Below are 72,089 nucleotides of genomic sequence, written 5' to 3'. Positions count from 1 at the left end.
AAGGAGTTGAACCTGCCCAAGAACCGCCTTATATGTGACATGCCCACCAGATGGAACTCAACATTGGCCATGCTGCAGCGGCTGCACACGCAGCAGAGGGCCATCAATGAGTACCTGTGCGACTACGGCACCAGGACAGGGTCAGGGGAGCTCGGTTTTTTCTCACCACGCCAGTGGGGCATGATCAGGGATGCATGCACTGTCCTTTTTTTTCTCCTCTTTCCCCATGTCCCTCACTCCCACACCCCCAACCTTATCCTAGTCCCGGTGGCTATTGGGGGGCTTTTGGACGGATGCGGCATGTCTCGGCATCTGTATCACAGGATTTTCTTTCCCCCTGGGTGAATGCTTTCTTTTAACTAGCATGGTCCTTCCGCCAGCTGTATTCAAATGATGAGGGGGAGGGGGTGGGTTGAGCTCTGTCGTGACTCCCCGGCAAGGATAGGAGAGGCTTTTGTTTGTTTTTACATACAGGCCTCTCCGCATGCCTCCCTTCGTCATAATGGGCGGACTGGTCCCGCCCGGGTACGAGGGATTCGCACTCCCTTGCCGGTGGCATCCTAGGACACTTCCGGACGCATACCTCACGTGCGTCCGCACTTCCTGCGGACGCACGTGACGTATTGACGTCATGCAGTTGCGACGGAAGTGACATCATTTCGGGGCCGCTTTGCGGCCTTCCGGGACATCGGGGAGGCCACATGTGGCTGACCTGATTAGGCGGCCATGCGGTATTGGGCAAATACCGGTTATTGGGTGGATGGTCTACACCTGCAGGTAATTCACAGGCTTTATAAACATACCCCTCCCCATAGGAAGTGCACATTTACTTTATGTAAAAGGACTGTTTGAACTTCCACTTGTCAGATGGTAAGCATGGCTATTTCCCCCTTTGGTTTGATCTGGATCTGTTGATTTACTGCATTCAAGTAATTTCTTGAAATCTGTAGAGCTGTATTTTGACTGACTTATCAAATTTCAGATTTGGTGATACGAATTAGTGACTGCGCCTGTTTTGGTCGCAGTCCTTTCCTCTCCCACTCGGATCACTTTTGATCAAGCCTAATAATTCAGGTAATTTGTCTTTATTCTTACCATCGATACCGTCTATTAAATTAGGCTAATATAAATAGTTTTTTTTTTTTTTTCTCACTCACATATCACTCACTCACTCACATCTCATTCACATCTTGTCTTTCACTCATTCATCTTAGTTTATGTACATGGTGGTTTTGTTTCTCATGCCACCCCCTTATTGCTTCCCCTCCCCTTTTTTAGTTGGTTATTGTTTTTTATGCTTTATATTACATTATTTTTTAATTGGTTATCGTTTTTTATGCATGTGTTGTCTGTTATTTATTTCATTCAGTTCACCATTTTGAGTTATTTATTTCCTTCCATTTTTCCGCACATCTTCACCTATTTATTTATCTCTCATGCACCACATAGTCTATTCATCATATATTCACCCTATCACCTTTTAGTATTTCACTTACCACATTATTCTGATATCTTTCAGGCAGTCATTATTAGGTTCACTTGTATACACATGATCCCCTTTTTTTTTTTTTTTTTTTATAGGCATTTGGGTTACCCAGGGTTGCATTCTCTATTTTTTATATAGATTATGGGTATGATGATGACAATTTCATGCCACATACACACCCTGTGCTCATATATTAAAAATGACATGTTCTTAATCCTTTTCATGTTGGGATTTCACTGCAGGTATGACTTGCCACATTATCCGGTTGCCCATATCTGCACCCACTCCCTATGCTTATGGGGGGTGTGGTATTCGTGTGACCTCTCGTGAGCCACGCCATTGGTTCTCTGACGCTACCTCCTTTCCCCTTGGTATCCTGGCGGTAGACATGGACCGGGTAACATTCCAGATATGTGAAGGAAATTGAGGCACCACCTTATGGGGGAACTCCATCAAAAATATCACAACTCATTTTATCTCTTTGGAAGTACATCTTTGGGTAAACTATATTAACAAATATGAGGTATTTCCAACACAAATAATACTTGATGTATTTATTTAGTGTAATTTTGTTTTATCAACAGACCACCATTTCTCTGAAGAAGACCCCCCAGGGGGTTGAAACGCGTTAGAATTATATATATTTTTACTGTTATTATAATATACAGTGTAATTTATAGTTGTGTCTGTTAATGTACGCCCATGGATATCTGTGTACTCTGTATATAAGAGTCCGCTTTTAAACTGCTCAGGTGGAGCTCATGTTTTTTACCAAATATTAAAATACTTTTCATATTATTTTGACATGCGTTAGTACTGTTTTTTGCTGCCTAAAAACCCAGTTTGTGGGGGAACTTGTTCTATTCTGCATCAGTGACACTGTACCTCTTGTCCACCTCTTGGAGCATACGCTGCGTGGAATAATGGACAGGGGCACTTGAGGCAGAACAGAGGCAGGAAGAGGAGGACTTCCTTGCCTCTCAAGGCCCCCTTTATCCAGACAGTGTTCCTGCTGTGCCACCCATCACACAGGAAGAGGATGAGGAGGAGGAGGAGGAGGATGATTGTGTCAGCATGGAGGTGGAGGCTGGCACTCAGCATCAGCAGCAGCAGCAGCAGTCTTGTAGGGATGATTTACAGTCCCAAGAAACACTTGGACTTGTATGTGGCTGGGAGGAGGTAGCTGCGGATCATGTTGTCCTTAGTGACCCAGAGGACTCCGGACCGAATGCCTCAGCTAACCTACGCTGCATGGCCTCCCTGATCCTGCAAAGCCTGCGGAAGGATCCTCGTATTCTTCGGATCAAGGAGAGGGACCATTACTGGCTGGCCACTCTCCTTGATCCACGGTACAAGGGTAAGGTTGCCGACCTAATCTTGCCATCGCAGAGGGAGCAGAGGATGAGACATCTCCGGGAGGCCTTGCAGAAAGGTCTGTGCAACGCGTTCCCAGAGACTGGGAGGTTACAAACTCCTGGTCCTGGACAACGTGTTGCTGAGGCATCAGTCAGAAGGAGCGGTGGAGAAGGTGGCCGTCTCACTGATGCTTTCAGACAATTTTTTAGTCCGCAGCCCCAAGGTATGATCGGTTCCAGCAACCATCGCCAGCGTCTGATTTACATGGTGCAGGAATACCTAGGGGCAAGGTCAGACTTGGACACCTTTCCCACCGAAAATTCTCTGGCTTACTGGGTCTTGAGGATGGATCACTGGGCAGAGCTTGCACAGTATGTAATTGAGCTACTGGCCTGTCCTGCATCCAGCGTTCTTTCGGAACGCACCTTCAGTGCTGCTGGTGGCTTTGTTACCGATCACAGGGTGCGCCTGTCCACCGAATCAGTTGATCGACTGACCTTCATCAAGATGAATCAGTCTTGGATCACCCACAGCTACCAAGCACCTGAAGCTGATGTAACCGAATAATTTTTTTTTAAATATCACATCCCTTCAAGACCCTACGGTGTGCATCTGTCACCTCGCCTCAAGGTGACCTGACACTGCCTATGCTGATGCTGAGTGACTGTCCTGTTATGTTGATTGTCTATCCTCTTCCTCCTCTGCTGATATGTTGGAAGAACATTTCTGGTTCTGGGTGATGCCATCAGCCCAATTTTTCTGCCCCTGTTTAACAGGGGCGTTTAATTACAATTTTTGATGCAATGCTTTGCAGCAGGGCTAATTCCTGCAATAAAACTAGAGTATATGGGAGAGGTTGCAGTGTGGTGGCACCAGCACCAGTGCCTAAGGCCCAATTTTTCTGCCCCTGTTTAACAGGGGCATTTAATTACAGTTTTTGATGCAATGCTTTGCAGCAGGGCTAATTCCTGCAATAAAACTAGAGTATATGGGAGAGGTTGCAGTGTGGTGGCACCAGCACCAGTACCTAAAGCCCAATTTTTCTGCCCCTGTTTAACAGGGGCGTTTAATTACAATTTTTGATGCAATGCTTTGCAGCAGGGCTAATTCCTGCAATAAAACTAGAGTATATGGGAGAGGTTGCAGTGTGGTGGCACCAGCACCAGTGCCTAAGGCCCAATTTTTCTGCCCCTGTTTAACAGGGGCGTTTAAGTACAATTTTTGATGCAATGCTTTGCAGCAGGGCTAATTCCTGCAATAAAACTAGAGTATATGGGAGAGGTTGCAGTGAGGTGGCACCAGCACCAGTGCCTAAAGCCCAATTTTTCTGCCCCTGTTTAACAGGGGCCTTTAATTACAATTTTTGATGCAATGCTTTGCAGCAGGGCTAATTCCTGCAATTAAACTAGAGTACATGGGAGAGGTTGCAGTGTCCTGGCACCAGCACCAGTGCCTAAGGCCCAATTTTTCTGCCCCTGTTTAACATGGACATGTAATTACAATTCTTGATATAATATTTCACAGGAGGGCCCGTTCCTGTGCCCACCCAGAGTAACTGTGAGGACTTATAGTGTTGTGGCACCAGCACCACAACCACCAAAGGTCAATTTTTCTACCACTGTTCAACAATGGCATGTAATTACAATTCTTGATATAATCGTTCATAGCAGGGCGCTCCAGCGCCCACCAAGAGTCACTTTGAGGGCTTACAATGTTGTGGCAAAACCAACACCTTGTTCCATCATTTCTGCAGAGCATATAGGGCAGGCCCCTACTTTCAAACATCCAACTTACAAACATCTCCTACTTGCAAACGGAAGGAGACAACAGCAAGTGAGATGAAAAAAGATGTACGACAAAACAAATTATACAGGGGTGATAACCCTTCCCTATGTTTTCCAAAAAGCTTAAAAATTGTTTTTTTGACTGGAGCTACACTTTAAAAATGTACCAGTTGAAAATTACAAACAGATTCAACTTAACACAACAAACCTACACAGTCCCTGTCTTGTTTGCACCGCCTGTATACTGCTGTTCTGAGTATATAGGGCCTGGGGGCCACACGCATTTCCTTTTTTTAATATGGGTACGGGGTTCCCCTTAATATGCGTACAAGACCCAAAGGGACTGGTAATGGGCAGGGAGGGCTACCCATGCCATTTTTCTCAATGATTTTCAACCATATTGCAGGAACCAAATATAACATTAAAACCGCAAGCAGTTTTCAATTATGTTATTTCCGTTTAATGTCATTTTGTACAGGGACTGTTCTAAACACGGGAAACACGTGGCACTTCACAGGCATACTACAGACACCCCCCAGGCACCATATTTAAAGGAATATTTCACTTTTTTTTTCACTTTAATCGTCATTAAAATCAGTGCTCCCGCCAAAACGGCCATTTTTAAAAACATTTTAGGCATTGACCCATATCCCCTGGGGCAGGAGCCAGGTCCCCAAACCCTTTTTAGGACAGTTTCTTGCATATTAGCCGTTAAAATTAGCACTTTTCATTTCGAACGTTCGAGTCCCATAGACTTCAATGGGGTTCTAAAGTTCGTACGAATTTGGGGTCCGTTCGAAAGTTCTGGTGCAAACCGAACCGGGGGGTGTTCGGATCATCCCTACTTGATAATAGAGGCTGGTAAAATGCCTTGTGTCTTGTGTCCTCAGCTAGCTCAAGTAAAGGGGCCCAGTGTAACTTGTGGGTAATGACATCCAAACAGTGCAATAGTGGTTGTAAAAAGGCAAAGTAAAGGCGTGGGCTTCCGCCCGCTCACCAATATGGGTGTTACCAAGCTCTTTGGGATGAAGGAAAGACACTGAAGCAGGCTCCTGAAGATGCTGTGGTCAGGAAACGGTGCTTGGCCACACACCCCTCAGCATTAAAGCTCAACTGGATCTCTGATGTAGGTGATGTCAGTGACCTCCTGACTGTCGCCAGAGAGACCGGAGACTTCTGAAGATGGATGCGTACACGCTCCCCCACAGGAGGCTCTCCCTCACTGCCTAGGCCGCAGTACTGGCTCACATTCCTCAAACCGTCCGGGTAATTTGCTTAATGGACACTTTACCAGCATACAAAAAGGTTTCAGAAGGTCTGGGGTCTATGGGCCACCTATGTCCATATTGGGCTTTAGAGATCTTTTCTAACTTCTGTGTGGTCCGATCTCATTTATGAACCTCAATATTTACCCTCTGAGTTTCCCTCACCTTTTGGGTTATTTTTGATCTCCCTTTTTGTACTCCCCTTTCTTTTCTTTCTTCTTACTGCTCTAATTCAATTCTCTTTCTCTTTTTTTTGTTTGGGCTTTGTTCTGCATTCTAGAAACTGTGAGAACCTTGGAGTTATACATGGAAGTTACTTTGTGTCATTTAGAAGTTGATGACCTGCTAATAACTCTTCTAGAGTACGACTAGGTCAATGTAATGTCTTGATTTTGTCTAGTTTTTCATTGTTCTGATTCTTTCTTTATTATGTTTTTTTGCTATGCCTTTACCAGAGTTCTGACTATTTCATTTTTTTTTTTTTTTATCTTTATTTATGTTTTTTCCATCAATATACAAAAATAATAAGAAACACATTATTCCCGTTTACAAACATTTCTTAATACTTTCTTACTTTATACATTCTCCCTCTGAACCTTAAATACCCTTCTATCTTCCCCTTCCCCCTCTCCTACCCTTCCTTGCAGGTATCTCGAGGGGTTCCTGATTGAGTCATCTTTTTCTACCAGGTGTTGCTTATCCTTAATACTATTGTGTTATTTCCTCCACGTATCTCCATGATTTTTTTAATTTTTCCCAGGGTTCCCATTTCCCAACACCGCCCTCCTTTACTATTAATTCCTCTCCCCCTTCCTTAATGCATTCCATGTGTTGTATTTCATTTACTCGGAAGATCCAATCCTGTATTTTAGGGCTCTCCTTCTCTCGCCATTTTTTCAGGATTAAGCCTTTTGCGGTGTCAAGCAGTATGGGGATCACCGTGGATCTATATTGTTTTATTGGTTCGTCTGTCCCATGGAATAATACCATCCATGGGTCTTCTCTTACTTCTTTTTTTGTTACAACTTTTATTATGTCAATAATCCTCCTCCAATATTCTTTAATAATGGGACAGTCCCACCAAATGTGGCCCATATTCCCAATTTTCTTACATCCCCAACAGCAATCCGAGGGTTGTTCGACTCCAAACCTGCTCAGTTTATCAGGGGTGGCATACCACCTTGCTATGCATTTATAATTCGTCTCTATCCATTTATTATCCCCCACTGCACAGTGAACTAATTTAAATATTTTCTTTCTCATTTGAGTGCTACAATGTGACCCCAACTCATTTTCCCATTTTTTGATAAACGTCGGATCCTCCAGTTCGTCCCTCTCTGAGAGTATTTTATATATTTGGCCTATGTTATTTTTTGATTTTACTCTCTGACAAAGCCGTTCAAAGGGCCTTAGTTCTTCTTCACCTCGTACTGGTTGGGGAAGCTTTGCGACGAACTAACGTAACTGGAGGAACCGCCAAGCATCTATCCTCATAAATTCAGTATCCTCCCTTAGTGCTTGAAAAGTGACTAATTTACCCTTAACTAATATATCTTTTAAATGTGCATTATTTTTTATTATCCAATTCCCCCCTATTTCCTGTTTTCCAGGTAAAAAGTAATCATTTTCTTTTAGAAAAATCAAAGGTGATTTGTAACCCCATTTATTTTGTGTATGGATTCGGTCCCAGGTTTTAAGTGCATATCGTGTTATTTCATGTGTGTTAGGGCCTATTGTCCTATGTTGTGGAGCGTTCCATATTATTCTCCCTAATTGTGCTTGACACATTACATTCTCTAGACTAACCCATCTCTTGTCATTTACGTCTTTCGCCCACTCCACCACCCGTGAGAGAACCACTGCATTATGATATCTTTTCAAGTCCGGAACCGCCAACCCCCCTTGTTTTTTCCCCCTCCTTAACACCGCAAACGCAATTCTCGGCTTTTTATATTGCCATATATATTTAGAGATTAATTTTCTTAATGTTTCAAAGAAGGCCAAAGGGAGTGAAATGGGCAACATTTGAAACTTATATATGATCTTCGGGACCAAAATCATTTTAACCACATTTATCCGTCCAAACCACGAGAGAGGGCCGATTGAGATTTTTTTTATTTCTCTCTTTATATCATCTAATAATGGAATGTAATTATTCATATATATTTTCCTAATAGTATCTGAGAGGAGAATTCCCAAGTATTTAATCTCCTTACGCCAGGGGAAGTGAAATTCTGCTCGGAGTCTCGCCTCTTCCTGGTTGCTGATATTAATGTTTAACGCCTCGGACTTGCCAAGGTTTATCTTCAAATTTGAGATTTTACCAAATTTTTCCAGTGTCCTTAGCAAGTTCGGAAGCGTTATCCTAGGGTTAGTGATTTCTAACTTCTTAAAAGTTTCTAACATGAGTCCCCAGTCTACCCTGTCGAAAGCTTTTTTGGCATCCATTGACAGGAATAGATCTGGGGACCCATTGTTTTTTAGGGCCTGGAGAAGGAGCAATGCCCTCACCCCATTATCCCTACCTTCTCTCTCGGGTATGAATTCGACTTGGTCCGGATGTACCAGTTCTGTCATTTTTTCCTTTAGTCTAGATGCCAAAACTTTGGCGTATAGCTTTATGTCTGTATTCAATAAGGCTATCGGCAAAATGGTCTTTGCCCTCCTTCGGGATCAACGTTATTGCAGCTCACAGGGCTTCTCCTCCCATTTCGTATTTTGTACCTAATCCATTTATATATTTACAAAATTGAGGGACCAAGGTTTCCTTATATTTTTTATAGTGAGAGATCGTAAACCCGTCAGGGCCCGGACTTTTCCTGGACTTTTCCCTAATGCCGTTTCTTTTAGTGCATTATGGATTTCCTCTTCTGTAATGGGTCTATCCAAATTCTGCCTATCGCAATCTAGTAATCGCGGTAGTTTAGCTTTATACAAAAATGTTTTCCTTTTTCCCTTTACCTTGTTCCCCTTTCTGACCTACATTGTACAGGGCTTCATAATATTGCTTAAATACTTCCGTAATTTCCCTAGTTGTGTGGACAGTCTTCCCCTTCTTATCCTGAATTTTTTCAATAAAATTAATCTCTCTCTTTTCTTTCACCTGTCTCGCTAAATATTTACCTATTTTATTTTCCCCATAGTATCTCTCTCTAGTTCTTCCCTCTAGTACCCTTCTTGCTTCCCGATCATACATATCTTTAAGTTCCTCTCTCTTGTTAATCAATTGATGAAAGAGTTCCTGTTGTTGGCCCTTTTGTTTTTTATGTTCCTGCTCCAGTCTATGGACCTCCCTCATCAATTTCTCCCTTTTCTCTATTCTTTCCTTTTTTTTTCCTGCCCCAATGGAGATGAGGATACCTCTAACAAAGGCTTTATGTCCCTCCCATAAGGAGGCACCTGTCGCCTCACCAGTGTCATTCATCGAGAAATAAAATTCTATTTCTTTCTGTATTATTTCTGCGGTTTTATTATCTTGTAAAAGGTTCTCATTTAGCCACCAGGTAAATGGATGTCTATGTATTCCAGGTATCCTCATCTTCATTGTCACCGGGGAGTGATCTGACAAGGATACTATTCCTATTCCTGTTTCCAACACGGTCTCCAACAGTCTATGGTCAACCATTATGTAATCCAACCTCGAGTGCGTCCCATGCACCGGGGAGAAAAAAGTGTAATCTTTTATCTTTCCGTGTTGTATCCTCCAGGCATCTGTCAATTGAGTTCGTCTTAATCGGAGTTTGATTGTTTTCAAGCTCTTCCCACTCGTCCCCTTTGCACAAGACGTACTATCAAGAGGTGGATCCATACAAAAATTAAGATCACCGGCCAATATTACATCCCCTGTTTTGAAGTCTGCTAGTCTCCTCAGGATTTGTTTCAAATATCTTACAGGATTTTTATTTGGACTGTATATATTAGCTAGAGTAAAAGTCTTATCCCCAAGTTTTCCTTTCAGGAACAAGTATCTGCCCTCTGGATCGGTCAACCTATAGATCACCTTGAACTTTATACATTTCTCAAACCCGATCGCCACTCCTTTGGCCCTCCTTATTGGTGAGTCCCCGTAAAACCAATTCGGGAAGTTATCAGAATACAGTTTAACGTTTGTGTCTTGAGTTAAGTGGGTCTCTTGCAGAAACACCACTTCCGCTTTATATTGCTGTAATTCCTTTAAGAGTTTATATCTCTTATCGGGGGAGTTAAGACCCTTTACATTGTATGACACAAACTTTATCTCTGTCATCTGATACTACCCGAGGAAATGCTTAATCTACACCTTTTAATCTTACAACTCATTAGAACCCCCTTTTCCTTTCTTTTTTTTCCCGTCCCCCTTCCCCTCCCCTGCAAGGAATATCTTTTCCCCCTTTTCCCTCCTACCTCCCCCCTCCCCTCCCCCCATCCCTCTCCATTCCTCCGGCCCATTCCTGGCCTTTGCTTTGCATGGTGAGATCAACTCCTTCTGCAAGCACTATCTTCCAGGGTATGATCCTGACTGCAGCGCCCCCCTTCTGTACTCCCACTCCCCTTCACCCCTGGGGAGAAGGGGTCACCCTCTACAGACTAGGAGTAATGGGTCCCACCTAGTCCCTCCATCAATCCGTCCCCCCACCCCCCTCCGCCCTTCACCCCCCCCCCCCCCCCGTCAGTAGAAAAAAAAAAAAAAAAGGAACAGGAGATGAGCCTAGTGCTCTCCCCCCGTCACCTATCATCCATTACATTTCACATGGATCTAGAGGGATCTTGGGGGTTGGTATTCCTAATTTATTGCAAATATCTTCCAGTTCATCTAAGAACTTTAGCCTAATAGTTCTTCCCGCCTTCTGAACCAAAAGGGCTGCCGGGAACCCCCAGCTATATCTTATATTTGCTCGTCTCATTTGTTCCAATAGAGGTTTTAATCTTCTTCTCCGTGCCAAAGTTCCCGAAGACAGATCTGTAAAAACCTGTAATGTTACCCCTTCATATTGAACGGGTGATAGTCCTCTGAGTTTACTCTAGATCTTGGTTTTATCTGACTATTTCATTTATTGGTGCTTTGTACCTTGAAATTATTTTCAATAAAAATTATTGAGAGTAAATATGTGTTTGGGTTTCAGTTATCAAAAGGGATTTCATAAATCTGGAATAAGAGCAACTAAATGAATACGGCACATGGGGGACCTCAGCTATAATGAAAAATTAACTGAAATTAATTTAGTAGAGATGATTAAGGTAGGATAAGATCTCAAAAAATGTAGAAACATTTCAAAAACAGTTCCATATGGAAATTTCAGTAGAATCTTGTACACTTGTGTTTAACTAGAAGAAAGAAAGTCCTCTACATATGGAGATGATTCACTCTTAGCCCTTGTACACACGGTCGGAGATTCCAACAACCAAATCTGTTGGATTTTGTCTGTCGGATCTTGTCCGAAACTGTTGCATACACACGGTCGGACAAAGTTGTCAAAAATCCGATCTTTCAGAACGTGATGATGTAATTTTGTTACGATGGGACTACGTTCAGGCTAGTTGCCAATACTTTTGATGTAGGAATTTGATCTGAGCATGCGTGGCACTTTGTCCGATCGGAATTCTCTACACATGATCGAGTATGTCCTATCGGACCAGTTTGTCGGAAAATATTTCCAGCAAGTTTGAAAATTTGGTCTGACGGATATTCCGACGGAAACAGTCCGATGCATACCACACACAGTCGGATTATCCGACAACACGGTCCGATAGGACACATTCCGACGGATTCTCCGACCGTGTGTACAAGGGCTAAGAGCTCTGAAAATGTAGAGAACATTTATGTTCACATTGCTCAATTTATATTTATGAAATTATATGACCTCATCAAGAGCTCTTCATGTGATCAAAGAACTGAAGAAAAGCATTGACTGTGGCAGGTAAAAATATTCATTTCTAGACCCATCTTGTATCTCCAGAACTTTCACGTTGAAAATACTGAGAGCACATTTACACTGTTGGAGTTTTTATTTTTCCTATGCACTAACCCTTATTAAAGCTTGAGGGTTTGTGCAGTAAAAGTACATATCAGAGGTCTTCTATGGGATTTTATTTTTCTTATTTTTCTTAAAGTAGAGGATGCCACAGGCATTTGGCTGATATTGCTCAATTTAACTACTGGAAACAAATGTACACTCTACAGTGAATCCGGAAAATATTCACAGCGCTTTACATTTTCCAGATTTTGTTATCTTACAGCCTTATTCCAAAATTGATTAATCCAAAGACACGCAGGTCGGTTAATTGGCTTTTGTCCAAAATTGGCCCTAGTATTGGAATGGGGAAATTAGATTGTGGGCTCCTTGAGGGCAGGGGCCAATGTGAGTGTGCAATGTACAGGGATAGGGACAATTGTAGACACTCACTCAGGTTGAACTGGATGGACTGCTGTCTTTATTCAACCTTACTAACTATGTTACTATGTAAATTCATTCATTTTATCAAAATTCTACAAAGAATACCCCACAATGACAGTGCAAAAGAAATTTGTTTGAAATCTTTGCAAATTTATAAAAAAAAAAAAAATCTGAAAAATTCCATGTACATAAGTATTCACACCCTTTGCCATGACACTCAAAATTTTGCTCAGGTGCACCCTGTTTCCATTGATCATCCTTGAGATGTTTCTACAACTTGATTGGAGTCCACTTGTGGTAAATTTAGTTGAATTAACATGATTTGGAAAGGCACACACCTGTCTATATAAGGTCCCACAGTTAACAGAGCATGTCAGAGCACAAACCAAGCCATGAAGTCCAAGCCCCTGTACACACGGTCGGAGATTCTGCCAACCAAATCCGTCGGATTTTGTCCGTCAGATTTAGTCTGACGGATTGTGTCCGAAACTGTTGCATACACACGGTCGGACTAAGTTGTCGAAAAATCCGATCTTTCAGAACGTGATGACGTAATTTCATTACGATGGGACTACATTCAGGCTAGTAGCCAATAGCTTTGATGTAGGAATTTGATCTGAGCATGCGTGGCAATTGGTCCAATCAAAATTCTCTACACATTATCGGATTACGTCCGACCGGCCCAGTTGGTCGGGAAAATTGGGTCCAACGGAGATTCGGATGGAATCAGTCCGATGCATACCACACACAGTCGGATTATCTGATGACACGGTCCGATAAGACGCATTCCGACGGATTCTCCGACCGTGTGTACGCGGCACAAGAATTGTCTGTAGATCCCCGAGACAAGATTGTACTGAGGCACAGATCTGAGGAAGGGTACATAAACATTTCTGCAGCATTGAAGGTCCCAATGGGCACAGTGGCCACATCATTTGTAAATGGAAGAAGTTTGGAACCACCAAGACTCTTTCTAGAGCGGGCTGCCCGGCCAAACTAAGTGATCAGGAGAGAAGCGCCTTAATCAGAGAGGTGATCAAGAACACAATGGTCACTCTGAAGGAGCTCCAGAGTTTCTCTGTGGAGAGAGGAGAACCTTCCAGAAGAACAGACGGAAGCCACTCCTCATAAAAAGGCACACGACAGCCTGCCTGGCGAGAAAAAGGCACCTGAAGGACTCTTAGGCCGCGTACACACGGGCGGATTGTCTGGCCAACTAAGTCCGTCAGACAATCCGACAGACAGTCCGTCCAACTTTTGAATGAACGGACTTGACCACACACGATGAACAGACAGTCCGCTGAAAGCTTGCACGATGACGTGTACAGCACGTACGACGGGACTAGAAATTCGACGTCCAATACACTGCAATGCAACCTTCGGCCGTGTAAATCCTTTCTGAGCATGCGCCATACTTAGTCCGTCCAACTTGCCTACTCACGAGAGGACTGTCCGCTGAAACCAAGTTTGGACGGACTGTATTATGGAAATTCCGAAAGACTTAGTCCGCCAGACTGTCCGCTGAAAAAGTCAGCTGAAGCCCACACACGAGCGGACTGTCCGCTGAAACACGTTTCAGCGGACTAAGTTGGACGGACAATCCTCTCGTGTGTACGCGGCCTTAGACCATGAGAAACAAAATTCTCTGGTTTGATGAAACAAAGATTGAACCTTCTGGTCTGAATGCCAAGTGTCATTTCTAGAGGAAACCAGACACCACTCATCACCTGGCCAATACCATCCCTAAAGTGAAGAATGATGTTGGAAGTATCATGCTATGGGGGAGTTTTTCAATGGCAGGAACTGGGAGACTACTCAGGATTGAGGGAAACATGAATGCAGCAATGTACCGAGACATCCTTGATGAAAGCGTGCTGCAGAGCACTCTGGACCTCAGACTGCGGTGAAGGTTCATCTTCCAGCAGGACAATGACCCTAAGCACACAGCCAAGATAACAAAGGAGTGGCTATGGGACAACTCTGTTAATATCCTTGAGTGGCCAAGCCAGAGCCCAGACTTGAACCCCATTGAACATCTCTGGAGAGATATGAAAATTGCTGTGCACCGACACTCCCCATCCAATCTGATGGAGCTTGAGAGGTCCTGCAAAGAAGAATGGGAGCAACTGCCCAAAAATAGGTGTGCCAAGCTTTTAGCATCATATTCAAAAAGGCTTGAGGCTGTAAATGGTACCAAAGGTGCTTCAACAAAGTATTGAGCAAAGGCTTTCTTTTCTTTTTTTTTATCTGTAATACATTTTCAAAGATTTCAAACAAACTTCCTTCATGTTGTCATTATGGGGTATTGTTTTTAGAATTTTGAGGAAAATTATGAATTTAATCTATTTTGTATTAAGGCTGTAACATAACAAAATGTGGAAAAAATGAAACACGATGCATACTTTCCGGATGTACTGTATGGCCAAAAGTTTGTTGAAAGCTGACCATCACACCTATATAAGCTTGTGGGACCTCCCAAACCAGAAGTTGCTCACTGTCCTGCCTTGTGGCTAGCTTCCAATCTCCTGAGAAGGCTTTTTATGACATATTGGAATGTTTGTGGGAACTTCTGAGCCCATTTAGCCAAAAGAGCATTTGTGAAGTCAGGTAGTGATGTTGGATGTTGCCTTGCCATTGGCTTTCCAATGTATTCTAAAGATGTCCAATGAGGTTGAAGTCGGGGCTCTGTGCAGGCAATTTGAGCTGTGCCACACCAAACTGGCCAAGGTCATGCGTACTCCTAGCATACAATATCTCACAAAAGTGAGTACACCCCTCATATTTTTGTAAATATATTATTATACCTTTTCATGTGATAATACTGAAGAAATTACACTTGTCTACAATTTAAAGTAGTGAGTGTACAGCTTGTATAATAGTGTACATTTGCTGTCCCCTCAAAATAACTCAACACACAGCCATTAATGTCTTAACCACTGGCAACAAAATGGGATTTTTATATACAGCTTACCTGTAAAATCCTTTTCTTGAGAGTACATCACGGGACACAGGAGCTTCATTACATAGTGGGTTATATAGGCACCTCTGGTGATTGGACACTGGTTAACCCCAATTAAGGAGAATTCCTCCCCTATATAACCCCTCCCATATGGGAGGCACCTCAGTTTTGTAGCAAAGCAGTAAGAAATCACGTAAAACCCAAGAGGGGCGGGAGCCCTGTGTCCCGTGATGTACTCTCAAGAAAAGCATTTTACAGGTAAGCTGTATATAAAAATCCAATTTTCTTGATCATACATCATGGGACACAGGAGCCTCATTACATAGTGGGATGTTCCAAAGCAATGCTCAGATTGAGGGGAGGGAGACACAGATCATAATTATAGACCGACATGGACCGGAGGACCTAAACTGCAGCCTGCAGTACACTGCGCCCAAAGGCGATATCCTCTTGCCATCTGACATCCACCTGATAGAATCTGTTGAATGTGTGGACTGATGACCAAGTTGCAGCCTTACAGATCTGAGCCAGGGAGGCCTGGTGATGCACTGCCCAAGAAGCACTTACAGCCCTAGTAGAGTGCGCTTTCACTCAAAAAGGAGGGATTTTCCCTTTGACACAATAGGCTTGAGAAATAACCTGTCTAATCCACCTTGAGAGAGTGGATTTTGACGCCGCCTGGCCCTTCCTAGGACCTTGCGGGAAAAAAAACAAGCAATTAGTTTTCCTTATCTGAGCAGTTGCTTGAAGCTAACCACATCCAAAGTGTGCAAAGATTCTTCTTCTGCGGACTGTGGGTCCGGAAAAAAGGATGGTAGGATTACGTCTTGATTCAAATGGAATCCCGAAACCACCTTAGGTAGAAAGGACCTGTTGGGACGCATGACCACCCGGTCCCTATGAATAATTAGATACGGCTCCTTGCTGGAAAGAGCTGCTAGCTCTGATACTCTTCTAGCCGTGGATATGGCTATCAAGAAAACCAATTTTTTAGTCAGGAGAACTAATGAAGCCAGATGCAAAGGTTCAAATGGTTGCCCATGCAAAACCGAGAGAACCAAATTCAGATCCCATGGGCATACCGGAGGTTTGACTGGCGGGCTTATCCGCATGGCCCCCTGGATGAAAGCCCGCACCAGGGAATGCGATGCAAGTGACTTCTGAAAAAACACTGACAGGGCCAAAATCTGCACCTTGATAGTGCTTATGGCCAAATTCATTTCTAGGCCTGACTGGAGAAAGGTCAAGATCCTGCTAATGACATACTTTCTAGGATGCCATTTCCTGAGTTCACACCAGGAAACATATGCCCTCCAGATTTTGTAATAAATAAGCCTGGAGGCCGGCTTTCTGGCATTGACCAGAGTAGAAAGGACTGACCCCGAAAGGCCATGGGCTCTCAGAATGTGGGTCTCAGCAGCCAAACCGTCAAATTCAGACTGTGTAAAGCAGGATGGTAAATTGGACCCTGTGAGAGCAGATCTGGCCGGAGAGGGAGGATCCATGACCTACATACTGCCAACTTCATGATCTCTGTGTACCACGGTCACCTGGGCCACGCCGGGGCCACCAAAAGGACCGATTTTGTCTCCCTCTTGACTCTTCCCAGGAACCGCGACAGAAGCGGGCTCGGGGGGAAGGCATAGATCAGATTGTACTGATCCCAGGGAACTGTCAGAGCATCTGACCCCTGAGCGAGTGTATCTCTTGTCCTTGACACAAAATTGTCCAGTTTCCTGTTGAACCTGGATGCAAACAGATCTACGTCTGGAGTACCCCACCTGTGACATATGTTCCGAAACACGTCAGGGTGCAGAGCTCATTCTCCTGGGCACAACTGCTGGCGGCTCAGAAAATTCGCCTGCCAATTTTCCACTCCTGGAATGAAGACTGCAGAAAGACATGGAACATGCTTTTCTGCCCAGACAAGTATGCGATTCACCTCTTTTTGCACAACCAGACTCCTGGTACCGCCCTGGTGATTGATATAAGCCACTGCTGTGGCATTGTCGGACTGAACCCGAACAGGGAGACCTCGTAGTCTGTAAGACCACTTTATGAGAGCCATATAAACTGCCCAGATCTCCAAGATATTTATGGGCAATAGCTTCTCGATCGCAGACCATTTCCCCTGCGAGCACGTCTCCTCCAACACTGCTCCCCAGCCTGTCAGGCTGGCATCTGTCGTGATAATCTTCCATGGAAGAGGAAGAAAAGTTTTGCCCTTCAGCAAATTCTTGGTTTGTAACCACCAGACGAGACTCTTGCATGTCCCTGGGGATAGACGCATAGGAAGATTCAAGGATTGGGGCTTCCTGTTCCAAGCCGCAAGGATGCATCTTTGCAGAGGCCTTGAGTGGAACTGGGCGAATGGGATGGCCTCGAAGTAGGTGACCATTTTCCCTAACAGTCTCATGCACAATCGAATGGGGGAAGATCTCCTGCCCAGAATTAGGCACACCAGATCCCCAATGGCCAAGGCTTTTGGGTTTGGAAGAAACACCTTGCCCTGAGCGGTGTCGATGACCATACCCAGGTATTCCAACCTGGTGGCAGGCTGTAGGGATGACTTTTCTAGGTTTATAATCCAACCTAGGCGTTTCAAGTGTTCTAGCGTTCTGGTAACGCTGTGGTTCAGGAACGCTACTGTTTTCTCCATGAGAAGCAAATCGTCTAGATAAGCCATGGCGGCTATACCCTGAGCTCTTAGGTTTGCCAAGCGAGGGTCCAGAATCTTTGTGAAGACTCGAGGGGCCGTAGCAAGCCCGAACGGCAAGGCCACAAATTGAAAATGGTGCCGCTCTACCGCGAACCTTAGAAATTTTTGGTGTGCGGGAAAAACTGGCACATGGAGATATGCATGGAGATATGCATCCTTGATGTCTATTGATGCCATAAACTCTACCCCTTGCAGGGGGGAGACCACAGTGCGGATTGACTGCATTCGGAAGGACCAGATGCGTAAAAACCGGTTCAGATCCTTCAGATCTAGGATAGGTCTGACACTTCCATTTGGCTTCGGAACGGTGAAGATATTTGAGTAAAACCCTGAACCCTGTTCTTTTGGGTCCAATTCTACTATCACCCCCTGGGATAGTAAGTGATCTAAGGCCAGAAATAGCGGTTTCTGCTTTACTGGATCCCTGGGGATCCTTGACCCTAGAAAGCGAGAAGGTGGAATTTCCTGAAACTCTAGCCCGTAGCCCAGAGATACCGAAGAGATCACCCACTTGTCCCGGATCTCTTTCCGCCAGGCTCCTGCAAACTGCAGGAGCCTTCCCCCCACTCGGCCAAGTGGGGCGCCCCTTCACAAAGCTTTTGGGCTCTGCTTGGCAGGCTTATGCCCCCAAGTCTTCTTCTGCCCCTGGGCCCGGCCCTGAGCCTTTCCTGTAGAGGAGGGTTGAGAAGGCCGTCGCCGCTGCTTAGAGCTTGATGCTCTAGGAGAGAGCACGCCTAAATGAAGGACATTTCCTCCTTTTGACTGGAAGGAGAGTAGATTTACCCCCTGAAATTTTTTGGACTAATTTGTCTAATTCTTCTCCAAACAAACATTCCCCTTTAAACGGGAACCCAATCAAATGCTTCTTGCATGGCAGCTCAGCTGCCCAATTCTTTAGCCATAGGGCCCTTCGCATGTGTACCAACAGGAGAGACAAACGTGATGCTTGTTGGACAGAATCCAAAATCGCATCAATCATGAAACACAGAATATGTGGTATTTCTGCATAATTCTCTACTTCCTCACTGGGAAGGAGCCCAAGCATCTGCTTAACCTGTTCCTTGAGGAACTGGCACAACCCCACGGCTGCAACTGTAGGTTGCACTACAGCGCCAGTCATGGAAAAGGAGGCTTTAAATAAGGTTTCCAGCTTCTTATCAGTTGGATCTTTAAATACCTGAGCATTATCCAAGAGACAAGTCAGGTTTTTATTCACGCAAGAAACAGCTGCATCAACAGATGGGACCCCCCACTTCTTGGTGAAAGTTTCCTCCAGAGGATAATGCATAGAAAACCTCATAGGAGGAGAAAACAGTTTATCGGGATGTCCCCAATCCTCATACAACAAATGTATCCATTAAGGGATGAATTGGGAAGGAATAGGCAGTCTGTGGGGCTTTCCTGACTCCCAGGGAAGAAACAGAGGACGTAGCGACTTCAGCAGCGGGCATTCTGAATGTGGTACGCACCAACTCAGTATAATACTGCACCTGTTTTCTGAGCTCCTGGGAGGAGGGGACTCTCTCCTCTTCCTCTGATTCCTCCGACTGCTCAAGATCCCTGTCCTAAGACAGGGATCTCTCCTCATTGTCAGAAGAATCATCTGAGAGAGGAAACTCAGCAGAGGGAGGGGATCTACCCCTTTTCCTACTATCTTTCAGGGAAGCAGAAATAAAATTCATTATTCTCCCTTCAAAACCCTCCAATGTAGCCCTAAGGGAGTCCTCAGTGACATATACCGGGGCTGACACATTAGGAGAGGCTGCAAAACCTGACAGGGGCACTGACTCATCCTGAGAGGCTGGCTCCAGTCTTGCAGGGGGGATGGTAACTTACAGGCACTTTTAGAACCCCTGGACCTAGGCGGTGATTTACCAGTGCTCTTGTTACTTTCCCCTGGGACCCTCTTACGAGGAGACATAGTCCTAAGCTACAAAGCAGAGGTACTAGTACAAAGTGCAATCACTGTTGTGCTTAAAGTCTCACAATAAACATATATGCTTAAACTGCACAACCTGATGCTGAGTAGGTGTCTAAGGTTTGCCTGGATCCAATCCCCTGGGATGCTTACTGCCCACAGCTCCTGTGTCTCTCACTTACAGTCCCCTGATGCTCTGGGCTTTTTAAATCTGCCGCCTGGCGCCTGCGCAGTACAGCGCCGTGCACACTGACGTGCACGGCTCACAACCACACCCCCCTCCTCCATTAGGCTGGGAGCACGCCCGGCGCGCATGCATGAGGACCACGGAATCCAGGGGGGAAAGGGAAACTCCATCGGAGCTGCGTGGGACCCCCAGACTACGTGGGACCCCTGTATTACCTCTATTGTGGCAGGGACTGCAGTGGAGACGTGAGACAGCTGGAGAACCAGGCTTCACTGAGCGTGTGTACCGAAAAGGCATGTAAGTATGCATCAGGCTGCTCTTACTCCCTCTAGTGGTGGAAACCAGGTAAGACATACAACTACTCAAAATGAAGAAATCCATCATATTATTATATATATAGGATTAACTTCCCTTACCTGTCCTCGCTGCAGGAATTGCTGAAACAGACAAATTCCAGCCTTCACCCATCACGGCGGGCAGTGTTAGCCAACCTTCAGGTTTATCTGGGACTCTTTCTCAGAAGAGCCTCCTACCTGGACCATGTAAAAGACTCTGCCAGAAACTTTTGTGCGCTCTGTGTAAACAGTACACCAAGTCTGGTTTTCCCAGAGCCCAGTCTTCCAATAGGAGAGGACTTACAGGCCAAACCTTGTTTCTTCGGCTGACGAGGCCTGGGTACCATATCATCTTGGGAGTCAAATATCGGCCCGAGATATGGATCCGGTTTGTTGCAGCCCTTAGGCCCCCGCAGGGACCTGCACAGAGCTTTCTTCATAGCACATGTTTTACGTGACCAACCACCATAGACACTGGCGAAAAAACTGAGGTGCCTCCCATATGGGAGGGGTTATATAGGGGAGGAATTCTCTTTAATTGGGGTTAACCAGTGTCCAATCACCAGAGGTGCCTATATAACCCACTATGTAATGAAGCTCCTGTGTCCTGTGATGTATGATCAAGAAAAGTGAGTACACTCCTAAGTAAAAATGTCCAAATTGGGCCTGAAGCGTCAATATTTTGTGTGGCCACCATTATTTTCCAACACTTTCTTAGCCCTCTTGGGCATGGAGTTCACCAGAGCTTCACAGGTTGTCAATGGAATCCTCTTCCCCTCCTCCATGACCACATCACAGAGCTGGTGGATGTTAGAGACCTTGCGCTCCTCCTCCTTCCATTTGAGGATACTCCACAGATCCTTAATAGAGTTTAGGTCTGGAGACATGCTTGGCCAGTCCATCAACTTTAACCTCAGCTTCTTTAGCAAGGCAGTGGTCATCTTGGAGGTGCGTTTGAGGTCATTATCATTTTAGAATACTGCCCTGCAGCCCAGTCTTCAAAGGGAGGGGATCATGCTCGGCTTCAGTATGTCACGGTACATGTTGGCATTCTTTTTTTATTTTAATTTAAATAATCTTTATTTTTTTCCTCTGTTACAAAAAAAACTGCTTTAAAACAGTTAATGACACTTTACATATACCTTACCCCTCTCCCACCCCACCACCACCGTCCAATCCATTATTTAAACATTTTTATCTAATATCTCTCTGCCTAGAGAAGGCTAAATCAGGAATACAAGCCAAAGAAGGGATTAAAGGGGGGGGGGGGGGGTCAAGGTAGATGGAAAGAGGATCTTCTTCCAACTCGCTCCCTTCCTCACAAGGGGCAACCCATCTCGTCCAATCAGGGTTTCCACATTTTCACAAACTTCCTATAATTGCCACGTCTAGTCAACGCCACCTTCTCCCTCCAAGCTGTTTACTGTCTTAACCCATATTTCAACTGACGGGGGGGCTCTGAGCCTACTGGTTTTGTGCAATCAGTTTTCTCGCCTGGAATAAACATCTCAACACCACATCTATAGTACCCGTGGGTACTCTATCTTCCTCCATGCATCCTGACTTCTGGTATTAGTGTGGTCCCGAAAGTATCATTTATTCTATCCACTATCCCTCCCCAATATCGGAACAGCTTCGGGCATCTCCACATCATATCAATAAGATCTCCTGACACCTCAGGCACTTGTCGTCTTGTCTCCAACCAAACCTAAACAATTTCCTAGGCGTGTAATAGACTCTGTGTACTAGGAATAGGTGGGATATTTTCTGTGAGGGGGAGACCGACACCAGTGGTCCCCATTTCAATATCTTACACCCCACTGTTCCATGGTTATTTTCCCCCACATATCTCTCCTAGCCTGCCCTACTTTTAGCAAGTCCTGCCTCACTTATAATTCTACCCCCCAGCTGGTCATATAACTCAGATATCAGCCCTTTGGATAAACCTGGTTTAATTATATTTTGAAGCATGGGGATCTTACTCCATTCTATTTCTTGTGTCCTAAACTGTACCTGTTAGCATGCCTGATCTGTAAATATTTATAAAATTAATTACTTGATATATTAAATTCTATCCTTAAGTCTATAAATGATTTTAAATTACTGCCCTCGTATAGTTGAATTAATCAATGAATGCCCTGGGCCTCTCTAAACCCTGTACCTCCTGTAGATGTTTGTTGTTCCATAGGAGGGGTGTATTCAGTTAATCCTTTACACCCCATTAATGCTTTGATTACCTGCCATACTTTGCTAATCAGCTTTATTGTTGGGCATCTATGGGGAAATTAATCTGCCTCTAATGTCTCCACTAGCGTACTATGTGGGGTCCCCATTAGCATCATTCTGTCGCTGGAGTTCCCTCCACCTGGCATGCTGCACCCCACTAAATTTTGTAATTGGGATTGGGGCTTGGCCGTTTTTCCAAATTAATTCCCTAAAAAGAGATTCTATTTTTTTAAACCACTTTTGACCTATCCAAACCGGGGAGTTATGTAGCATATATAATAGCTGTGGTAACCAAATCATTTTTATTAACTTACAATACCCTGCTACTGGCAGGGGGAGCCGACCCCAAATATCGCTTTTCCGCTTGAATTTAGTCAATAATGGAACAAAATTGTTATTAATGTATTGATTTGTATCCCTAGTTATCCAAATGCCCAGATATTTGAACCTCACCCCGACTTTTAGCTGGGGAGTTCCGGTTGGTATCTGATCCCCAAGTGGCTCAACCAGCATTAAAGCTGACTTCTCCCATTAATAACCAGAGCTGAAAACCGTCCGAGCTTCCCAACCATATGTATCACCGCATTCAAGGATGTTTCAACTACCTTGTCTATCTTGTCCTCCCCAGCGCTATCTTGTCCTCCCCAGCCCTCCTCTGGAATCCCTGTATGTCTGACATTGATCTAGTCTTTATTGCTAATGGCTCCATCGTGAGGGCAAACAATAAAGGTGACAAGGGACATCCTTGTCTTGTCCCCCACTCCAGCTGAAACATCTCCGAATATTCGTTGTTCATTTTTATTTTTGCTCTGGGTTCATTATAAAGAGTTTTTACCCATCCAATAAAGGAGGATCCAATCCCAGATTTCTCTAGGACACACCATAGGCAATCCCGCTCCAAGCTATCAAAAGCCTTGGTCGCGTCCAAGGACACTGTAGCTCTAGAGCCCTCGCTTTCTATTGGAATCTGCATGTTTAAATACACTCTTCTAATGTTGATGCTAGTTGACCTATTAGGGATAAATCCTGATTGATCTGGGTGTATATGTTTTTGAATGCAGCTATATAATCTGGTTGCTAAAACTTTGGCCAATATTTTGACGTCGGAGCCTAATAATGATATAGGACAATAAGAGGTAGTAGTACTATTATTGTAGCTTCTGACATTGATGAAGGTAGCCTCCCCTCTACTACCACCCACTCCAATGTCTTCAGCAATTCTGGGAGTAGTACCCCTTCACATTGTCTATAGATTTCTATTGGGAGTCCATCCGGGCCAGGTGACTTTTGACTGGCCATCTCTGCTACCGCCTGCTGCAATTCCTCCAGGGTCACTGGGACATCCATATTGGCTCTATCCCTCTCTGAGAGGTTTGAGAGGTCTGGCATATGTATTCCCTTGCCACTCCCTTATGCAAGATTTTACCCCTGTATCCATCGTCAGCACCAGCGGAGAATGGTCAGGCAAGCAAGGCAGTGGTCATCTTGGAAGTGTGTTTAGGTCGTCATCATGTTGGAATACTGTCCTGCAGCCCCGTTTCAGAAGCGAGAGGATCATGCTCTGTATGTCACAGTACGTTAGCATTTATGATTAGTGATGGACGAACTTCCGACGGGACGTTTCGCGAACGCGGACCACGAACGCAGCCGATAGTTCGCGAACTGGAACGTTCGCGGCGGGCCCCATTGACTTCAATGGGAGGCGAACTTCGTAAACCTACAGGTCAAATTTGCAGCCACAAAATAATTAATAGCTGTGCAAACATAGTCCCACCACATGGCCAATGACATAACACATGTATGAGGTGAATCTGGGATCAAAAACTACAAGCATTCTTTTTTTATATGGGAAATTGTTGTGACAATTCAGGACTGTGGAGCGCATGAAGGCAATGGAGGAGAGGGAAGGTCAGGGTAGGCAAAGAAGAGGGTGCAGGAGATGATCACCAGCAGCGTGATATACAGCAATGACACCTGCACCATGATAGAGTCATCTGACACCAGCACCGTGATAGAGAGCACTGACATCAGCAGCATGACATACAGCAATGACACCTGCACCGTGATAGAGTGATCTGACAACAGCACCGTGATAGAGAGCACTGACATAAGCAGCGTGACATAAAGCACTAACACCAGCACCGTGATATACAGCACTGACAGCAGCACCGTGATAGAGAGCACTGACATCAGCAGCGTGACATAAAGCACTAACACCAGCACCGTGACATACAGCACTGACAGCAGCACCGTGATAGAGAGCACTGACATCAGCAGTGTGACATAAAGCACTAACACCAGCACCGTGATATACAGCACTGACAGCAGCACCGTGATAGAGAGTACTGACATCAGCACCGTGATATACAGCACTGACACCTGCACCGTAAGCAGCCCCAGGAGGAAGTCAGCATAGCACAGGGATGGTGGGAGCCCCTCATAATGAGCACAGCACAGGGATGGCGGGAGCCCCTCATAATGAGCACAGCACAGGGATGGCGGGAGCCCCTCATAATGAGCACAGCACAGGGATGGTGGGGGCCCCTCATAATGAGCACAGCACAGGGGTGGTGGGAGCCCCTCATAATGAGCACAGCACAGGGATGGCGGGGCCCCTCATAATGAGCACAGCACAGGGATGGTGGGAGCCCCTCATAATGAGCACAGCACAGGGGTGGTGGGAGCCCCTCATAATGAGCACAGCATGGGGATGGTGGGAGCCCCTCATAATGAGCACAGCACAGGGATGGCGGGGCCCCTCATAATGAGCACAGCACAGGGATGGTGGGAGCCCCTCATAATGAGCACAGCACAGGGGTGGTGGGAGCCCCTCATAATGAGCACAGCATGGGGATGGTGGGAGCCCCTCATAATGAGCACAGCACGGGGATGGTGGGAGCCCCTCATAATGAGCATAGCACAGGGATGTTGGGAGTCCCTCATAATGAGCATAGCACAGGGATAGTGGGAGCCCCTCATAATAAGCAGCCCCAGGAGGATGTCAGCATAGCACAGGGATGGTGGGAGCCCCTCATAATAAGCAGCCCCAGGAGGAAGTCAGCACAGCACAGGGATGGTGGGAACCCCTCATAATGAGCATAGCACAGGGATGGTGGGAGTCCCTCATAATGAGCATAGCACAGGGATGGTGGGAGCCCCTCATAATATGCACAGCAGAGGTACAGCCCCAGGAGGATGTCAGCACAGCACAGGGATGGTGGGAGCCCCTCATAATAAGCAGCCCCAGTAGAAATATGACACCGCTCAACCTCTTCAAAGAGGAGGGTACGGGCATATAGTACGGTGTGCTTTTTTTGGACAGGGAAGTGAGCCAAATGAAGAAAGAAGGTCTCTGTGCTCAATTAAAAAAATTGTTTATAGACATATACATGGTCTACTGGTCACATGTGTTGAATTCCTCCGAGATCCATGCCTCATTCATTTTTAGAAATGTGAGGTAGTTAACACTGTCGTGAGCTAGGCGAGTACGCTTATCGGTCACAATCCCCCCTGCTGCGCTGAACGTCCTTTCAGACAGGACACTGGATGAGGGGCAAGCCAACAGTTCGATTGCAAATTGGGCAATCTCTGGCCAGAGGTCAAGCCTGCCCACTCAGTAGTCCAGGGGTTCATCACTCCTCAGAGCTTCCACATCGGCCATTAACCTGATGTAGTCGGACACCTGACGGTCTAGGCGTTCCCTGATGCTGGATCCAGGTGACACCTGTCGATGGGTCGGCTGAAAGAATGACCTCATATCCGAAGTCACCAACACATCTTCAAACCGGCCTCTTCTTGCAGGCGCTGTTGGATTGGTACCCGCAACTCCTTCTCTGGGAGTGGGAATTCCTCCTCTGCCAGCGCACGCAAAGGCAGAATGTAGCATTTCTCGAAGCAAGGCCTGGAAGTGCTCCATTCTGCCAGCCCTCTGTGACGGCGGTAACATTTCTGCCATTTTGTGTTTGTACCGGGGGTATAAGTACATTGCCACCCAGTACTGGTCCTTGACCTTTATGCTTTTTATATGGGGGTCCCTATTAAAACACTGGAGCATGAAGGCCCCCATTTGCACTCAACTGGAAGCGGTGTGGTGGTCTGGCTCCTGCTCATCATCCAGGATAATATCGTCCTCTTCATTCTCCTCCACAGCTTGATCAATGACACGACGCAATGCACACTCCATAAAGAAGGCATAAGGTACCATGTCACAGATGGCGCCATGACTGTGACTGACCAGATTGGTGATCTCCTCAAATGGGCGCAGAAGTCTGCATGCGTCGCGCATTAGCAGCCACTTGCGCGGTGAAAAAAAACCCAGCTCCCCAGAACCTGTTCTGCCGCAGAGTTCATACAGGTAGACGTTAACTGCACGTTTCTACTGGAGCAGCCTATCAAGCATATAGAAGGTTGAGTTCCATTGCGTCGGGCAATCGCAAATAAGACGTCTGACCGGCAGATTGTGTCGCCGCTGAATGTCAGCAAGGCGAGCCATGGCCGTGTAAGATCTTCTGAAATGGGCCGAGATTTTCCTTGCCTGCCACAAGATGTCCTGGACCCCAGGGTATTTGACAAGGAATCGCTTCACGACCAAGTTTAAGACGTGTGTCATGCATGGCACGTGCGTGATTTTGCCCTGTTTCAATACGCTAAGCAGATTTGCACCGTTGTCACACACCACTTTATCAACTGTCAAATTGAGCGGTGTTAGCCACTGATCTGCCTGTGAACGCAAAGCTGAAAGGAGTGCCGGGCCAGTGTGGCTCTTGGCTTCCAGGCACAACAGACGCAGCACGGCATGGCAATGTCTCACCTAGCATGTCGAATAGGTTCTGGGGAGCTTGGGCGGCGCAGCGGAAGAGACGCTAGCAGCGGAAAAGGAGGAGTCAGCTTAGGAGGAGAGGGAGGAGGATGGAGTAGGAGGTGGAGGAGAAGAAGAGTCAGGCCTGCATGCAATCCGTGGCGGTAAAACCAAATCTACACGGCTGCCACGGGTTACATGCTTGACGGCCGTCAGAAGGTTCACCCAGTGGGCAGTAAAAGTGATGAATGAATGAAATACTTATATAGCGCACAATGCGAACTGAATCGCCTCTAGGCGCTTGATATACCTTCCCTGCCCGTGTTTGCTAGACCACGTGTCTGTGGTCAGATGTATCTTGGCACCGACACTGTGTGCCAGAGATACATTCACTTGCCGCTGAACATGGCCATATAGCTCTGGGATGCCCTTCTCTGAGAAATACTTCCTTCCTGGGACCTTCCATTGTGGTGTTCCAATGGCCACAAATTTGCGAAAGGCCTCCGAGTCCACCAGTTTATGTGGCAGTAGTTGGCGGGCTATCAGTTCTGACAAGCCAGCCGTCAACCGTTGGGCAAGAGGGTTATCCGGCGTCATCATTTTTTTACGCTCGAACATTAGGCCCATGGAAGCCTGCCTTTTTGCAGAAAAACGTGAGCTCGGCGTGATGGAAGGTGGAGTGGAGGACAATTGTGAGGAGAGAGGAGAAGGAGAAGTAGAAGACGAGGCTGGACGGTGAGAGCCTGGAGTGTGGCTTTGTGTGTTCCGTTGCTCCCACTGGGCTCGGTGATGGCTGCTCATGTGCCTTCTTAAGGCAGTCGTCCCTAGGTGAGTATTGGGCTTACCGCGACTACTGCGTTGACTGCAAAGATTGCAGATGGCAACGCTATTGTCAGCAGCGGACACGTTAAAAAAAGCCCACACTGCGGAGCCATGTGCCGGTGTCCTTGGAGCGCCAGATGTGACCGTACATGGTCGATGACTCGCTCCTGATACATTTGCAGTCTGCTTTGACCCTCCTGTGCAATGTAAGTTATTCCTGCTTCTCCTCCCTATCTGCTGGTCCATATCTCCCTCTGAACTCCCCTCCTCTTCCTCTCTTGTGGGCACCCACGTGACATCACTAGACACGTCATCATCACCGTCACCTTCCCCACCGCTATAAGTAGAGATCTCGGAGTAGGCAGCAACACCGGGGACCAACCTCCTCCTTGGGCTGATCTGGGTACTGTCGCCAGACTGCTGAGTAGCGGTTGTTGCTACCTCCTCTTCCTGATCCAATACCAAGAGTGGCTGCGCATCAGAAATGTCTTGATATGGATCGTAAAATAATTCCTGTGACTCAAGTGGAAGGTATGTGGTGGTGGTGGTGTTGTTGGTGGTAGTGTCTTTGGGGGTGCACATAGAAGAGGGTGCAGATCGAGAGGATGAGGAGGGTACAGAAGAGTAAGGCTGAGTGAGCCACTCAACCAAGTCTGGTGCGTCCTTTAAAGTAATTGAACGCACCTTCTGCAACTTCCCACTTTGGCTTAAGCCTGTTGCTCCTGCCCTACCCCTACCACCCCTGCGGAAGGGCCTGCCTCTTCCTCTGCCTGTCATTTTTTAAATGACCCTGTGACAAAACTCTCAGTCCCTATACAGATGAAGGACTGCTGCAGTATAGGGCAGCGGTCAGCAGTAGTGCACCTCAACCCTATGTATTGTGGACCTATACCAGTCCTTATAGAATGGCAGACTGTACCTCACTCACCCCTATGTACTGTAGTACCCTATACCTTACCAGTCCTTATAAGGGCCTTTGTGGAACAAGTAGGTTGTGTGTGAGTGATTAGCAGACTGTACGTCAGTCCCTATACCGATGAAGGACTGCTGCAGTATAGGGCAGCGGTCAGCAGTAGTGCACCTCAACCCTATGTATTGTGGACCTATACCAGTCCTTATAGAATGGCAGACTGTACCTCACTCAACCCTATGTACTGTAGCACCCTAGACAGACCAAGTTACCAGTCCTTATAAGGACCTTTGTGGAACAAGTAGGTTGTGTGTGAGTGATTAGCAGACTGTACGCCAGTCCCTATACCGATGAAGGACTGCTGCAGTATAGGGCAGCGGTCAGCAGTAGTGCACCTCAACCCTATGTATTGTGGACCTATACCAGTCCTTATAGAATGGCAGACTGTACCTCACTCAACCCTATGTACTATAGCACCCTAGACAGACCAAGTTACCAGTCCTTATAAGAACCTTTGTGGAACAAGTAGGTTGTGTGTGAGTGATTAGCAGACTGTACGTCAGTCCCTATACCGATGAAGGACTGCTGCAGTATAGGGCAGCGGTCAGCAGTAGTGCACCTCAACCCTATGTATTGTGGACCTATACCAGTCCTTATAGAGTGGCAGACTGTATCTCACTCAACCCTATGTACTGTAGCACCCTAGACAGACCAAGTTACCAGTCCTTATAAGGACCTTTGTGGAACAAGTAGGTTGTGTGTGAGTGATTAGCAGACTGTACGTCAGTCCCTATACCGATGAAGGACTGCTGCAGTATAGGGCAGCGGTCAGCAGTAATGCACCTCAACCCTATGTATTGTGGACCTATACCAGTCCTTATAGAATAGCAGACTGTACCTCACTCAACCCTATGTACTGTAGTACCCTATACCTTACCAGTCCTTATAAGGACCTTTGTGGAACAAGTAGGTTGTGTGTGAGTGATTAGCAGACTGTACGTCAGTCCCTATACCGATGAAGGACTGCTGCAGTATAGGGCAGCGATCAGCAGTAGTGCACCTCAACCCTATGTATTGTGGACCTATACCAGTCCTTATAGAATGTCAGACTGTACCTCACTCAACCCTATGTACTGTAGCACCCTAGACAGACCAAGTTACCATTCCTTATAAGGACCTTTGTGGAACAAGTAGGTTGTGTGTGAGTGATTAGCAGACTGTACGTCAGTCCCTATACCGATGAAGGACTGCTGCAGTATAGGGCAGCGGTCAGCAGTAATGCACCTCAACCCTATGTATTGTGGACCTATACTAGTCCTTATAGAATAGCAGACTGTACCTCACTCAACCCTATGTACTGTAGTACCCTATACCTTACCAGCGCTTATAAGGACCTTTGTGGAACAAGTAGGTTGTGTGTGAGTGATTAGCAGACTGTACGTCAGTCCCTATACCCATGAAGGACTGCTGCAGTATAGGGCAGCGGTCAGCAGTAGTGCACCTCAACCCTATGTATTGTGAACCTATACCAGTTCTTATAGAATGGCAGACTGTACCTCACTCGGCCCTATGTACTGTAGCACCCTACACCAGGTTATTACCAGTCCTTATAAGGAGCTTTGTGGAACAAGTAGGTTGTGAATGATTAGCAGACTGCAGCAGAAGGGCAGCAGTCAAGTATAATATTCTTTCTATATTTGTAAGAAAGAATATTATACGTGTACAAGCCTATTACCATACCACTGATACCAGTCCTGAAAAGAACCTTTGTGGACCTAATATAGTAACAGCTACTGATTAAACTGACCCTCACTGCCTCACACACTGCTTCCTGCCTGTCCCTATATAAACTGACAAAACAGAGGCTACTGGAACAATAACTGGAATAGCACTTTTGTGGACCTGATAGTAACAGCTAATGACTAAAGTGACTGTCCCTACAGTAGACACACCGTCCTGTCCCTTTCTCTAAACTGACAAAAGACACTCAGGCTGCTGCAACAATCAGTAGCACAGCAAACCTATATACACCTAACACCTATACCAGTCCTGAAAAGAACCTTTGTGTACCAAATAGCTAGCAATTTGGGTCACTGCAATCTCTCCCTGCTCCACACAGCAACCTCTCCCTATAGTGACAGAAGAAAGAATGTAAAATGGCCGCCGGATCGGGTGTATTTATAAGTTAGGGGGAATGTCCAAGTGTCCATGTGCTGTAATGTCTCAATTGGCTGTCCTGTACCCCATGATGGATGTGTCATCATAGGCCAAAGTTCTTTTACACAGTAAACACGGAAGTCCGCCCGGCGAACGGCGCCAATAGTCCGCCGAACGGGCGGACCGCGAACAGCTGAAATTCGCCGCAAAACGACCGCCGGGCGAACCGTTTGGCCATCACTATTTATGATTCCCTTAATGAACTGTAGCTCCCCAGTGCCGGCAGCACTCATGCAGCCCCAGACCATGACACTCCCACCACCATGCTTGTAGACAAGACACACTTGTCTTTGTACTCCTCACCTGATTACCGCCACACACGCTTGTCACCATCTGAACCAAATAAGTTTAACTTGGTCTCATCAGACCACAGGACATGGTTTCAGTAATCCACGTCCTTAGTTTGCTTGTCTTCAGCAATCTGTTTGCAGGCTTTCTTGTGCATCATCTTTAGAAGAGGCTTCCTTCTGGGATGACAGCCATGCAGACCAATTTAAAGCAGCGTGCGGCGTATAGTCTGAGCACTGACAGGCTGACCCCCCACCCCTTCAACCTCTTCAGCAATTCTGTCAGCACTCATATGTCCATTTCCCAAAGACAACCTCTGGATATGATGGCGAGTACGTGCTCTCAACTTCTTTGGTGGACCATGGCGAGGCCTGTTCTGAGTGGAACCTGTCCTGTTAAACCACTGTATGGTCTTGGCCACCGTGTTGCAGCTCAGTTTCAAGGTCTTGGCAATATTCTTATAGCCTAGACCACCTTTATTCAGAGCAACATTTTCTTTTTTTTTTCAGATCCTCAGAGAGTTCTTTGCCATGAGGTGCCATGTTAAACTTCCAATGACCAGTATGAGAGAGTGAGAGTGATAACACCAAATTTAACACATCTGCTCCCCATTCACACCTGAGCCCTTGTAACACTAAAGAGTCACATGACCCTGGAGAGGGAAAATGGCTAATTGGGACCAATTTGGACATTTTCACTTAGGGGTGTACTCACTTTTCCTTCCAGTGGTTTAGAGATTAATGGCCGTGTGTTGAGTTATTTTGAAGGAACAGCAAATTTACACTGTTATACAAGCTGTACACTCACTACTTTACATTGTAGCAAATTGTCATTTCTTCAGTGTTGTCACACGAAAAAATATAATAAAATATTTACAAAAATGTCAGGTATGTACTCACTTTTGAGAGATACTGTAGGTGGTTAGGCACTATAGCTGGCTCTGTGTTCTTCACTTATAGCAACCTCCTTTTCCATAAGGCAAGTAGGCCTACCAGAACTCAGTTGCCTCCAGGCCTTATACACAATGCTATAATGCCTGGCCACCATGCCGGAGCAGGTGCAAGCTAAGCACTGCAAACAGGTACTTGCATTTGGCATAAAGAAAGAGTGGTCTAAAGGCAGTTCATGTTCAGGACAGGTAGAGTTCAGAGAATAGTCCAAAGTCCAATCCGAGGTTGATAACAAGAAAACCCAAACTAGCTGGCAAGGCGGCAATTGGGTGAAGGTAAAGGTGAAGGCGTGGGAACAAGGTAGGTAAACAGGGAGTTTGAAGCATGTGTGGCAAACACTAAGCGAGACACTAAGGGCTTGGCAGGCTTAAAACAGGTTTGGACTCCACCTAGATGTTGTATTTACACCAATCACCCTGCAGGGGGGCAGTCAGACAGTGAGAGTTCAGTTCAGCCAAAACCTGGACGCTGGAATGAGACCAGCAGCTGCCATGGTACAGGAGGGTTTTGTGTTACTGACAGTGAAACAATACATTTATGAAGCTGGCTTTGTGCACAGGGGCACAGTCATACTGGAACGGAGTATTAATAGAACCCTTCACTGGAAAAATTTGAACTTAAGAAAGGAGGATTCACATTAAAGGCTTAACTAGACTAACTTGATGATCCATTGCCTGAAAACATGAAGGGCCTCCTACCAACATAAGGGGGGGGGGGCAATGTGACAGGAGGGGGCATCAGTGTGACAAGAGGAGGAGGCAGTGTGACAGGAGGGGGTAGTGTAACAGAAGGGGGCAGTGTGACAGGAGAGGAGACAGTGTGATAGGAGGGGGCAGCAGTGTGGCAGGAGGGGGAGTAATGTGATAGGAACAGGGCAGTATTGTACGAGTGGGAGTAGTGTAACAGGAGGGGGGCAGTATGACGGGATGGGGATAGTATGGCAGCAGGGGTGGCACTGTGACAGGAGAGGGGCAGTACGGGAGCAGGGAGGGCAGTGTGACAGGTGGGGGGCAGTGTGACAGGTGGGGGGAAGTGCGATAGGAAGGGGGAGAGAATGCATTTATACACTTGGCCAGGAAGCAAGACTTACCCGCAGCAGGAGCAGAGGAGGGGATCCAGAGTCAGGGGTAGAAGCTGAGAGCTCAACCAATGACCTATTGTCAATGTCCGTGGATCAGGGCACCAGACTGGATAAGAGGGGCAGCATGGCAGAGCATCTTATAGAAGAACCAATACCCTCCATTATCCTCCTGGCTCCTGCAGCTGCTGAAAGCCCACTTCTCCTCCTTTCCTTCCCACAGCTATTCAGCAGCTGCAGGAGCCAGGAAGATAATGGAGGGCATTAGTTCTTCTATAGGCCACTCTGTCCCTCCTATCCAGGAGCAGGCAAATCTGACAGGGGAGCTCAATTGTGACGTCTGTGACCCCTATAGTTATGCCCCTGATTCACATGAAATATTTTGTGTACTTGGATTGCAGGTACAGAACTTTTTTTTTTACTTTGATAAGAGATGAGTATTTTAATCAATACTTTGGTTTAGTAATGGTACTTTGCCTTATTGATTACTTTCAGATGTGAATTTTAAAGATAGAATAATTTGAAATCTATCACATTGTATCACTTGAGCCAAGTTGACCTATTTATTCTCTTAATCTTTCTCATACATTCTGCCCGAAACTCTTTATTGTTAAATGTATAGATCAGTGGGTTCATTAAGGGAGTCCAGCAAAACTGTACAATTGTGTAAATTTTGGTGACTTGAGGCGTCACTATTTCGGCAGGCAGCAAATATACACTAAAACTGGCACTGTACTGCATAGAGAACACAATGAGGTGGGAGCTACATGTAGAGAAGGTCTTCTTCCTACCGGAGGATGAAGGAATTTTAAGAATCAAATGAATTATAAATGTGTATGTTATAAAAACGGATAGAATTGTGATAAGTATCATCAAAGCGCTAATCACAAGAGTATAGAAGCGAATAAATGTTGTATCGGAGGTGGCCAAGTCCAGGAATGGATAAAAGTCACAGAATAAATGGTCAATTGTGTTAGGACCACAAAATTGTAACTGGCTCAGTAAACCAGCTATGATACCTGAAAATGCAATGGAAATAATCCAAAAAGCAACGACCACCCGAAGATAGATGATATTATTCACAAAAGAAGAATAGCGCAAAGGATGGCAAACAGCCAGGTATCGGTCATAAGACATTAAAGCATAAAGAAAACTCCCAGTATCTCCTACAATCCCATACACAAATGTCTGTATGCTGCAGCCACTTACAGTGATGGTCGGTCTTTCAGAAACGATATAATGGAGAGTCATTGGAAGCATATTTGTAATGCTCACCAGATCAAGTACGCACATGCTTTTAATTGAAAAAAACATGGGAGACTTAAGACGGGTACTGCTCCAAATGATATATATGATGATTAGATTTTCACTAAATATCAAAAGGTAAATGATGAGAAACGCAACAAACATTGGAATCCGGAAGCCATAATAAGGTTTAAATCCAGTAACCAGAATTTCAGTGACGGCTGTGCAGTTCTCTGGATACACCATTGGTGGAGAAGACGACAATCACACCTCAGATACAATATTCTGTAGATCAATATATAATTCCGGGTTATATTACATCTGCACAAGAGGCTGAAATAATCAAAATGTGAGAATGGTATGAAAATAAATTCTATTATTCACAAAAGAAGAAAAGATGGCAAATAACCAAATAATGATAGTGTGTTGTAACGGAAGTGGGGTAAAAAAGCACCAGACCCATTATCTTACTGGTATTGCTAACTTAAAGTACTGATGTTGATGTAGGAGGTCTGGTTCTGGGGCAGGAGGCTTCTACACCCCAGAATATCTCCACGATCTCCCTGGCTAGTGTAATGTAACAAAAATGGAAACCAAAGAACCACACCACCGGTGGTCCAGATATGACTTTATATCAATAAAAGTCATGGGGACAATCCAAAGAATTTCCAATGAGAATATCATTTAGGAAATGTTAACATAATATTTGAGTTTCCTAACAAATTGCATACACACATTAATTTCTCTAAATTACTGTATATACTGTATATAGCACTTACCCCCAAAGGAGCGGCTGAATTTTTCTGGGCTTACCGATTACCTCCACCAGCTAATAACTCGTTGTCCTTGTCTAGGGGTTCCCAGGGTTGATGACCCAGTAACTGTAGAGACCAACACTTGAATTCCTTGTTAGGATTTTCATTTTGCATAAAACAGTTGAACAAACTCTAAGTTGGGGATAGAGAGTATCAGGATAAAGTTTAGCTCAGGTGCTTGGAACTGCTGACTTCAATAAAAGTCTTTCTCTGTACATAATCCAGGGAATAGCCACTCGCAACTGGATTCTTTAACTGTTGGATAAATCCTTGACCTTGGATCTAGCAGCCAACAAGTGATTCTAGCCTTGCAAAGTCTCTCACACAGACTTGGTTGAAACACTTAATTGTAACTGGAAGGATAGAGGTAGGGACTTTTCTTACTGTACCAGAATCTTGCAGCCGGGTCCGGCAATACCGTAAGAAATATGGATTCAATCAATGTCCATGGTAGCTCAGCTTCCAGGCTCTTACCAAGCAGCCAGCCTCATGCGTGGCCCTCTTACTGAAGAGTCCTCCCCTGGTTGCATGTAGAGTTGCTGGCCCTCTTCAAACCCGAGAGAACACCAGAACACCTTAGAATCCTCCTTCCAGTTACTGCACCTCAAACTAGCCAGTTCTGAGGCTCAGAAATGGATGGATCTGCACCCCAGGCCATGAGGGCCTCTGGGGGCTGGTCAGGAGGACCAGGACCATGGAGTCATCAACAACTTCTGGACCGGAAACCCAGAACCACGTGACTTCAGCACCTGCCCTCTCCCGGAATACACAGCGGAAAACAAACACACCCACTGATTGGCTCAGAGAGAGAGATTGGTACCCAATGCATCAAACCAGACTGTGTTCTAATGCCTCTCACAGGTGCGAACCCCACCTATGACCAGGCAGAACCTCAATGAGCATAATTTAGGAGAACCCCAACTATAGTTCAGGGAAAAACTACATTTACAGACATAGCGCGTACTCATTAGTAGTACCGGCACTACACATATATTAAAAAATCGTAGCTTTATACGAGAGTCACCAAATATGCTATAGATAAACCCTGCCCCAGACTGTCCGCTCAGCCCCTACCTTGTCCACCTTTAAGAGTTCCCTGAAAACTCATTTATTCAGGGAAGCCTATCCCACACCCATCTAACTGTCCCTGAGCCGCCCCCCTCAAATCATTCTCTGCAGCTATTACCTTTTGTACCACCACCCCCTCCCTTTAGAATGTAAGCTCTATGAGCAGGGCCCTCCTGTACCTTTTGTATTGTACTGTAATTGTGTTGTCCCGCCTATACATTGTAAAGCACTGCATAAACTGTTGGCGCTATATAAATCGTTAATAATAATAATAATAGATAATCAATATGTTTTCTTATGCCGCATACACATGATCAGACTGTCCGGCGGACAAACTGCCAGACTTTGAAGCGGAGGTCCGCCGGACTTTCCGAACGAGCGGACCTGCCCACACACAACCGGACTTTTCCAGCGGACTAGGTCTGCCGGACTATGGCGGGAGTCCGCCGTACTTTTGAAATGAGTGGACTTGCCCACACACGGAGGAAAGTCCGTTCATTTTGAACACGGCTCCAGGTAGCCGGGACTAGTGACGGACCTCCGTGATTGACACGTCGCTGGCCCTGTCACCTGGTGTGGACTTAAAGGGGAAGCCCTACACTGAAAAAACGGTGTGGGGCTCCCCCCAAGGTCCATATAAGACCCTTATACGAGCACGCAACCCAGCTGGTCAGGAAAGGGTGTGGGGACGAGTGAGCGCCCCCCCCCCCCCTCTGAGCCATACCAGGCCGCGTGCCCTCAACATGGGGCTCCCCACCCCAAGGCACCTTGTCTCCATGTTGATGAGGACGGGGGCCTCTTCCCGACAACCCTGGCCGTTGATTGTTGGGGTCTGCGGGCGGGGGAGTTATCAGAATCTGGGAGCCCCCTTTAATAAGGGGCCCCCAGATACCGGCCCCCCACCCTATGTGAATGAGTATGAGGTACAATGTACCCCTACCCTACCCTACCCAAAAAAATGTAAACAAAAAACACACAAGGGTTTAAAATAATTTATTGCACAGCTCCGGGGGTCTTCTTCCATTTTGGGGGTCTTCTCACCGGACTCCTCCGCTATCTTCTGCTAGCTCTTTAACTAGGGGAGAAGCCCGGCTTTCTTCTTCGTCGCTGCCCGGGGGTCTTCTTCCGACTTCGGGGGTCTTGTCCCCCTCTTCGGTTCTTCTTGCCGGGCCTCCGCTTTCTTCTTCCAGCTCTTTTACTAGTGGTGGCCCAGTCTTCTGACGCCGCCGACTCTTCTTCCGACTTCAGGGGTCTTGTCCCCCTCTTCGGTTCTTCTTGCCGGGCCTCCGCTCCTTCTTCCAGCTCTTTTACTAGCGGTGGCCTGGTCTTCTGTCGTTGCCTTCTCTTTTCTTCTTCTTCCTCTTCTTCCTTGAGATGTTGACCCGACGATGTCTCTGGCCGTAATGACAGGGACGCGTTGCGCGGCGACTTATATAGGGACAATGGGCGGGGTCCCCGGGTGATGTCCCCGCCCCTTATGATGTCACAGTCCCAGCATCCTCTGGGACTCTGAAGGCAACGACATTGACCTCCTGCACTAGTCCCGTCTACCTGAAGGTGTGTTCAAAATTAATGGACTTTTGTCCGTGTGCGGGAAAGTCCATTCATTTCCAAAGTCCGATGGACTAGCACACAGACAGCCGGATTACTGGACTACTTTCTAAGTCCGGCGGACTTTTGGGGGAAAAAAAAGACCAAGTCCGTTGGATAGTTTGATCATGTGTACATGGCATTAGAAACAAACATTGGAATCCTAATACCCCAAAAATAATAAATTCCGGGAGCGAAATTCTCCAAATACAGCATCTGTGGAGGAGAAAAGCCATATCAGGGAGTCCAAATTCCGAAACTCATTGGTCGCTCATCTGTTGAACGCAGCAAAGGCCTGCATTCCGGCCTTATGGAAGCGGAAAACACTAGACATGTGCAGAGTAAAATATTTCGTTTCGGAATTTCGTTTTCGTCTGAAAACTTAATTTATTTAGTTACTCCCGAAATTCGTTTTTATTTATTTCATTTTTCGTTCAAAAATTGCATTCGTCCGAAAATCCACATGAATCACGGTCGAATCTGTCTTTGAAGGCTTATGGTGTCTGTCGAATGTATAAAGAAGATTCGATGGAGCTAGTATATAGCATACTTTAGAACCCTATTAAAGTCTATGGGACTCCAACGTTCAAAATCTAAAGTGCTCATTTTAAAGGCTAATTTGCAAGTTACTGTCCTAAAAAGTGTTTGGGGACCTGGGTCCTGCCCCAGGGGACATGGATCAATGCAAAAAAAAGTTTTAAAAACGGCCGTTTTTTCGGGAGCAGTGATTTTAATAATGATTAAAGTGAAACAATAAAAGTGTAATATTCCTTTAAATTTCGTAGGGGGGGGGTTGTCTATAGTATGCCTGTGAAGGGGCGCATGTTTCCCGTGCTTAGAATTGTCCCTGCACAAAGTGTCATTTATGCAGGAAAAAAAGTCCTTTAAAATCACTCGCAGCTATTATGAATTGTCGGCTCCCGTAATACAGAGAACACTCATTGAAAGTCATTGATAAAAAAATAAATAAATAAATAAATAAAAAAGCGTGGGGGTCCCCCAAATTCAATTACCAGGCCCTTCAGGTCTGGTATGGATATTAAGGGGAACCCTGCCTCAAATTTAAGAAAAAATTTGACGTGGGGTTCCCCCTAAATATCCATAACCAGACCCTTCAGGTCTGGTATGGATATTAAGGGGAACCCCGCGTCAAATTTAAAAAAAAATTGACGTGGGGTTCCCCCTAAAAATCCATACCAGACCCTTTATCCGAGCACGCAACCTGGCAGGCCGCAGGAAAAGAGGGGGGGACGAGAGAGCGGCCCCCCCTCCCTCCTGAACCGTACCAGGCCACATGCCCTCAACATTGGGAGGATGCTTTGGGGGTCTGTGACCCCTCAAAGCACCTTGTCCCCATGTTGATGAGGACAAGGGCCTCATCCCCACAACCCTGGCCGGTGGTTGTGGAGGTCTGCGGGCGGGGGGCTTATCAGAATCTGGAAGCCCCCTTTAATAAGGGGACCCCCAGATCCCGCCCCCCCCCCTGTTTGAAATGGTAAGGGGGTACAAAAGTACCCCTACCATTTCACAAAGAAAGTGTAAAAAATGTTTAAATAAAACAAACACACTTTTGAAAAATTCCTTTATTAAAAATAAAAAAATAAAAAAAAGATTCCAGCGGCGGTAATCCACTCTTGCTATCCATCGACGGACGGTCATATCTCCAGCGATGTCTCATGTCATCCAGCGCAGCGCAGCATCCTTCTTCTGTCTCCGTGGAGGAGACACTACAGACATTCCGGCGGCTGACGTTTGTTATATACAGAGGGCGGGGCCACCCGTCACCTGACCCCGCCCCCCTCTGACGCAAGGGGAAACCCGGGGTTCCCCGTGACGTAGGGGTGACCCCGCCCCCCTCTGATGTAACGGAAACCTGCCTGTGTTACATCAGAGGGGTGCGGGTCACCCCTACGTCACAGGGAACCCCGGGTTTCCCCTTGCGTCAGAGGGGGGCGGGGTCAGGTGACGGGTGCCTGTAGTGTCTGTAGTGTCTCCTCCACGGAGACAGAAGAAGGATGCTGCGCTGCGCTGGATGAGATGAGACATCGCTGGAGAGATGACCGTCCGTCGATGGATAGCAAGAGTGGATTACCGCCGCTGGAATCTTTTTTTTATTTTTTTATTTTTAATAAAGGAATTTTTCAAAAGTGTGTTTGTTTTATTTAAACATTTTTTACACTTTCTTTGTGAAATGGTAGAGGTACTTTTGTACCCCCTTACCATTTCAAACAGGGGGGGGGGGCCGGGATCTGGGGGTCCCCTTATTAAAGGGGGCTTCCAGATTCTGATAAGCCCCCCGCCCGCAGACCTCCACAACCACCGGCCAGGGTTGTGGGGATGAGGCCCTTGTCCTCATCAACATGGGGACAAGGTGCTTTGAGGGGTCACAGACCCCCAAAGCATCCTCCCAATGTTGAGGGCATGTGGCCTGGTACGGTTCAGGAGGGAGGGGGGGCCGCTCTCTCGTCCCCCCCTCTTTTCCTGCGGCCTGCCAGGTTGCGTGCTCGGATAAAGGGTCTGGTATGGATTTTTAGGGGGAACCCCACGTCAATTTTTTTTTTAATTTGACGCGGGGTTCCCCTTAATATCCATACCAGACCTGAAGGGTCTGGTTATGGATATTTAGGGGGAACCCCACGTCAATTTTTTTCTTAAATTTGAGGCAGGGTTCCCCTTAATATCCATACCAGACCTGAAGGGCCTGGTAATTGAATTTGGGGGACCCCCACGCTTTTTTTTATTTATTTATTTTTTTATCAATGACTTTCAATGAGTGTTCTCTGTATTACGGAGCCGACAATTCATTATAGCTGCGAGTGATTTTAAAGGACTTTTTTTCCTGCATAAATGACACTTTGTGCAGGGACAATTCTAAGCACGGAAAACATGCGCCCCTTCACAGGCATACTATAGACAACCCCCCCCCCCCTTCGAAATTTAAAGGAATATTACACTTTTATTGTTTCACTTTAATCATTATTAAAATCACTGCTCCCGAAAAAACTGCCTTTTTTAAAACTTTTTTTGCATTGATACATGTCCCCTGGGGCAGGACCCGGGTCCCCAAACACTTTTTAGGACAGTATCTTGCAGAATCTTTTCTCTCTGTCAAATCTTTTTTCTCTGTCGAATATTTTCTCTATATAATCTTGGACTAATAGAGGTAAGGTTAGGCACATTCGAACACAGGTTCTATAGACACAGATTGTTGTCAGAGTCATGTCGAATCTCCTATTCTATATCGAACTGTTGTAACAATGAAAACGAAAATAAAGCATTTATTTATGTCGGATCTTTTGTTTTTCGGATTTTGTGCTTTCGTTATCGTTTGTCAAAACGAAAACAAAAATAGCTGAAATTCGGACGAAAATGCATTCGGACGAAAACGAATGCACATGTCTAGAAAACACCCCGTTCGATTCTGTTGTGGTTTAAAAAAATAGCTGATATATATGCTATGGAAAAAGGTATTGTAATTACGCTTAGTAAAGAGGAGAAATTTTATTTAAAATGGAAACCATGGTCTCATTTCGTATGTACCAGGGAGTATGGCTGTGTGCTTGTGGAAGGAGAATTGGCGGGGGAGAGAGGAGAGAGAACCTAACTCCCTTCTTCCTTGTTTTTTTTTTTTTTTTAAACGTCACTGTGTTTTGTTTTTTGTTTTTTCGGATTATAATTTTTTTTTTTATTATGTTACTTTTTTTATGGTATTATATATAATCAGATGAAAAATTAAATGATGTATGTTAAGATATATTCTGTGATACACATGCAACTAAAATGTTTTTGTTTATATGTATAATAAATTGCTTAAAAGAAAATATAGAATTTAAAAAACAAAAAAAAAAAAACAAGAGAGGAGAAAAGAAAGGAGGAGAGGGATATAAAAAGAAAGAATGAGCGAGAGAGAGAGAGGGAGACAAAGAAAGAGAAACAGAGCGAGAAAGAGTAAGCCCCCGTACACACGGTCGGAGATTCCAACAACCAAATCCGTCTGAGTTATTCTGACGGATTTATTTCGGAAGAGGTCCGGAAGTGATGTTGCATACACACGGTCGTACTCAGTTGATCGGAAAATCCGATTGTACATAACGTGATGGCGTTATTTCGTTAGGACAGGACTACGTTCAGACTAGTAGCCTAGGAATTTGATCTGAGCATGTGTGGCACTTTGTCCGTCGGGGTAGACGATCGGAGCATTTTGTCGGAAAATTTTACCGGCAAGTTGGAAAAGTTGGTCCGTCGGATATTCCGACGGAAACAGTCCGATGCAGACCACACACAGTCGGAATATCCGACAAAATGGTCCGATAGGAAACATTCCGTCGGAATCTCCGACCGTGTGTACAAGGGCTAAGAAGAGTGGAAGAGAGAGAGAAAGTGGAAAGAAAGAAAGAAAGAAAGAAAGCTTTAACCACTTCCCGACCAGGCACGACGATGTACGTCGACAGAATGGCACGGGAAGGCATATTGGCGTACAGGTACGTCCAATATTCAATGCCGCCCTGCCATCGGGAGCGCGCTGCCGGCGGCGCGCTGGTCGGGACCCCCGTGAGTCCGGTCGCGGGACCCGCGGACTCGATCGCCGGGGGCATCCCCGCGATCGTCTCACGGAGCAGCCGAATGGAGGAAATGCAGTGTAAACAACATTTCTCCATTCTGCCTAGCAACTAGTGACGCTGATCTCTGCTCCATGTGATTGGAGCAGAGATCAGTGTTCACTAAATGAAAGCCCAACCCCCCCCACAGTTAGTAACACACCCCTAGGAACACTTAACCCCTACACTGCCACCCACTGGTTAACCCTTTCACTGCCAGTGTCATTTACACAGGAATCACTGCATTTATATAGCAGTGATTACTGTATAAATGACAATGGTCCCAAAAATGTGTCAAAAATGTCCGATGGGTCCCCCACAATGTCGCAGTCACAATAAAAATCGCTGATCGCCGCCATTACTAGTAAAAAAAAAAAATAATAAAAAATTATTAATACAAATGCTATAAAACTATCCCTATTTTGGAAAGGCTATAACTTTTGCGCAAACCAATCAATAATCGCTTGTTGCGATTTTTTTTACCAAAAATATGTAGAAGAATACGTATCGGCCTAAACTGAGGGAAAAAAATGTTTTTTTATATATTTTTGGGGGATATTTATTATAACAAAAAGTAAAAAATAATGCGTTTTTTTCAAAATTGTCGCTCTATTTTTGGTTATAGCGCAAAAAATAAAAACCGCAGGGGTGATCAAATACCACCAAAAGAAAGCTCTATTTGTGGGAAAAAAAAAAGGATGTCAATTTTGTTTGGGAGCCACGTCGCACGACCACGCAATTGTCAGTTAAAGCGACGCAGTGCCGAATCGCAAAAAGGGGTCTGGTCTTTGACCAGCAAATTGGTCCGGTCTGCAAGTGATTAAATTGACAATCTACTGAAGCTGTTACATATTCAAGCTTGCATATTAATAAATTATTGTCAAGTTAAAAAAAAATAGAAGGTGAGGAAGAGGAGGAGAGAAATAGGAAAAGAAAGAATGAGCAATAGAGAGAGAGAGAGACAAAGAAAGAGAGAAACAGAGAGAGACGAAAAAGCAAGTGAAAAGGAGAGAAAAAAGAAAGAAAGACGATAAAAATAAAAATCTAACAATTTACTCCAGCTGTTACATATTTCTGCTTGGATATTAATAAATTATTGTCAAGTTAAAACAAAATCTAGTTTTAGATGGAGTAGAAAGATTAGAACCCCTAGCAGATTTTGCTGCTATCCAGGACTCCATTACAGAGATGTCCACTCACTTCTTGTCTTGCTGGCCAAATATTTACCAGATACGAAGGGAGGAAAAATCTCCAACAGGATCACCCAGAGAAATACTAGAAAATCTGAGAGCTGTTCTATACTTTTCTACTCTGCTAAAGATAATCCTGTGTATATCTGTCCGTGTTGCTGTTGGAAAGTTCCCCTCACTTTCTGTCTGGTATAATATTATTATCAGGACAGCAGTAAGTGAGGGGCTTCAATGGATCCTCGGATAGCAGTAACAATCAGATGGGGGTCTAAGCCTCAACCACTCCATATAAAAACTAAGAAAAAAAAAAGACATACACTTTAGATCTGTTTTACATAAAGCACATTATGAAGATCAGGTACATTGTATCCCTTAAGTGCAACAATCAATTTTAACAATACATGTCTAACAAAAGCCTAACAGTTTATTAGTCACATGTAAGAATAAGGCATTCTGTATGTCAGATCTCAGCTGTCTATAGAATATTATCATTAATGATACAAGGGGAATATTGTTTGTCTCACCTTTTTGTCCTGGGAATACGATGATCTGTGTTATAACACTGAATATGCAGTTCTTAATGTTACATATATGTACATGCTTCAGCAGAAGTTTCCCTTAGTGTTACATCTTAGACATTTTTCACTGGTCCTTTTATACAGTTATGATCAACCCCACTGGAATAAATCAGAGATGTAGTTAATTAACCAACACAAATCTTTCGAGATTTTTTTTTTTTTTAATTGATGCTGAAAACAATGACTAATCATATTTCTCTGAAATAAACATTTGATTTAATCAGACTGTAAACTAGGTAGAAAAAAACAAAAACAAATATGAGGCACAAAGTCATTGCTCACTTAATCATTATTCAATAGCAATTTTTGTGACTTGGGATAAGATTGGGTTGGATTCAATAAGCAAAGAAAATCTTAAATTTTGTACCAAGTGGTCAGCCACAAAACTTTTATTTATGTATTTATTTTTTGTTGCATTGCAAAAGTTTAATAAAATGTAAAAGTATGGAGTACAAAAACAATTCAAAACAACAACCCCACCACCAGAGATAGGCCGGTTTTAATCCTGAAATATAAATAAGTGGTATTATTCCAGTGACATTAGACAAAAATATTGTGCAGTCACCTCCATGTATATAAGCAAATTAATTAGGCCGCAATGTAAGAGGGAGACAAGGCAAGTGGAGCCTGTTCTTCACATACTGTCTTCAACAAAGGTCCCCATCATTTCAATGTCACTCAACAGTGTCCTCAAATATCTTACCCCAATGTCAATGTCACCCAACAGTGTCCTCAAATATCTTACCCCAATGTCAATGTCACGCAACAGTGTCCTCAAATATCTTACCTCAATGTCAATTTCATGCAACAGTGTCCTCAAATATCTAATCCCAATGTCAATGTCACCCAACAGTGTCCTCAAATATCTTACCCCAATGTCAATTTCATGCAACAGTGTCCTCAAATATCTTACCCCAATGTCAATGTCACGCAACAGTGTCCTCAAATATCTTACCCAAATGTCAATGTCACCCAACAGTGTCCTCAAATATCTTACCCCAATGTCAATGTCACCCAACAGTGTCCTCAAATATCTTACCTCAATGTCAATGTCACGCAACAGTGTCCTCAAATATCTTACCCCAATGTAAATGTCACCCAACAGTGTCCTCAAATATCTTACCCCAATGTCAATGTCACCCAACAGTGTCCTCAAATATCTCACCCCAATATCAATGTCACCCAACAGTGTCCTCAAATATCTTACCCCAATGTCAATGTCATGCAACAGTGTCCTCCAATATCTTACCCCAATGTCAATGTCACGCAACAGTGTCCTCAAATATCTTACCCCAATGTCAATGTCATGCAACAGTGTCCTCAAATATCTTACCCCAATGTCAATGTCACCCAACAGTGTAAGCAAATATCTTACCCCAATGTCAATGTCCCCCAACAGTGTCCTAAAATATCTTATCCCAATGTTAATGTTACTCAACAGTGTCCTCAAATATCTTACCCAAATGTCAATGTCACCCAACAGTGTCCTCAAATATCTTACCCCAATGTTAATGTCACGCAACAGTGCCCTCAAATATCTTACCCCACCCACATGGTTTTTTCCAGTCCCCCTGGAAGCTTGCCACATTTCATATTTTTATTCACCCCAGAGCCCAAACACTTTCTCTTCATACACCCCCTCTGCCTTCTGTTGCTTCACAGGAATAGAGATAATGGATAGAGGATTCTGCTGGGTCTGGGACAGCAGGGAGTCCTCTTCTTTCTTCTCCTGCTGTGCCTTTAGTTCAGTTAAATTATTCCACACATCAAACTAGGGAGGAAACAAAAAATACGAGGTAAAAAGTGGAAGTCATTCCTCACTTAAAATTACTTCTTCAGTGTTGTCACATGAAAAGATATAATAAAATATTTACATAAATGTGAGGGGTGTACTCACTTTTGTGAGATACTGTATGTATATTAGACCTCGGTTCCTGACCTTTCTCCTATGTTAAAAAAATAATAAAAAATGCAGAAGCCCCATTTAAGGGTAAGGTTATCCCTTTCCCTTAAATCTGCGTATACCTGAGTGGATTTTCCATCATAAAAATATTGGTTTTTCCAACGGAATTTCACTCAAGCTTGGCTTGCATACACATGGTCACACAAAAGTTCGCAGAGCTTTCGTCCATCAGGAACGTGGTCATGTACAACACTATGATGAGCCAAGAAAATGAAATTCAATGCTTCCGAGAATGCGTCAAATTGTTTCTGAGCATGTATAGGAATGTTGCGCTTCGGAATTGCTAAAGACGATCGGAATTTAAAAATTGGAACCTTTTCCGACCGAAAAATTGAGAACATGCTCTCAATTTTTTGCTGGCTGGAATTCTGCCAGCAAAAATCCGATGGAGCATACACATGGTCGAAATTTCTGACCAAAAGCTCTCATCGGTCTTTTGCTGGCCGAATTTCCGATCGCGTTGTACGCGGCATTGGACCCTTAAATGGTCTAAGGCTTTGGCGATGTAGGCAAAATAACTGTTTCTTGTGCATTTGGACTCTGTCATGTTTTGCACCTTTTGCAAAGTAAAGCTTTGAATTTTGCCTTCTGCCTGGTCTGAAGGTATTGAAAGAAGTGCAATGCAAGTAACCGGCACCACACAGTGTCCAGCTTGTGGGTCACAAGGCACATTGGGGTATGAAGACAGCACTTCAAGATATATCCTGTTGCAGTACTACATGTGCCTGCCATGTGCATTGGGAGCTTACAGTCAGTTAAGCCTAATACAGGTAGGGAGATGTTGTCGATACTCCTTCTGTAGTGGTCTGTCTCCCATAGAGAACAGATTGGCACTGCTGAGGTCCCCATCCTGTACAAAGGTAAAGAAGTTCAAGAGTTAAGTGCATGGAGCCCATGCTAAGTGCAATGGCAGGGCCCCACTGGGCAGAAATATTGGCAAATGCTGGACAGGTGAATGTGGACATAAGCTCATTATGTACCTCCTAAATGCAAGTTACTGTGAGAGGTGTACACTGACACGGGTACCCAAATAGCACTACGCCCTGATCCCACCCAGTTGTGTGACAATAGCAAATTAATATTCACTATGGTCTTCCTGATTCTCCTGTCGGCCAATCAGAAAGTGGCTCCTGAGGCCCAATTGGCCACCGAGTCTCAGGACTCACTTCCTGTTTGGGAGGAGAAGCAATGGCCACGGAGTGAGGTATCCAGGGATGGGTCACCCACAGTGGCTCAGCCACATCCAACACTCCTTGGCTTGGACAGGGGACAGGGGACAGGGGACAGGAGGATATAAAAGTGTCTCCCATGGGGGGTTGTGTTGCTGGTGTTCCCCGCCTTTATGTCCGTCTCCCATGCGGGGTGTGTAGCGACCCCCCCATCTCTTGCACAGGGGGGTTGTTGCTGGTGTTCCCCACTTTCATGCCAGTCTCCTGAAGGTGGGGGGGAGGCATTAGTTTGCTGCCCCCCCCCCAAAAAAAATATTGAGCAAAAGCTGCCACTGACCAGTTCTATGCCCAGTGTTTTGGAACTAGAGATCAGCTAGACCCTTTCTGGCTGTCTCTGAAGGTGGCAACACTTGTTAGCCAAGACTGAAGAACCAAGATGCCATGCACGGGGCTGTAGCCTACATGCTGTGTGGCTTTTTTGTAATCTGAGCCTTTTAGGCCTACCAGCGAGAAGCAAATCGAAAGACAGAGAGGGTGGGGGTTGTTCATACACCCCCAAGTAAAAGCTACTTCTGGCCCCCCTTCAAAATATAGTATGGTCTCTGCCCACTGGGGTCACAAGAAGCTGCAAGGAGCTGTGGTGATGGTGGAGCGCTGCAGAAATCTGGGGGTACCGGGGAAATGGATGGCAGCCCACACCTTGTTCAAATTACATAAAGGTAAGGTACTAGTCTAGTTTATCAACTTGGGAACCTCCCCCACCCCACTATTGAATCACACTACCAATGCAGACCTCATAGTGCCAAGCCACTGCATCTCTGGGGACCAACCAGGAGTAGAGGCTGTGTATGCCCCATTACAAGCTGCCCTGTCCTCTCATTTAATGATAAGCAAAATAGTCAGCTGCTGGAACAACTAACTGTTCACTTCCGAGACTACACTCTGCCACAACAGCGCCTTCTCCACCAGCTACTGGAGAAGCAAATAATGGTCTTCACCACCAGCCCTGAGGACTACGGATTCTTAGAGGCAATAGACCACACAATTCACACAGGGGATTCTCCACCCATCTCAGAGCGGTACTGTCATATTCCCCCAGCCCTGTGCCAGGAGGTGGACTTGAACAGTATCATGGTACAGAGTGGGGTAGTCCGTGAGAGCCGCAGCCCATTGGTCGCTCCTTTCATCTTAGCGTGAAAGAAAGATGGGAGCCTGCCGTTCTATGTGGACTATGTCTGCACCCACCAGGATACCTACCCTCTACCCAGAGTGGAGGAGTCAAGTATGGCACTGGGCCAAGTGAAAAAAAATTCTCTACACTCAACCTAGCAAGCGGTTACTGGCAGGCCCCTGTGAGGGAACAAGACTAGGAGACTAAAAATGTTTTTATCATATACCCAGGGACTATTTGAGTTTAAACATATTCCCTTTTGGCTGAGCAATGCCCCCAATATGTTTCAACAGTTGATGGAGAGTTTTTTGGTGGATTACAACTTTGATACCGTACTAATATGTCTTGACGACATTGTCATTTGCATATCCAGCACCTGGATCAGGTCTGGCCCAACATGGGTTGAAGTTGCAGCCAAGCAAGTGCTGTGTGGTGAAACAGAGGATCCAATACCTGGGACGTGTTGTGGAGACTGGGGGGGGGGGGGGGTTCTCGTTGTATCAGCTAAGGTTCTCGTTGTATCGGAGTAGCTTAACCCAAAGACTATTCCTGAACTACACTCTTTTGTGAAACTGGTGGCCTATTACCCGCAGTTCATCCCCAAGTTTGCGCAAATTGATGCACCCCTTACTCAGCTACTGAGTTGCCAGCCTATGCAGAGAAAAGGGAGGTCTTCCCCTTCAATGCATTCCCAATGGCAGGCCTTTTAAAGGGTTGTAAGCCCTCAAGGTTTTTCACCTTATTGCATTCTATGCATTAAGGTGAAAAACCTCCTGTGATGCAGCCGCTTCCCAGCGACCCCCTTTTACTTACCTGAACCCGGTCTTTCCAGCGACGGAGACGAGCACACCAGCTCCAGCCAGGGTCTCGGGTCCTGATTGGATAGATTGATAGCAGTGCAGCCATTGGCTCCCGCTGCTGTCAATCAAATCCAATGACGTGGGAGCCAGGGGCGTGGCTTGAGTCCTGCTGTCTGTGTCAATAGACGTAGCAGTAGGACACAGGAGTATGCCCACATGAGTCCCCCGAGGAAGAGGAGGATCGGGGCCACACTGTTCAAAAACAACTGCATAGAGGAGGTGAGTAAAACATGTTTGTTTTAATTCTCTCTTTTTTTTTTTTTTTAAAGAACCTTTAGATATCCTTTAAGCTCTGAAGCAACACCTGACATTTTCACGACTGTTGGCTTACACCAATTACTCAAAACCCTGCCTATGCTATTCGCACAGAGCACACCCCATAATTACAGTTATTACTAACTGGAATTACCTACTCTAGCATGGGCCATCATGGAAAAGGTTGCAGAGTACCTCACAGGGCAGAAATAGAGGTTCTCATGAACAAAAATCTCATTGCTTAGAGTATCTCACAAAAGTGAGTACACTTCTCACATTTTTGTAAATGTTTTTATTATATCTTTTCATATGACAACACTGAGGAAAATACACTTTGTTATGCAAGCTGTACACTTACTACTTAACATTGTAGCAGTGTAAATGTGCTGTCCTCTCAATATAACTCAACACACAGCCATTAATGTCTAAACCACTGGCAACAAAATGTGAAAATGTCCAAATTGGGCCCGACGTTTCACTATTTTGTGTGTTCACCATAGCGTAAAAATTCCAGACTTTATTGGAATGTATCATAAGGCCGCGTACACACGGGCGGATTGTCTGCCCAACTTAGTCCGCTGAACCGTGTTTCAGCGGACAATCCGCTCGTGTGTGGGCTTCAGCGGACTTTTTCAGCGGACAGTCTGACGGACTTTGTCTTTCGGAATTTCCGTAATTTTGTCCGCTGAAACTTGGTTTTGTCCGTCCAAACTTGGTTTCAGCGGACAGTCCGCTCGTGTGTAGGCAAGTTGGACGGACTAAGTATGGCGCATGCTCAGAAAGGATTTACACGGCCGAAGGTTGCATTGCAGTGTATTGGACGTCGTTTTTCTAGTCCCGTCGTACGTGCTGTACACGTCATCACGCACGTTTTCAGCGGACTGTCTGTTCATCGTGTGTGGTCAAGTCCGTTCATTCAAAAGTTGAACGGACTGTCTGTCGGATTGTCTGACGAACTTAGTTGGGCAGACAATCCGCCCGTGTGTACGCAGCCTAACAGGTTACAGCCACTTGAAAAACATGAATTCCCAGTACACAGAAGAAACCACAGGCCACTCTGCTTCAGTGTGCATTTGAAATGCATGTGAGTCTCCGGAGTGCCTTACAACTTGACGCGTTTCGTCACCAAGTAACGTGGTGAAATGTGCCAAGTTGGGATGCGCGGTATGTAGACTAACGTGCAGTTGGAACGCACACCAGAGCATAGTTTATGTTTGTGTTTTTTGTAATATGTTTTTGGAACATATATATATATATATATATATATATATATATATAAATACACCTGTTATTGATGCATGGATGTCAGTTGGATACAGGAATCCACCTGGGTTCACACTGTTATTTTATAGGAATTGCACACCTTATTTAGTTAGAATAATTCACTTACCATATTGCAAACGCTATCTGTACATAGGGTTCACCCCTGGTGTCCATATTTATAATTATTGCACCTGTATAAAGTTGGGATAGCAACTGCAATTACCCTGTTTCCCCAAAAATAAGCCTAGCGTGATTGTCGGTGATGGCTGCAATATCAGCCTACCCCCAAATAAGCCCTAGGTAAAGTCCTTGTAGGTCTTATTTTTGGGGAAACATGGTAGGGCTTATTTGGGGGTAGGGCTTATATTGCAGCCATCGCCGACAATCAAGCTAGGTCTTATTTTGGGGGAAAACAGGGTAGGTAGGATTTGGCGCTGGTGGATTTTAATTTATTTTGGTCACTATCATAAACAAAACCCATGAAAAGCTTTCTTCCACAGACCAATGAAATATGTCCCATGATGCACCCACATTGTCATGGCTATGAAACAAACAATAACATGTGCACTGAGATTGCCATCCCTAAACGTCAACAAAGTAAAGTTAAAGCTCCAAGGCACATTTGTCAACGAAAAGCTGACTGTGATCTTGGAAGGTGAGCATGACAAGTTCCTTTCCATATAGCAGCCTTGGTTGGATTACCAACTTGTCTTTCGGTTTTCTCGACCAGCTCAACTCTGTCCTGGGAGGCGACCTTCTACTCATCTATTCAACTACTCATCGTGGATGCATCAGAGTGACCTCTTTAGTAGACCCCCCTCCCTCTGTCTTGTCTCTTTTGCTTCTCTTTCTCTTCCTTCCTATTTCTCATCATTCCATTTATCTTGTTGGACTGCTGGCTTCCTTTGTCCAACCTACCTTCTTACTCATTAACTCATTTTGTGCCCTAATCCCCAGACCGATTAAAAATTTTCACTGTTAAGGCTTTTTTTTAACAATAGGTTTTTATTGATTTTCACATTACAGGTTGCAGTTTGTTCAAAAAAAAAAAAAAACAGTAGTTATACATAGTGTCAACACAAGAAATTATATCAAGGCATAAACATGTCTAATCACTTTCAGGCTCTTCATAATGCAACATAAGATAGTGTCGCCATGAGCTACAACCTGTCACCCCTTTTGGGTTCACTCTGTGACCAGGTACTTGCCCCGAGCCCTGGAGTAGAGCTGAGGAGCTCATTCATTTCAAGCCTACTTGTGTTTGTTAGTATTAGTTGATAAACAAACTCAAAAACTCATGCATGTGGAGTCTCTCTAAGCACAATTTCTAACAGTTCCTGGCATATGTAATTCTACAGTCGCCTTGTTAGGCTGGGGGTAAATATCAATATCACCACTAGAGGGCGAACCCTTTATTTGTTCGTATCATGAGACATCCGTCATGGTTGACTTGGTTGTACATCATAAATGTGAAGAGGCATTTGGGGAGTTTCTCCATATATCCCAGTCTTTATTACTGTTAAGGCTTTTGATAGTGTTGAATGGCCCTACCGCTGGGAAATCTTGGCTCGATTTGGTTTGGGAGATTAGCTTCCTTAACTGGGTAAGAGTCCTTTATTTGCCGTTTCGGGCTAGGCTCCCTATTATTAGACATGTGGGATTAGTTTCTTACGAAAAGAAAATTTGCGCAAATTTCTGTAAATTCGTACATTCGGGAGGATCCGAAATACAAATTGCTATGCTTCCGAATTTTGTATGAAATACGAAATTTTGTTTACGAATTTCAGATCCAAATTCCATTACAACGGAAACGTGACTGGTGTTTTGTTGACCAATCAGAGGTTTTCTTCTGCTGCTTGTAGTGTGTATGTGTGTGTGTATGTGTATATATATATATATATATATATATATATGTCCATGCAGTGGCGGCTGGTGAAGTTTTTGGATGGGGGGGCACTAGACCCCGCCCATCATGACCCCGCCCATCATTTTGGCCCCTCCCACTTCTCATAAACCACGCCCCTTGTGTAATCTGAAAAAAAATTGGCCTGGGTTCCCCCCTCTGAGAGCATACCAGGCCCTTAGGTCTGGTATGGATTCCAAGGGGAACCCCCTATGCCGAAAAAACGGCGTGGGGGTCCCCCCAGATCCACACCAGACCCTTATCCGAGCACGCTACCCGGCCGGCCAGGAAAGGGGGTGGGGACGAGCGCCCCCCTCCTGAACCGTACCAGGCCACGTGCCCTCAACATGGGGGGTGCCTTGGGGGAGGGGGGGCGGGCGGCCCCCCCACCCCAAAGCACCTTGTCCCCATGTTGATGAGGACAAGGGCCTCTTCCCGACAACCCTGGCCGTTGGTTGTCGGGGTCTGCGGGTGGGGGGCTTATCGGAATCCGGGAGCCCCCTTTAATAAAGGGCCCGTTTTTTTTTTTCCTTTTTTTTTTCCTTTTTGTTTTTTTTTCTTTTTTTTTTTACACCTAGGGAGAGGGGGGGCGGCGCCTGGGCGCCCCCTATGGGCGGGCCGCCACTGTGTCCATGTATTATATATATGGTGTTATATGTAGGCATTCTAAGATTCTAAGACAAGTCCATTCTAGGCAGGCCACTACATTGGTGCCATTACCCGTAATGTAGTGATATAATATAGTGGTTGATATAGATACCGTATTTTTCGGACTATAAGACGCACTTTTTTCCCCCAGAAATATGGGGGAAAATGTGCCTGCGTCTTATGGTGCGAATATACGCTTGGCAGGGCTCCGCGGCCTCGGCCTTAGGAAAGGCCGCGGTTTCGGCCTAGCTCCAGAGCGGCGGCCATCTTGTGCACCCGCCGTTTGCAATGTGATCGCTCCGTCAAATGACAGAGCGGTCACTTGTATACAACCCGATGATGACACCGGTTCCTTTCTCCCCTCTGTGTACAGATCTGTACAGTGGAGGGGGAGATATCGGATGGCAGCAGCGCTGTGGGCTGCATCTGTAGTGCCCACAGCGCTGCTCTGTGACAAGTGCAGTCACAGCCATCCCTCCATACTCTGCAATACTCTGCAATTCCCTGCCATACCCTGCCAATACTCTGCCATACCCTGCCAATACTCTGCCATACCCTGCCAATATTCTGCAATACTCTGCCAATACTCTGCCATACCCTGCCAATACTCTGCCATACTCTGCCAATACTCTGCCATACCCTGCCAATATTCTGCAATACTCTGCCAATACTCTGCCATACCCTGCCAATATTCTGCCAATACTCTGCCATACCCTGCCAATATTCTGCAATACTCTGCCAATACTCTGCCATACCCTGCCAATATTCTGCAATACTCTGCCAATACTCTGCCATACCCTGCCAATATTCTGCAATACTCTGCCAATACTCTGCAATTCCCTGCCATACCCTGCCAATACTCTGTCATACCCTGCCAATAATCTGCAATACTCTGTCATACCCTGCCAATACTTTGCCATACCCTGCCAATACTTTCTATGGTAATGGTCACTCTGCATTTCATGGGCACTGGAAAATATTTTAGTACACCATTTGGTTCAGAATATTTTTTTTCTCGTTTTCAACCTCTAAAACCTAGGTACGTCTTATGGTCAGGTGTGTCTTATGGAGCGAAAAATGCGGTAATTAATTCCGCTGTTATTATAATCTTGATGTAAGTACTCTTCCGCAGCAACCCAATTCTTCCAGAGAGATGCACTTTATTGACTACCAACACAGAACTTGCAACAGATGACAAAATCACACAGAATAAACATGACAACACTAGTAAATATTCAGAGTCCCATGTTTCCTAGACCTTGGTGCCTTCATAATCACACACAGAGACAAGACTGAACGCCATGTTATATCCCCAATACACTGAATGGCTGAGCAATTTGATTGGCCGTTTAACAGCTGTAGTCAAAAACTGCCCTAATTTATATTCTTGTATATTAACATCAACAAGTTTCAATTAATATGCACAATTAGATTAACAGATACCACCTTAACACCCTTTTGAGGTGTAGAATGGACTTGTATGGAATGCCTATATCCCAAAATATATTCTTGCATATTAACATCAACAAGTTGCCTTCAATATGCGCAATTAGATTAACAGATACAAATGTGGCCTTCCTAGAATGGACTTGTCTTAGAATGCCTACATATAACACCATATATAAATATATAAAATACATGCACATACATATACACATACATACATACATACACATACAGACCCACACAAAACACACTACACTGCTGAGTGAGGGTTGGGAAAATGACCTTTTTTTTAAATATGGGAGTGGGAGACTGGTACTGGTAGTCGATGGGAGATTCAGAATCAAACAAAATAAGAATGTTCGTTATGAAGTTAAAAACCCAGGAATTCAGCACAGCACAGGGATGGTGGGAGCCCCTCATAATGAGGACAGGGATGGTGGGAGCCCCTCATAATGAGGACAGGGATGGTGGGAGCCCCTCATAATGAGGACTAGGATGGTGGGAGCCCCTTATAATGAGGACAGGGCTGGGGGAGCCCCTCATAATGAGTACAGGGATGGTGGGGGCCCCTCATAATGAAGACAGGGATAGTGGGGGCCCCTCATAATGAGGACAGGGATGGGGGAGCCCCTCATAATGAGTACAGGGATGGTGGGAGCCCCTCATAATGAAGACAGGGATGGTGGGAGCCCCTCATAATGAGGACAGGGATGGGGGAGCCCCTCATAATGAGCACAGGGATGGGGGAGCCCCTCATAATGAGCACAGGGATGGTGGGAGCCCCTCATAATGAGCACAGGGATGGGGGAGCCCCTCATGATGAGGACAGGGATGGTGGGAGACCCTCATAATGAGGACAAGGATGGTGGGAGACCCTCATAATGAGCACAGGGATGGGGGAGCCCCTCATAATAAGGACAGGGATGGTGGGAGCCCCTCATAATGAGGACAGGGATGAGGGGAGCCCCTCATAATGAGGAAAGGGATGAGGGGAGCCCCTCATAATGAGGACTGGGATGGTGGGAGCCCCTTATAATGAGCACAGGGATGGTGGGAGCCCCTCATAATGAAGACAGGGATGGTGGGAGCCCCTCATAATGAAGACAGGGATGGTGGGAGCCCCTCATAATGAAGACAGGGATGGTGGGAGCCCCTCATAATGAGGACAGGGATGGGGGAGCCCCTCATAATGAGCACAGTGATGGTGGAAGCTCCTCATAATGAGCACAGGGATGGGGGAGCCCCTCGTGATGAGGACAGGGATGGTGGGAGCCCCTCATAATGAGCACAGGGATGGGGGAGCCCCTCATGATGAGGACAGGGATGGCGGGAGCCCCTCATAATGAGCACAGGGATGGTGGGAGCCCCTCATAATGAGGACATGGATGGTGGGAGCCCCTCATAATGAGGACTAGGATGGTGGGAGCCCCTTATAATGAGGACAGGGCTGGGGGAGCCCCTCATAATGAGTACAGGGATGGTGGGGGCCCCTCATAATGAAGACAGGGATGGTGGGAGCCCCTCATAATGAGGACAGGGATGGGGGAGCCCCTCATGATGAGAACAGGGATGGTGGGAGCCCCTCATAATGAGGACAAGGATGGTGGGAGACCCTCATAATGAGCACAGGGATGGTGGGAGCCCCTCATAATGAGCACAGGGATGGGGAGCCCCTCATGATGAGGACAGGGATGGCGGGAGCCCCTCATAATGAGGACAAGGATGGTGGGAGACCCTCATAATGAGCACATGGATGGGGGAGACCCTCATAATGAGGACAGGGATGGTGGGAGCCCCTCATGATGAGGACAGGGATGGCGGAAGCCCTCATAATGAGGACAAGGATGGTGGGAGACCCTCATAATGAGCACATGGATGGGGGAGCCCCTCATAATGAGGACAGGGATGGTGGGAGCCCCTCATAATGAGCACAGGGATGGTGGGAGCCCCTCATAATGAGCACAGGGATGGTGGGAGCCCCTCACAATGATAAATCAATCATAACAAATGTTCGTCATTGTTACAAAAAGTTAACAAACCTAACGGAAATTAAGATTTCGTACAAATCCAAATTGAATTTTGGACACAAATTACGAAATATGAATAAACGGCTAATACAAAACAGAACAGAACAAAACAAATTTATTGACGACACACATGTCTACCTATTAATACCCTGATTTTCCCTGGATCCACTAAGTAAATAACTCAACACTATATTGTCAAAAGTATTGTGACACCTGCCTTTACACGCACACAAACTTTATTGAAATCCCAGTCTTAGTCCATAGGGTTCCATATTGAGTTGGCCCACCCTTTGCAGCTATAACAGCTTCAACACTTCTGGGAAGGCCGTCCACAAGATTTAGGAGTGTGTCTATGGGAATTTTTGACCATTCGTCCAGCAGCGCATTTGTGAGGTCAAGCACTGACAAGAAGGCCTGGCTCACAGTCTCCGCTCTAATACATCCCAAAGCTGTTCTATCGGGTTGAGGTCAGGGCTCTGTGCAGGCTAGTCAAGTTCCTTACAAAGAGAGTTTATGGACCTTTCTTTGTGCACAGAAATATTCGGAACTGGAAGAGGCCATCCCCAAACTGTTCCCACAAAGTTGGGAGCATTAAATTGTCCAAAATGTCTTGGTGTGCTGACGCCTCATGAGTTCCCTTCACTGGAACCAAGAGGCCAAGCCCAACCTCTGAAAAGCAACCCCACTCCGAAATCCCCCCTCCACCAAATGATTTGGACCAACAGGCAGAATGAAAACTTCCATCTGTAAGCCATATTCCTGGTGCGGAGATGTTCAAGCAGGGGTCGGAGGTCCTTCCTATGCTGTAAAGTCATATGGGAGAGATCTTGGTACAGCTTGATTTCAGCTCCGTGATATAAGATGCGGTTCCTGCTTCTCACCTTTTCGGAGGATCTCTTCTTTCAGCCAGAATTTAGTTATGCAGCAGACTACATCTCTGGGGGGGTCTGTGCCTCTGCCCCTGGAACGTAGAACTCGGTGCCGTGTCTCTATTTCGATAGGCGCTTCTGGAGGTCTGTCCAGGAGATCATTAACCACTTGCCTACTGGGCACTTAAACCCCCCTCCTGCCCAGACCAGTTTTCAGCTTTCGGGGGTCTCACACTTTGAATGACAATTACTCAGTCATGTAATACTGTACCCAAATTAATTTTACCATTGACTTAAATATACCAGGGCCGGGACAAGAGGTGGGCCGGAAGGGCAGCTGCCCTGGGCACAATGGTTGATTGCAGGGATGTGGGCGCCCTGATCCTAAATCTAAGGGAAGGGGTGGTGCAGTTTGGCATCTTTTCTCTGGGCGCTGGATGACCTTGCCCCAGCACCAAAATATACCCAAGAGTCTATTCTGTCACCTGCCGAGGAATTGTACTAGAGAGGCTGCCTGCACAACTCACAGGTAACTCCTTAACCACTTCCCGACCGGCGCACGCCGATGTATGTCGGCAGAATGGCATGGGCAGGCATATTGGCGTACAGGTACATCCATTTCTATATGCCGGTGGCGTGCTCGCATGCTTGTCGGGACCCCCGTGAGTCCGGCCGCGGGTCCCGCGGACTTGATCGCCGTGGGGATACCCGCAATCGTCTCACGGGGAGACTGAATGGGGAGATGCCGTTGTAAACAGCATCTGCCCGTTCTGCCTATCAACAAGTGACACTAATCTCTGCTCCATGTGATTGTAGCAGAGATCAGTGTTCACTAACACAAAGCCCAGCCCCCTACAGTTAGAAACACGCCCCTAGGAACACTTAACCCCTACACTGCCACCCACTGGTTAACCCCTTCACTGCCAGTGTCATTTACACAGGAATCACTGCATTTGTATAGCACTGATTGCTGTATAAATGACAATGGTCCCAAAAATGTGTCAAAAATGTCCGATGTGTCTGCCACAATGTTGCAGTTACAATAAAAATCGCTGATCGCTGCCATTACTAGTAAAAAAAAAATATTAACAAAAATGCCATAAAACTATCCCCTATTTTGTAAACACTATAACTTTTGTGCAAACCAATCAATAATCGCTTATTATGATTTTTTTTTACCAAAAATATGTAGAAGAATACGTATCGGCCTAAACTGAGGGAAAAAAAAACTTTTTTATATATTTTTGGGGGATATTTATTATAATAAAAAGTAAAAAATAATGCTTTTTTTCAAAATTGTCGCTCTATTTTTGTTTATAGCGTAAAAAATAAAAACCGCAGGGGTGATCAAATACCACCAAAAGAAAGCTCTATTTGTGGGGGAAAAAATGCAAAAATGAATTAGCATTTGCATTAATTTGTAAGTGATAAATGGTATAAAGTGTGCTTCTCTTTTTTACATCTACTTTTTGGATATGTCCAAAAACCAAAGGGCCTAAATAAGTAATAAAGGTATTAAATAAATAAAATGACTGATAGAATATCATTCAAGTAAAATGTGCCCAAAATGTCAATGCCTGAGAAAAGTGCAATCTGCCACTGCACAAAAATAATAGTTATTCATATTCAAACAAGAATTGAAAAGAGAAAATTGCTGAATGTCTGAGAGTCATCAGCACCACATCCCTTAATCGATAACTACATATCAAAAAGGAAAAGTGTAGGATTTTTAAGGTGTCAAAATGTGTAAAATATATCAAAATTTTATTTAGAAACAACTAAAAATCAACATATTGTCATCATATACTGTATAACCATACAATACATGAAACAAATGCAGCAGATACTATTCTCTACATGTTTCGCCAACCGATGACTTCCTCAGGAGAACTTTTATCAGGAACTGCATATATGATTGCCATACTATACTATACATATTACTAGCCATTTTATTCCCAAAGGTCTCTGCTAAAAAGATATATAATGTTTGGGGGTTATACTTATTTTTACTTGTAAACAACAAATGTCAGAAAAAGGCCTGGTCTTAGAGTGATACGTTTCAAGAATGTTGCATATAATGCATCTATATAATATATGGGTTTCACTTTTTGAATTGAATTACTGAAATAAATTAACTTTTTGACTAAATTCAATTTTTTTTTTTTTTTTTTTAGATGCACTTGTATGTGCGCATAATCATCTTGAAATATGGAAATATAACCCTATTTTTCATGCATTTATTTGTTTCATTTTGGAGAAGTGCAGGTTGATGGTAGAAATTTTTGTCTACGGACAATGAACGCCATGTAAAGATAACCAATTTTGGCTTTGCAATGATGGATGCAGTTTCATTCGAAAAATAAAGGGAAAGGTAAGATACTGTATATGGAAGTAGGAATCTGCTTCTCCTCCTCAGAGACCTAAAGCCATAAAACATCCTACTAGACAACGATGGCCATGTAAAGATCATAGCTTTTTGACTCACAATTAGGGATGAGCCAAACACCCCCCCCCGGTTCGGTTCGCACCAGAACATTCGAACGGACTGAAAATTCCTAAGAACTTTAGAACCCTATTTAAGTCTATGGGACTCGAACGTTCGAAAATCAAAAGTGCTCATTTTAAAGGCTAATATGCAAGCTATGCAACAGACAACACCAGCAATAAGGGGTATCTTCAGATGTATACTGTGCTGGAGGCACACAACACCCACCTTAACTTCTGCAGATGCCTATATTAGAGAACACCAGTAATAAAGGGTAAATACAGGTGTATACTGTGCTGGAGGCACACAACACCCACTTTAACTCCTGCAGATGCCTGTATGAGAGAACACCAGCAATAAAGGGTAGATACAGGTGTATACTGTGCTGTGCTGGAGCCACACAATACCCACTAACTCCTGAAGATGCCTGTATTAGAGAACACCAGCAATAAAGGGGAGATACAGGTGTATACTGCACTGGAGGCACACAACACCCACTAACTCCTGCAGATGCCTGTATTAGAGAACACCAGCAATAAAGGGTAGAAACAGGTGTATACTGTGCTGGAGGCACACAACACCCACTAACTCCTGCAGATGCCTATATTAGAGAACACCAGCAATAAAGGGTAAATACAGGTGTATACTGTGCTGTGCTGGAGGTACACAACACCCACTAACTCCTGAAGATGCCTGTATTAGAGAACACCAGCAATAAATTGTAGATACAGGTGTATACTGCACTGGAGGCACACAACACCCACTAACTCCTGCAGATGCCTGTATTAGAGAACACCAGTAATAAAGGGTAGATACAGGTGTATACTGTGCTGGAGGCACACAACACCCACTAACTCCTGCAGATGGCTGAGAAAAGAACACACTGTCCCTGCCTATCTAGCGCTTTCCCTGATGACGGCCTTATATAGTGTGGGGCGTGTACTAAACCCCCTGAGCTATGATTGGCCACAGGCATCCTGCCTGTGACCAATCATGGCTCTCCTCGCTGCCGGCACTGTGATTGGCCAAGCATGCGGGGTCACAGTGCATGCTTGGCCAATCATGAGCCAGCAATGCACTGCGATGGCGTAGTGCATTGTGGGCCGTTCGTGCCACACGAATTTGGTGCGACGGTACACAAAGTTCTGAATTTGCCGAACAGACGAACGGCCGATGATGTTCGAGTCGAACATGCATTCGAATCGAACACCAAGCTCATCCCTACTCACAATGATGGATGTCTCTGGATCCTGAACAGTGGTAGCTGTGGATTTTGACATGGCAAATCATGGATGTCTTTGGATATAGATTAAAAACAAAACAAAGAGAAGGTAGGCATTCTTCTTTATATGGACCCTGAGAGTAGGAACATGCTTCTTCTCTTCAGGGACCTAAAGCTTTAGAAAATTCTTTGTCTCTGGATTAAAAAAAGTAAACAAACATGGGGATCTTTTTTTTTTTTTTTAACCACTTGCTTACTGGGCACTTAAACCCCCCTCAGTCCCAGACCAATTTTCAGTTTCAGCGCTGATGCACTTTGAATGACAATTGCGCGGGCATACAACACTGTACCCAAATGAAATTTTTATAATTTTTTTCCCACAAATAGAGCTTTCTTTTGGTGGTATTTAGTTACAGCTCGGAGTTTTATTTTTTGCTAAACAAACAAAAAAAGATGCAAAAAAAAAAAAAAAAAAAATCATGTTTTAATAGTTTGTTATAAAATTTTGCAAACGGGTAATTTTTCTCCTTCATTGAAGTGCGCTGATTAGGCGGCACTGATAGGCTGCATTGGTGGGCACTGATGGGCTGCATTGGTGGGCACTGATAGGCTGCATTGGTGGGCACTGATAGGCTGCACTGGTGGGCACTGATAGGCATAGTTAAGGCGGCACTAATAGGCACAGATAAGGCGGCACCGATGGGCACAGATAAGGTGGCACTGATGGGCAAAGATGGGCACAGATAAGATGGCACGGATGGGTGGCACAGATAAGTGGCACGGATGGGTGGCACGGATGGGCACTGATAGGTACCACAGATAGATGGGACTGATGGGCACTGATAGGTGGCACTGATAGGTGGCTCTGATAGGTGGCACTGCTGGGCACTGATGGGCAGCACTGCTGGGCACTGATGGGCGGCACTGCTGGGCACTGATGGGCGGCACTGGGGTGCAGCACCTTTGAGGCAGATTGTGGGCACTGTGGGTGGCACTGTGGGTGGCACTATGGGTGGCACTGTGGGTGGCACTGTGGGCACTATGGGCACTGACGGGGGGCACTGACGGGGGCACTTACTTTTATTCAGGATGGCACTGCGGGAGGCAGGTGGGCACTGGCAGGTGGCAGGTGGTTGCTTGTATTGCTGGCCGTGATCGGGACTGATGTCCCGATCACGGCTGCCGGTGATTGGCTTTTTTTTCTTTCTCCTCGCGCTGTCAGCGCGAGGAAGAATAATAGCCGATTACCGGCTCCGTTCTATCACATGATCAGCTGTCATTGGCTGACAGCTGATCACGTGATAAGGGGTCGGGATCGACCCCTTGCACGGATCGGTGATCAGGCGAGTCTCATGGACTCGCCGATCACAGAGTGCGCCGCGCGTGCCCCTCAGGGGGCACGCAGGCCGCTCGTACACGGGACGACGTCAATAGACGTAGTCCCGGAAATGTAGGTCCGCGCTAATGCTGTCATTTGGCAATAGCGCGGATCCCAAGTGGTTAATTAACCCCAAGGTGAGGAACGTGCTTCTTCCTTTTACAAAGACTTAAAGCAGAACTAATCCCTCCTATCTACAGCCAAGGATATTGCCTCTATCTGATCTGCAGTTGCCATGGCGCTGCACATGTGAACACTAGGGATGAGCCGAACACCCTCCCCCCCGGTTCGGTTCGCAGTAGAACACGCAAACTGGCAAAAAGTTTGTATGAACACTCAAACACCGTTAAAGTCTATGGGACACAAACATGGAAAATCAAAAGTGCTAATTTTAAAGGCTAATTTGGAAGTTATTGCCATAAAAAGCATTTGGGGACCTGGGTCCTGCCCCAGGGGACATGTATCAATGCAAAAAAAAAGTTTTAAAAACAGAAGTTTTTTCGGGAGCAGTGATTTTAATAATGCTTAAAGTGAAACAATACAAGTCAAATATTTCTTAAAATTTCTTACCTGTTGGGTGTCTATGGTATGCCTGTAAAGTGGCAGATTTTTCCCATGTTTAGAACAGTCTCTGCAGAAAAATTACATTTCTAAAGGAAAAAAAGGCATTTAAAACTGATTGTGGCTGTAATGTATTGTCGGGTCCTGGCAATATAGATGAAAATCATTGAGAAAACTGGCATAGGTTCCCCCCGCCCCAGTCCATTACCAGGCCCTTTGGGTCCGGTATGGATATTAAGGGGAACCCTGCACAAAAAAAAAGGCGTGGGGCCCCCTGGCCCTATATACTCTGAACAGCAGTATACAGGCGGTCCAAACAAGACAGGGTCTGTAGGTTTGTTCTTAAGTTGAATCTGTTTGTAATTTGGAACAGGTACATTTTTTAAGTGTAGCTCCAGCCAAAAAATCTTTTTTAACCTTTTTGGATAGCATAGGGAAGAGTTACTGTAACATATGATTTCACTTCACTTTCTGCTCAAGGCCAATTGGATTTTGAACATTTGGGGAACAAGGATTGGTGATAAATCATCAGTGGAGACACCTTTTTCCCATATTAATGCTAACAGGAGAGAATTTCCCTTCCTAGGGGTAGATTTCCTTTCACTTCCTGTTGTCTCCCTACATTTGTAAGTAGGAGCAGTTTGTAAGTAGGGGACCACCTGTATATACTATACGGCCTGTCCTAAATACTATGCAGAAAATTGGGCCTTAGGTGTTGGTGGTGCCAGAACACTGTAAGCCCTTGGTTACTCTTGGTGAGCACAGGAATGGGCCATGCTGTGAAATATTGGATCAAAAATTGTAATTACATGCCCCTGTTAAACAGGGGCAGACATATTGGGCCTTAGGCAGTGGTGGTGCTCTGAACCAAAAATATAATTAGAAGCTAGCATCATCAAGATTGAGGAGGAATAGGATAGTCACTCAGCATAATAGGATAGTCACTCAACATAAGCAGTCTTAAAGGGATCCCACATCCATAGAAAAATCAATTAGTTACTGTACATCAGCATCAGACGCTTGGTAGCTGGTGATCCAAGACTGATTCATTTGTATGAATGTGAGCCTATCAACAGAGTCTGTGGACAGGCGTACTCTGATCAGTACAAACTCTCCAGCAGCAAGAATACAAAGAATACTGGATGCAGGGCAGGCCAGTAGCTCAATTGCATATTGAGCAAGCTCTGGCCAGTGGTCCATCCTCAAGACCCAGTAACCCAATGGGTGTTCTGTTGGAAAGGTCTCCAAGTCTGATCTTGCCCCTATATATTCCTGCACCATGTAATGCAGACGCTGGTTGCTGGAACCGATCAGACCTTGGTGCTGACCGATCAGCTGGCCACCTTCTCCACTGCTCTTTCTGTGACTGAACAAAGCCTCAGCAGCACGTTGTCCAGCACCAGGAAATTCTAACCACCCAGGCTCTGGAAACAAATTGCACAAAGCTTTCTTCAAGGCCTAATGAAGAAGTTTCATCCTCTGCTCTCTCTGCAAAGGCTGGATAAGTTCTGCTACCCTTGTAACGTGGATCAAGAAGGGTTGCCAGCCAGTAATGATCCCTCTCCTTGATACCACAAATCATAGGGTCCTTTCGCAGGCTTTGCAGGATCAGGGAGGCCATGCAGCATAAGTTTGCAAAGCCATTCAGTCCGAAGTCCTCTGGGTCACTAAGGATCACATGATCCTCAACCACCTCCTCCCAGCCACGTACAACTCCAATGGTTTATGGGGACTGAAAATGATCCCTTGAAGACTGTTGCTGATGCTGAGTGTTATCCTCCACCTCCATGCTGACACAATCCCCTTCCTCTCCCTGTGTGTTTGGCGGGCCCACAGGAATACTATCTGAATAAAGGGGGCCTTGAGAGGTACGGAAGTCCTCCTCTTCCTCCCGCTGTCCTGCCTCAAGTGCCCTGTCCATTATTCCATGAAGCATGTGCTCCAACAGGAAGACAAGAGGGACAGCATCACTGACGCATGCATTGCCACTGCTCACCATCTTCATGGCCTCCTCAAATGGTGACAGGACAGTGCATGAATCCTTGATCAGTAGCCACTGGCGTGGCAAAAAAAAAAAAGCCAACCTCCCCTGACCCTGTCCTGGTGCTATACTCACACAGTTAGGCCGCGTACACACGCGGGGACTGTTCGCCCAACTTTGTCCGTCAAACAGTTTCGGCAAATAGTCCGCTCAAAATTAGCATTGACGGACATGGCCACACACGACGTACGAACAGTTTGCTGAAACCGTGCGCGATGACGTGAACGGCACGTACGACGGGACGAAAAATACGACATCCTATACACTGCATTATAACTTTCGGCGTGTAAATCCTTTCTGAGCATGCGCGGAACTTAGTTTGTCGAACAAGCCTACACACGAGGGAACTGTTCGCTGAAACAAGGTTTCAGCGGACAGTTTTTCGGAATTTCCGAAAAACCTTGTTCAGCGGACTGTTCGCTGAAACTGTCCGCTGAAAGCCCACACACGAGCGGACTGTCCGCTGAAACACTGTTCAGCGGACAAAGTTGGGCGAACAGTCCCCGCGTGTGTACGCGGCCTTACTCATTGATGGCCCTTTGCTGTGTGTGCAGCTGCTGTAGCATTGCAAACATTGAGTTCCACCTGAAGGGCATGTCACAAATGAGGGGGTTGGTGGGCAGGTTGCATTCCCTTTGAATGTCAGCCAGCCGAGCACTGGCTTTATATGACCAGCAGAAATGAACACAGACTTTCCTGGCCTGCCTCAGGAGATCCTGTAAACCTGGGTACCTGCTCAAGAACCACTGCACCACCAAATTCAGGACATGAGCCAAACAGGGAACATGGGTCATGTGTCCCTGTCGGAGGGTAGAGAGGAGGTTGATGCCATTGTCACATGCAACCATTCCTGGCTGAAGCTGGTGTGGTGTCAACCATCTCTGAGCCTGCCCCTGCAGAGCTGACAGAATCTCTGCCCCAGTTCATGTCCCCTAAGCAGACCAAATCAAGCACTGCATGGCATCTTTTTGCCTGAGTGCTTCCATAGCCCCTTGAACTCATACGGAGCACCGCTGGCTCAGAGGACAAATCTGCAGAGGAAAATACCATAGAGGAAGAAGAAGAGGAGGGTGTGGAGGAGAAAGCTGTGGCAGAATCACCACTAGAATTTTGGAGGCGTGGTGGCGGAACAAGCTCCAACAATACTGAACCCTGTCCTACATCCTTCCCAGCTGCCAGCAGAGTTACCCAGTCCGCCGTGAAAGAAAGGTAATGTTTCTGTCCATGCCTACTGGACCATGAGTCAGCGGTAATATGCACCTTACTGCTGACCGCCCTGTCCAGCGAGGCCAAGACATTGCCTTCCATATATATATATATATATATATATATATATATATATATATATATATATATATATATACACACACAAGACTGGCTGTATATATATATATTTATTAAATACACTGCAGCTGAGCTAACTGAATAACCTGCCTGCCCGTCTATATCACACTATCTCTCCATTCACACCAAGAACACACAACACAGGTCCAACCTGAAGGCAGCCGTATATAGTGTGGGGCGTGGACTTAGTCCCCCTGAGCCATGATTGGCCAAAGGCACCCTGCCTTTGGCCAATTATGACTCTCTTAGCAGAGGGCGCTGGGATTGGCTAAAGTATGCAGGTCATGATGCATGTTTTGGCCAATCATCATACAGCAATGCACTGTGATCTCGTAGTGCATTATGGGGAGTTCCGCGCCACTCAAATTTGCAGCGAACGCCCCATAATGTTTGTTTTTCAATGAACCCGCCGAACACCCGATGTTCGAGTCTAACCTATGTTCGACCCAAACATTGAGCCCATCCCTAGTGAACAGCTATAAATCCAGTTATATGATGGTTTAAAGTTTGGTTGAAAGCCATTATAAGCACACTGGTCATCACAGAGGCATGCTTTGGATGTAACAGTTTTGGACAGTTAAATCTCTGGGTTTTGTTCTGTTTTAAAGCCAGAAAACACCCCTCTTGGACATGTCAGGGCTGGGCTCAGCCCCCCTTCTCATTGCTCAGTTGTCGGTTAATGGGCAGCACTCATCATTCCACAGTGCCTCATCTGATGATCATTTCCTGCTTGTCAGCCAGTCCCTTCTGGCTAGTTAAACTGCCTGGTTCATATCTCCCATGCTTTTGTCAATATATCTTTAGATTCTCTGCTGTGTTCCTGTTAAAGTCTTGCCTGGCTGATATCCCTTCTGTTTCCTGATCCTGTTTGCTGTCTCAGATTAAGCTGATCTCTGGCTTCCTGATTTACTGGCTTGCACTGACTACCCGCTTTGATTACCGAACCCGGGCTATGTTTTCACTATATTTACCATTTGTACCATTTTTACCACTATATTAAAAAGATGGAATTGTTACTGTTTTCTGTCTCCATTTGATTAACGGTTCCTGATAGGACAATGCCAGCTGTGTAATGTTTCCTGATTTTGGCCTGAGTGTTGAGATATTTGAATTCAACAAAATTACAGGATCCAGTATGTTGGCACATTATATTATATGCTATCTGTCTGCTGACCTCATATCTGTACAGCTAAGCAATTCTTTATTATTACTTATAAAAGAATGTTAAAGAGGTATTTTGCTTTAATTGTTTTTTTTTACTTTATGCCCCAGTAGTTTTCAGTAATTTTCTGAGGCTGGGACTTTATGATCAACACAAGTGGGTAGTTCTGCAGAAGCTTTTGTGGTACTTTTCAGAGTTTATTAAGGCTGCATGTACATGAAAAGTTGTGTCCAGTTCCTTTTTGATCAATACCAACATGTGTACATAGTTGTGTAGTTTAGATAGAGTGTCGTTAAAAGCCTGGGTGAACATCAAAGGGTTTACTTTCGATCAGGCCTCTGGTACCTCCCCCTGGTTCTAGAAACTTGGAGAAGTTAGGGTGTTAGGGTACTTAGGCATAGGTTTAGGGCACGTGGCTACCTCAACACATATTTGAGGGGTACATTTCTACAGGTTACCAGTTTTGAGTTGCAGAGGAGGCCTTTTGCTAGAATTATTGCTCTCACTCTAATGATCATGGTGATACCTCACATGGTATGAACACCATTTACCAATGCAGGTGCTATTCACGTATGCGTTAGCCCATTGAAGAATTGGATACCAGGGTTATGGCGGCTAGCTGCTGCCATAACAAAGATATTCCACTTCAAACAGCCGATGTATAACGACGGCAGGCGGTCGGCAAGTGGTTAATGTATAAATACACATGCAAGTCTCCTACATTTATCCCTACCTTGCAAATGTCACCCCCTTCAGCAGTAGGAGCCCTGCAAAACTCTGAAATCGGTGGGTGGGTCTCTTTGCCAGGGCTCGTGGGTGGAGTCGTGATGTCACAAGACTCTCCGCCCACCTCTTACACTCTCCTACTCTCCAGTCACACTGATCACGCCACATGATGAGTAACAACCAGTCAAAACTCAGGAAAGGCACCATATGACTTCAGCATGCCCAATCATGCTGAGGTGTGGAGCAGCCAATCCTTGGAGAGCTGGAGAAGAAAGGAGGAGGGATGTGAAGCTGGAATCGTAACACACACTCTGCTCTCATGCTCTTTCGTAAGCTAAAGAAATGAGATGTCAGTTGCAGCAGTGGGGGGAAGTGGCGACACAAACCTACCTGTGTGTCTTTTTTTATCTTACTTAAAAAATAAAATAAAATAAAAAGACAAGAGGATTGCTCAGAGATGGATTGTTCTTTGTGGCAAGACTGGGCACAGATGACATGACATCCTCTACTGTACCAGGTAGAAGTCTTCATTTTAAAAAAAAAGCCACTTTAAGTTTTTTGTCTTTTACTAAAATAAATAAAAAAAATAAAATTATTAGTAGCCCAAGTAGGTGCCACTCTTCACAAATCCCTTTCTATGCTAGTAGCAATTAGTATTGTGGTGACATCCACCCGATGATGAGGGTTTTTGGCACTATGACCTTCTTTGTGATTTCCAACCAATAGTTTTAGTGTGTTCGAAAATGAATTTCCCCATAAAAAAGGGCTTTTCTTTCAATGTTGCTATTTTTTATTGAAACTCAAAAAAAATAAAAAAATAAAAAAAATAAACATAATGAATGAAAACTAGAAAAAATAAAAATAAAATATCAATAAAATCAATAGTACATATAATAATTGATCTTATGTACATAATGACACTTTCAGACTGTGATTTTACCAGGGCAGATACATTTTGACAGCTGCTTCCAGCACCAGCATTGTGGGGCTTATTTTTTTTTTCCCGTAAATAATTTCTTTTTATTGAAAATACTGTAAAACATAACAGAGGTAAATGAGCAAGCAATACAGTGGTTTTGGCCCCATTGTTACAGTGGCCGGAAGCAACAATTACACAAGAAACACAAGAGTGTGAACTGTCATTTGTTTACATCTAGACCTTAAGTCTATATCAGCACAGCTGGATTGAGCGTCTGCGTCTAGTAGCCTACTGCGCTTAAGCCAAAGAGTGCCAATTGATCGTCATTCAAACCCTCACAATGGACAGTTCTCGCTGCAGTTTGGAGCCCCACCGCCTCTGTGGTCTATGCATTGGAGGAAGGTGGACCGGGGCTCCACTTAATGGTCAACCCCGCGCACCACCTCCACCCGTACTCCCCAACCGAGGAGAGAAGGGGACAACTTAGAAAAAGCAAAAAATAAAGAGAAGAAAAGAAAAAAAAGGGGGGGGGGGGGGAAGACGGGGAGAGGAAAGAGGAAGGGGAGGAGAAGGACAAGGGGGAGAGTATCCGTATAGGGGCTTATTTTTTATGTGTAGGTTACACTGAAAATGTTGTGATCATCATTTGTTTATTTATTCTTTGTCTACGTTCTCTAGAATGAATGTGTTTATCTTTTCTTGGTCTATATTCCTTAGGTTGTATGTCAGTGTATTACATCTGTTTGGAAGTCTGACAAGTCACTCAATTTACTGACCACACATATAAACTGTTGCCAAAGAGGAGAAAATATGAATGGCCATTTAGCTGGAGCACCTCTAACAGAACAGACAAATTGTTTGATTCTTCAAGAGCAACAGTCTCCATTAAGCATAGCAATATGCCAATAGCAAGAGTTTCCACCAATCTTGGCAAGACTCGGAGAGCACCAGTCTCCACTAAGCATGGCAAGACTCTGAGAGCACCAGTCTCCACCAAGCTTGGCAAGACTTCGAGAGCACCAGTCTCCACTAAGCATGGCAAGACTCCAAGAGCACCAGTCTCCACCAAGCTTGGCAAGACTGCAAGAGTACCAGTCTCCACTAAGCATGGCAAGACTCCGAGAGCACCAGTCTCCACCAAGCTTGGCAAGACAGCAAGAGTACCAGTCTCCACTAAGCATGGCAAGACTCAGAGAGCACCAGTCTCCACTAAGCATGGCAAGACCCCGAGAGCACCAGTCTCCACCAAGCTTGGCAAGACTGCAAGAGTACCAGTCTCCACTAAGCATGGCAAGACTCCGAGAGCACCAGTCTCCACCAAGCTTGGCAAGACAGCAAGAGTACCAGTCTCCACTAAGCATGGCAAGACTCAGAGCACCAGTCTCCACTAAGCATGGCAAGACTCCGAGAGCACCAGTCTCCACCAAGCTTGGCAAGACTGCAAGAGTACCAGTCTCCACTAAGCATGGCAAGACTCCGAGAGCACCAGTCTCCACCAAGCTTGGCAAGACAGCAAGAGTACCAGTCTCCACTAAGCATGGCAAGACTTCAAACACACCAGTCTCTAGCAAGCATGACAAGACTCCAAGAGCTATAATCTCCACCAAGTATGGCAAGAATCCAAGAGCACCAGTCTGCAACAAGAATGGCAAGAGCCAAGATCATCAGTTTCCACCAAGCATGGCAAGACCCCAAGAGCACCAGTCTTCATCAAGCATTTCAAGACTCCAGGAGAACCAGCCTCCACCAAGCATGGCAAGACTCCAAGAGCACCAGTCACCAGAAAGCATGGCACGACTCCAGGAGAACCAGTCACTACTTGCTGACCAGCCGCCGTCATTATACTGCCGCAGGTTGGCATGGCTGCGCTAATCGCTGTAGCTGTACATTGGGCGCTTTAAGAGCAATAGCAGGTGTGCAC

General features: G+C 45.4%; 2 protein-coding genes across 2 annotated transcripts in view; both read right to left on the bottom strand.

Moving 5' to 3' along the window:
- Positions 1 to 34,212: 34,212 nt before the first annotated feature.
- Positions 34,213 to 44,795, bottom strand: LOC143997972 (olfactory receptor 11L1-like). The gene is made up of 2 exons (XM_077493773.1): positions 44,703 to 44,795; positions 34,213 to 35,250 (listed from the first exon to the last, which is right to left on the bottom strand). Exon 2 carries the CDS (start codon positions 35,161 to 35,163, stop codon positions 34,213 to 34,215), a length of 951 nt encoding a protein of 316 aa, XP_077349899.1. The 5' UTR covers positions 35,164 to 35,250; positions 44,703 to 44,795.
- A 26,751-nt stretch (positions 44,796 to 71,546) lies between these two features.
- Positions 71,547 to 72,089, bottom strand: part of LOC143995861 (olfactory receptor 10A7-like) — an 8,939-nt gene continuing 8,396 nt past the window's right edge. Inside the window, exon 2 of the mRNA XM_077490589.1 lies at positions 71,547 to 72,089. This exon is cut by the window's right edge and continues 3,041 nt beyond it. The gene's annotated coding sequence lies outside the window, so the exon portion shown is untranslated.

Source organism: Lithobates pipiens, unplaced genomic scaffold (assembly GCF_037356315.1).
Source record: "Lithobates pipiens isolate NorthernLeopardFrog02 unplaced genomic scaffold, aLitPip1_a1.2 Scaffold_19, whole genome shotgun sequence".
Taxonomy (NCBI): Eukaryota; Metazoa; Chordata; class Amphibia; order Anura; family Ranidae; genus Lithobates; species Lithobates pipiens.
The sequence above is the reverse complement of the archived record's forward strand: the minus strand, read 5'-3'. Positions and strand labels throughout refer to the sequence as shown.

What these genes read in the sequence shown, in the direction of transcription:
- LOC143997972 (XM_077493773.1), bottom strand. Translation starts at nt 35,163, where the DNA reads ATGGTGTATCCAGAGAACTGCACAGCCGTCACTGAAATTCTGGTTACT.